The following is a 72,089-nucleotide window of genomic DNA, read 5'->3' as shown; positions in this document are numbered from 1 at the left end:
AGCAGAATAACCAGCTGTATTTGTAGGTTAGATAGACACAGAGAAAACAAATCAATGGCTAGAGAGAGGAGAACAGACCAGCAAGAATCTGCATAGTTCTGTGCAAGAGTGAGGCAAAATAATTTTTAAATTGGAAAATTATTTTTTTATATATTTTTCTCCTTTTCTTTAAGCCTCACTCAAGCAGCCAGCAGACTGTTTCCCAGGCCACCGAGGTGGGTAAGAGCAATGGCTAAATCTTAACACACCCTTACATGCACCTTATCCAGACTGTCCCCATACAATCAGGAGGCAGCGAACTTATCGTGTGATTTGAAGGGGTGTTGAGTAGAATCTATCCTCACACTGCAGCACCACTGCTTGCAATTCTACCTTTGGAATTTTAGTCCCTGACTCGTAAAAGTTTTTAGTGCTTAAATAATCTCTATTGAGTAAGAGACAGATTCTGTGCAATGGGACAATTAGGTCAAGAGGGAAAGAAGCTGAGGTGATAGGCAGATAGATTCCAGAGGCAAACTTTTCCCATCTGCTAAAGTTGAAAAGAGTTAACCCACATCCTACCAACGCTAGACAATCTACGATGTAGGGAAAGTTTGCGTCTGGAATCTATCCAGGTACCCAGTTGGGACTGAGCTTTAGCTTAGATGTCTGAAGGTGTTAAGTTATAGAATCAGGATCTGAGCCGGTACAACACGTGGAATAAACAATGAAGTATCATGAATTTTTTTTTGCTACATATAAAATCTCTGTATCACATTTCTCTAGGGAGCTGGATTCCATTTAGAAAGCACTCATTTACGCCAGCAAAAGGATTTTATCTACTCTTTCAACATTTACTTTAAAAACATTTTTTATCTATAGTGAATATAAGGAAAGTATTATAATGAAAATCGAGAATATCAGGCTTTAAGAAAATATATTTTAAGTTCTCCTTCTTTTTTCGTTGCTTGATATTTCTTTTACAAGGGTTTATTTCGTAGGATAGGTGGAAGTAGGGGTTTATTTATCATTTTGAAGGTACATACTCTGAATTGCTTGAGTGATGGACTAGATGCTAATTGATCCATTGTCGTCTGAATAAGGTCATGCTTTTGTTTGCATGTTTTTGAGATAGATCAAGGGATGATATCAACTATGAGTCACTCATAGGATTCATATTCACAGAGCCTGGACTAAGGGCTATATAAAGAGGAACGGTTCAGGAACTTAGGCTAGAAAGGAACAGAGTAAACTGAGTTGATCCATTTAGAAGTTTACAATGAAGTTTCTTCTAATACTGCTCCTGCAGGCCACTACTTCTGGAGCTCTTCCCCTGAACAGCTCTACAAGCCTGGAAGAAAATAATGTGCTATTTGGTGAAGTAAGTATAGACACTACAGTATTTATCTAGCTTGATGATTGTCTTTAAGATTTAATTGTATTAACCAGTTTGTTTGTTTGTTTGTTTGCTTTTAAGTATCAGCTGAAGATTGGTCTAGGAGGCGGTCTGCTTTCAGTATTAAGTTTTTCTTTGCCAAAGAGGAATATAAAAAAAAGTATTGGTTTTGAAGGAGTGTTACGAAATTGGCAAGTGAACTTGTTTCTTCTTCTAAAAACCTTTGGCCAAGAAATTTCCATTCAATATCATTGGAGTTCACTTCTGTTATGGTATTTTACACTAATCATTAAATGCCAGTTAATAATCTGAGATCTGAATAATGGCAGGATTAATATAACCACTTCAGGCTGCCATGATAATTTAAGCATATTCTCTTTACCCTCAGTCACCTCAGATATATCTTTATAGCTTTTCTTTTTCTTTTTTATGGAGATGGGGTTCCACTATGTTGCCCAGGCTCATCTGTAACTTCTAGGCTCAAGCAATCCCCCGCCTCAGCTTCCCAAAGTGATAGGATTACAGGCGTAAGCCACCATGCCGGGCCCATCTTTATAGCATTTTTTATGGATTTTTTTTCAATTCTTAAATTCTTTTCCTTAATTAAAAGAGTTTGGTCTCCCTATTTTCTAAGATTATTTTAACATTGAATTTATCATAGTTGTCCATTTTGTTTAGCTTTGAGTTTTTAAGCAAGAAATTTGTGTCCCAACTTATATTAATAACATTAAATAATTCATGTATCCTTTTCTTTTCTTTCTTTTCTTTTCTTTTTTTTTTTTTTTGAGACAGGGTTTTACTCTAACACCCAGGCTACAGTGCGGTGGCACGATCTTGGCTCACTGCAACCTCCGTCTCCTGGGTTCAGGTGATCCTACTGCCTCATCTTCCCAAGTAGCTGGGACTACAGGCATGTGCCACCACTCCTGGCTAATTTTTGTATTTTTAGTAGAGACAGGGTTTCACCCTGTTGCCCAGGCTGGTCTCAAACTCTGGGGCTCAAGCAATCCTTCTACCCAGGCCCCTCAAAGTGCTGGGATTACAGGTATGTACCACTGTGGCCAGCCTGGGTGACCAAGAGAAACTCCTGTCTCTTAAAAATGAATAAATGACATTTTAAAAAAGATACTTCCACTGGGATTCCGGGAATAAATCTAGCTAATAGTTTATGACATGTCTTTGTTTTTTGTTTTGTTTTGTTTTTTTCTTTTTTTTGAGACAGGGTCTGTGTCTGTCATCCAGGCTGGAGTGCAGTGGTATAATCACGGCTCACTGCAGCTTCTGCCTCCCAAGCTCAAGTCATCCTCTCACCTCAGCCTCCTGAGTAGCTGGGACTACAGGCATGCACCAACGCTGTGGGATAATTTTTGTGTTTTTTGTAGAGAGGAAGTTTCGCCATGTTGTCCAGGCTAGTCTCGAACTCCTGGGCTCAAGCAATCCTCCTGCCTCAGCCTCCCAAAATGCTGGGATTACAGGCCTGAGCTACTGCTCCTGTCTGACATGTCTTTGATAGCACAAAAAATTAAGATTTTTTTCCTGGTTATAATTAATTGTCCAAACAACAATAATCTAACCTGTGAGTAAGATATGCAAAATTCCTGGTCCAAAAGCATCAGTGTGCAATTGAGTCATATATGTGGAGCTCCCAACAGAAACTTTTCTGTGCGTACTTACGCATTGCTGAATGTTTTTTTTTTTTCCAGAGATACTTAGAAAGATTTTATGGCCTTGAGATGAACAAACTTCCAGTGACAAAAATGAAATATAGTGGAAACTTAATGAAGGAAAAAATCCAGGAAATGCAGCACTTCTTGGGGCTGAAAGTGACTGGGCAACTGGACACATCTACTCTGGAGATGATGCACGCACCTCGATGTGGAGTCCCCGACGTCCATCATTTCAGGGAAATGCCAGGAGGGCCTATATGGAGGAAACATTATATCACCTACAGGTAATGTTGATGTATGTCACCCTGTATTTTTCTACTTTCCCATAGATCTGACTTCTAACCTGAACCAGTTAGACAGCCCTAAATCTGGAAGTAGATAAAGTAACCTCCCTCCATTGTTAATGCTATCTCTGTTAAAATTCATTTTCTCTAGAAGTAAGAATTGTTCACTCAGGGGAGAATTGTTTGGCTTGCCAGTCCAAAGCAGATTTTAAAAGCTGCAAATAGGCCAGGCATGGTGGCTCACGCCTGTAATCCCAGCACTTTGGGAGGCCAAGGTGGGCAAATCACGAGTTTAGGAGATCGAGACCATCCTGGCCAACATGGTGAAACCTCATCTTTACTAAACACACAAAAAAATTAGCTGGGCGTGGTGGCACGCACCTGTAGTCCCAGCTACTTGGGAGGCTGAGGCAGGAGAATGGCATGAACCCAGGAGGCGGAGCTTGCAGTGAGCCAAGATTGTGCCACTACACTCCAGCCTAAGTAACAAAGTGAGACTCCATCTCAAAAAAAAAAAAAAAAAAAAAAAATCTGCAAATAAAAGGAGAATGAAGCTAAATTTACTATAAATAAGATAATATACTATAAATAAGAGACGGGGAAGTTTATAGAGTAGTCAAGATGGATAAATGCAGAACCTGGGAGCAGGAGCAAAAAGCATAACCTTCTATGAAAGCAAATCCTTCACAGTGATGATCTGTGAGTTTTAAATAGGAAGAAATTAAGTTAGATTTTGGTTAAGGAGGAAGCTGTCCAAGAAAAAATGTTTCTGTAGTTAATGAAGCAAGTTTTAAAATCTGGACTCTTGATTTATGAAATGATCCATTTTCCAATTGTGCTAGCAAAAATGAAATATTGTGGTAAGACAAAATTAACACTGCCTTCCATACATTTTTCTCTCTCTTTTTGCTGATAAAGAATCAATAATTACACACCTGACATGAACCGTGAGGATGTTGACTACGCAATCCGGAAAGCTTTCCAAGTATGGAGTAATGTTACCCCCTTGAAATTCAGCAAGATTCACACAGGCGTGGCTGACATTTTGGTGGTTTTTGCACGTGGAGGTAGGGAACTTGTACTTCATCTTTGTCATTTGGCATGATCTATAGGATGTATAGAAGGACTAATTTTCTTTCCTTTTCCAAAAGCTCATGGAGACTTCCATGCTTTTGATGGCAAAGGTGGAATCCTAGCCCATGCTTTTGGACCTGGATCTGGCATTGGAGGGGATGCACATTTTGATGAGGACGAATTCTGGACTACACATTCAGAAGGTGGGCAAAAAAACAAAAACAAAAACAAAAAACTAAGCAAACAGGAAAGGAAAACAATAAAAACTCTAACAAATTCAAAATTCTGGTTTCGAGAGACTACATTCTGACAAATGATTATATGATGGAAAATCTTGTTCTGATTATAATTTTGCTTCTAAATCAAATTTAACACTTTGTATGGGTCTCAGTTTCACCCCCTGTAAATTGAGGATATTAAACTAGATCATCTTGAAGATCAGCTCTAACAATCTATGAGGATGCTATGAACTATGAGCTAGTTCATAAGCTCAGATAAGCTCTGAGCATAAGCTCAGAGGAACCTTAAGAAGCATAATATGAAAAGGTAAAAGCTGTTAATTAGGTGGTAAGTTTTTTTTTTTTTTGAGACAAGGTCTTGCTCTGTCACTTAGGCTGTCATGACGTATCATGATGCTAACTTACTACAGCCCTGAACTCGTGTGCTCAAGCAAACCTCCTACTTCAACCTCCCTAGTAGCTAGGACCACAGGTGTGTGCTACCCGCCCGGCTAATTTTTTAATTTTTTGTAGGGACAGGATCTTGCTATGTTGCCTCAAGATCCTCCTGTCCCAGCCTCCCAAAGTGTTAGTATTGCAGGAGTGAGCCACTGTGCCCAGCCTAGGTGATAAGTTTTTGACCTAGTGAAATCCCTAAACTCAAAAGCAAACACATACTAATTCTGTGTGTGTAAACAATTAGAGGATAAGATGGTCATCTGTATGATTCATAATATGCTGACAATTTCTTAGATTCATAGTGACCAAGAAAGAAAAAGTTATAGAGAATCTAGGTATCCCTATAGAGAAACACAAGATTATACAGTCACGTACTTTCAGGTGGTCTTGGGATAAAAATTTCAGAATGCCCAACTGAACATTTAATACCTTGGGGGCATTTATATAAGGACTGTAACTTACCACCCCTCTCAGATAGTTGACATGTGGTTAATTAAACTCCCCTGTTATTTAGGGGAATCACTAGCATGGGAAAACCCTAACCATCGTGACAGAAGCCTTCTTGATTTTTCTTTTGGAAATTTTAGATTCTATGACTCCCTCATGTGGGAAGTAAATGAGGAGAAAGTCATCAATAATATTCTCTATTCAGCATCCTCCTCTCTAGCTGATATTGCACAAGTTGGATGGCAATACTTTTATAAATACTATGTCCACCAGAAAGACTATTTGTTTTAGTCTAACACATAGCCTAAGGCTTATAAAGTTTTTGATGAGAAGAGGACTTTTGTATTGTCAAAAGACAGATCATGTAGGATTAGGTAGTTGCTGAACTGGAAATCCTCAGCCAGACATGTTATATGTGCCTAAATTTTATCCAAGGTTATTTGGGGGATTGTAATTCCTTCATCTAAAATGGGATACGTGTGCTAGTTAGCCTCAAAAAAATGTTTTGGAATTCTAATGGACCTTAGAAGAGTAATTTAATACAGCTTTCTGTAGGTAGAGGAAATTAAGACAAAGAGAAGGTCAGTGGCTAGTTTGTGGAAAAGCTGGGCCAGAATATGCATTCCTACCTCTTAACTCAGTATTTTCTATCTCTCCATATTGCCTTATTTTTTAATTGGATTGATTCAATGCTTTCAAAAAGTGAAGTTATTTATGACTTAAAATGCTTATTTTCAGCCATTTTTGTTGTTGTTGTTGTTGCTGTTATTTGCTTTTTTTGAGATGGAGTCTTGCTCTGTTGCCCAGGCTGGAGTGCAGTGGTGCAATCTCAGCTCACTGCAAGCTTCGCCTCCAGGGTTCAAGCAATTCCCCTACTTCAGCCTCCTGACTAGCTGGGATTACATTACAGGTGCTGGCCACCACGCCCTGCTAATTTTTTTTGGTAGAGACGGGGTTTCACCATGTTGGCCAGGCTGCTCTCAAACTCCTGACCTCAAGTGATCTGCCTGCCTTGGCCTCCCAAAGTGCTGGGATTACAGGTGTGATTCACCGCATCCAGCCTCAGCCTGTTTTCTTTTACCCAGTAAATCAAATAAACAAATAGGTCAATGCTTGCTGACCTATTCTATTATGGTATTGGGTGATGAGGTTACTTGAGTATAGAGATGAAAAGTACACAATCCAATCCCTGAGCACACAATCTAGTGAGAAACAGAATACAAACATAAACCCATTATTTCCAGATGAGGATCAATGGTGGTGGCTCATAGGCATATTATAGGAATTGAGAATAGTTTAGGTTTAGGCTAAATTGTAAAAACTTTGCTTACTCTTCCCAGTCTTGCTGGGAAGGTTACTGGACCCACGATACAGAAAATTCTTGAAGGATTTGTGTCTAGACACTCCCCGAGAGAGGTGTAGACTCTTTGCACTTGGGTATGGGAGAGTATTCCAAGGCCAGGCTCTGCAGCTAAGTGACGTGTGACTCTGCGCAAGTCAGTTCTTCTGAACTACAATTTTGTCATAGAAAAAGACAAAAATGAAGGCATTGGACTAGGGGACAAAAATGTTAGCCAGGAATTTTCAAATATTCTGCAAATTGAGCAATTTGAGAGAAGGGACATACCCCTCTCTCTTCTCTTACCTACAAAGGTGCATTCTCTAGGACATAACACAAAAATGAACAAGGATTTCTTATGGGACTCAAAAGAAAAGACAGATATAAAGCCAGACTATTTTAAGCATTGATAAAATGGTGAAGTCTGAATGGGGCAAAAAAAAAAAAAAAGACAGAAAACACTGTAACTTGGTAGTCCAAATATGTCTAAATTATAAGTATAGACTCTTTTAAGAATTATTTATTTTTTCTCTTTTTTGTTTTTTATATTCTTTCCTTGAGTCATATAGACTCTTTAATTTTATTTAGAATCATGTATAGTAAAAGCAGAAACATTAATCTCGGCTCAAGCACTTAATTTGATTAATATTACAAATACTGTTTCCTCATCCGTAATGGGGAGCACAGTGGCTTCCTTTCATTTGTATGAGAATTAGACATAATGTGTTACATTTCTCAGTGACTCACAGTACCTGAAACTTAATGATAGCCTTATATTTGGGTTTATGAAAAGACGGTTGCTAAAGACATTTTTTTCTATATCTAGTAAAGCTTCATGAAGACTAAAAATAGAATTGAGTCATGAGAGTTGAGAATTATTTAGAAGCAATGAAAACTGTTGAATGCAGCTGTGAGTTATTCTAGGAATTTTTACAACAGAATATATTTCATTTGTCTACTAGCACAGAGGTCCTTAACCCGAGGCAATTTTGTCCCCAAGGAGATACTCGACAATGTCTGGAGACATTTTTTGGTTGTCAAAACTAAAAAGGCTTTGCTACTTGCATTTAGGGGTAAAACCTGAGATTTCTAAACAACTATAATGCACAGAATAGCCCAGACTACTGGCCTATAATGTCAGAAGTGCTGAGATTGAGGAATCCAACTCAAAAGGGTAGAGAAATAAGTAAAAGATTCTCAAATCTTTCTTTTTCACTGCGTCAGATATTGTGTTATTGTCCAAGATGATATTGCATTTCACAGCTTTCTGTCTTTTGATTGGTTTCTTCTTAGGCACAAACTTGTTCCTCACTGCTGTTCACGAGATTGGCCATTCCTTAGGTCTTGGCCATTCCAGTGATCCAAAGGCCATAATGTTCCCCACCTACAAATATGTTGACATCAACACATTTCGCCTCTCTGCTGATGACATACGTGGTATTCAGTCCCTCTATGGTGAGTTGAATTTCTTTATAATTTTGCCATATAAAGATACTCGCTTTTATGAATAGTCTAACAATATCTATATTTGGATAAAATGTTAATATCTGTCTTTCTTTTAAGCTGCATAAGAACCCTGTGTGGCAGGTGACACAGGTATTATCTTCATTATACAGATGAGGACAAGAGACCTAGTATGTTAACATCAGAGCCAGAGGCAGAACCAGAGGCCTCAAGTCTGGTGTTCTTTCTATCCGAGATACCATTGCTTTACTGATGAAGGCTCACACATTAAACAATCTATTATAACTGGAAAAGAAAAGTAAAGACAATCAGATTTTCTTCCTCCATGATATTGCAACCATATGGAAAAAAACCCTTACTTTATACTTCCTGTGAATGTTATAGAAAGCTTAAAATGATTTTGATGCAATGTTCATTAAGAAAATTGAGTATTTAAAACATAACAGTTCCTCCTCTGAACTAAAATGCAGATTTTGTTTACTAATGCTTCCTGAAATGTATTTTCAGGAGACCCAAAAGAGAACCAACACTTGCCAAATCCTGACAATTCAGAACCAGCTCTCTGTGACCCCAATTTGAGTTTTGATGCTGTCACTAAAGTGGGAAATAAGATCCTTTTCTTCAAAGACAGGTAGGATCATTGTCATATCTAACCAATATTAAAGTTTCTGCCTTTAAATTTTTTTTGTCAGAAAACAGTGGAAAATAATTGAAAATGAAGTAGACGAAACTTGTAAGCAGGAACTTGGACTCGATTCTGTAGGCAGTGAGCTCTTAAAGGTTTTGAAGCAGGAGACAGGTGTAATTACATTTGTGTTTTAACTAGAAAACTGGTGTGTAAAAAAAGACTTGCAGTAGGAATCTGGGATGGAGATTTAGAAGATAGGAAACAGAAGCCAGACTATTTTAATCATAGATAAAAAATGGTGAAGTCTGAAACTAAGACTGTAAAAGAGTACCTATGCAAGAGACTTGATTTCCTGGTTATGGAGGAGAGAATTCCAGGATAACTTAGGGTTTCTTTCTTAGAACACAGACTGAAGCAGATATTGGTGGTAAGGAGGGGCAGTTGGGAAGACTAACATTTGTCAAGTAGGACAAATATTTCCCATTTTTGAGATTATAAGACTGAGACACTTGAGGATAGTGACTTCCTTGAGGTTGCAAAACTGGTGAGTGGATTGTAGGGTCAAACTAGAAGCTTAGATCCCTGGATTCCAAGCTCCAGGGTATTTCTGTTTACCAGATTGCTTGTTGAAGTCATTGTTTTTATCAAAGAGTTGATATTCTTTTCTTGTGGATCCGTGAACACCAGACATCCGTGGAACAGAATGTGAAGACAATGGAAAGAAACACTGGGTCTTTTCACAGTTCCCCCCCATTCACATGCCATGGTTCTTGAGTCTACATTGTTTTTTAACATGTGTCAAATGTCTTTCATGTCAGGTTCTTCTGGCTGAAGGTTTCTGAGAGCCCAAAGACCAGTGTTAATTTAATTTCTTCCTTATGGCCAACCTTGCCATCTGGCATTGAAGCCGCTTATGAAATTCAAGCCAGAAATCAAGTTTTTCTTTTTAAAGGTAATTCTAATCTTTAGTTTTGCCATTGAGTTTACTTCAAGGAAGAGAATAAATTGAGAAGAGACTAATACTTTTTAATAGATATAGACCAAGAAAGCACTCCTGATTTTATTAATAGTGGCTCGCTCTGAAGTGTAAACTAAAATAGCCTAAATACCTAAGTAATACATACAACTTCTGGGGAAAGTTTGTAAACTGTAAAATAGTAATACTTGTGAAAAAAAACCATAAGAACCATAGAAAAGAGATTATGTTTAAGATCAATAAGCAATACGTATTTTAACTGTTGGAAAGGAATTATGTTGTTTATAGTAAATCAATATTTTCTTATTACTCTTTCTGTATAATTCAAATTTACCCTATTTCTTTGTCTTCACAGGTGACAAATACTGGTTAATTAGCAATTTAAGACCAGAGCCAAATTATCCCAAGAGCATACATTCTTTTGGTTTTCCTAACTTTGTGAAAAAAATTGATGCAGCTGTTTTTAACCCACGTTTTCATAGGACCTACTTCTTTGTAGATAACCAATATTGGAGGTGAGTTTTAATGGTTGGTCATTTGACCCCTCAGATTGTGAAACAGGCATGGAATGAGGTTTTCTAGAAGGCACATTTTCTGTGCAAGTTGCCAAAGCTCCTTGACCTTCCAGGGAGAGAGATTAAGAGAATATAGGACTGAAATAGTTATTGTCAACCTAGTTCTCTGTGTTTTTGTTTTCTGATACATGAAATAGTAGATAATGTGTGTTTTTTTAAAAAAAAACACTCTAAATAAAATGTCATCTTATTAATCATAGTGGAAACACATTGGAAAATAGTATTTAATCTACAGTCAGTTTCGAGGGTTGTGGATTTCCAGATTCCTTTCTGTAATCACTGGATTCAAAAGACAAAATGAGACAACCATCCTCTAAATGACAGGAGGTCAGGAGGTCCTGCAAGGTCTTCCTTAAAAGAAAGTCATATGGTCAAATGAGGATAGGAGCTCATTTGAGTGTCTGTCTCTGTTGTCTCAATTGTCTACATTTTGAAGGAGGAGAGGATTCTCTATTCCTTCTTCTGAGTAAGCCAGTCATTTCCTAGATTTGCTTGCCTGGTTGACATGAGACATAACATATATGTTAAGCTTACATTTACAACTATTATTTATTCTTAAGTATTTAAAACTGAACATCTAATTCCAATTGAATACCAGATGCTTATGACTTAAATTTGTCCACCAGCCCTTAGCTCTGTTTGAGAAACAAAACTTGATTTTAGCAAATAACACTTTCCAAAGAGCTCACAAATGGGCGTAGTTTGCTGTAGCCTGTTATTATGAACGCTGGCATTTCAACTCTGAACAGTGTTTCTGTTTGGTTTTCTGCTCCTACTTGGCCCAGGATTTTTCCCTTAAAGGCCATTGAGAGAGTGCTAAGCAAGCCATAAATACTTAGAGAACCAAATTGATAAAAACAAGGTAACAGTTAGATTCAGTTGCCACTTGGAAGTCTAGAGAGACACAAAGCTCTTTTCACTTGCTGGTAAAAGAGAATTTAAGAGAGAAACTAGGATATGACCATACAGCCTGGAAACAAAAGTGTTTATTTTCAATTTCTCTCAAACACGTGTGTATGAAACCCTTTGGTTCCCTGGCTCTTAGCCCTTTGACCTGTTTATTATCTTCTTGGGGGAAATGGGTATTTTTGTCTCAGTGAATAGCTTTGAAAAGAAGGCAATGACAGGCAACTGAAGAATTGCTCACTGGGGCCTATGCTGTAGCCAAATCACCTTCTATGCCAGACTCTATAAAGCAGGACCAAGCACTAGAGGAAGTATTATGGGATAGTGGGAAAAAGACTTAACCAGAGTCAGGAAGCATAGGTTTGAGTCCTATAGGGACTTAGAGGAAATCAGTGAACTGTTTAGGTCCTTGGTTTTCTTCATCAGAACAACTTAAGTCCTTTGGGGAAGAGCTCTTCAGTAGAGCAGGTGGGTTTGTGGTGCATGTCAGGAAATCCACTTTCTGACTGAGTTCCTGCTGGTTACTTCTTTGCTCAGGTATGATGAAAGGAGACACATGATGGACCCTGGTTATCCCAAACTGATTACCAAGAACTTCCAAGGAATCGGGCCTAAAATTGATGCAGTCTTCTACTCTAAAAACAGTAAGTAGATGAGGAAACCATGAAGATATTGGAAATAACATTTCAAAACTATAAATCCTCTAAGATTAGAGAATAGGGCTCCAAATTGGAAAGGGACAGGTCTCTGCAGTTCCCCATAGGGCCACAAGGAAAAACTCACACTGTACGTGGCTCTGAATAGGAGAGCTAGAGTGAGCAGGGGCTGGTGGCACAAGTGGTATATTCCCAGGGTTGTCTGGCAGGCAGAGGGAATGTGATTGTTCCTATTTCTCATGTACCTGAGTCTCTGGAATTTCCTTTTACCACATCAGCCACATATGTGCAAGCGAGCACATGGCAGCCAAGACTCAGGCAGTCTGGAGTCTCATCCTTTCCTACACCTTGCACTCTTGATCTTTCTTGTAGTCCCTTCTGCCCCTATAGGCCCTCATGGACTGGGGACTGAGGGTGGGTTAAGAAAAGCTTGAGTTTGTGTCGTATGTCTTCAAACAAGACCAGCCTAAGCAACTGTTCATGGGGCCAAGATTTTTTGTTTATATTCCCTCCCCTCCCCAGTGTTGTTTCCTCCATCAAAGCCCTTGTATGCCCTAGCTGGGTCCAATATCCTGTCTCATGAGTCCTCCACTTGGAGTATGACTGGCTGTAGGTAGATGTTTTGGGGGCATGATACCAAGGGTCCTCAACATTTATATTCTCAAATCATATCTCATCTTTTTTTTTATTTGTTATTTTTTGATTAAAAAATAGAGATGGGGTCCTGTGATGATGGCCAGGCTGATCTCAAACTCCTGGCCTCAAGCTCCTGGCCTCAAGCAGTCTTCTCATCTCAGCCTCTCAAAGTGTGTAGTTAAGGGCATGAACCACAGCCCATAGGTCATCTATTCTAGATAATCTATTAAAAGAGATTTGTGTTGTTGTTGTTGTTGTAAAGAAATACAGGGAGTGAATTAAACTATTTAATTTGTTTTCATTTTCAGAATACTACTATTTCTTCCAAGGATCTAACCAATTTGAATATGACTTCCTACTCCAACGTATCACCAAAACATTGAAAAGCAATAGCTGGTTTGATTGTTAGAAATGTTGTAATTAATGGTTTTTGTTAGTTCACTTCAGTTTAAGTATTTATTGCATATTTGCTATGTCCTCAGTGTGCCACTACTTAGAGATATGTATCATAAAAATAAAATCTGTAAACCATAGATAATGATTATATAAAATATATAATATTTTTCAATTTTGAAAACTCTAATTGTCAATTCTTGCTTGACTCTACTATTAAATTTGAAAATAGATACCTTCAAAGGCCAAGAGAATTCTTTTTGGAGCATGCTCTGTAAGTTGGTTCCTAACATCCTTGGACTGAGAAATTATACTTACTTCTGGCATAACTAAAATTAAGTATATATATTTTGGCTCAAATAAAAAAATTGAAAAAAAAATCATTTGGTTTTTAATATATTTTTCTTGAGAAATAGAATGTGTATTTTGAAAATAACTCTGAACCTACTCCTAAATAAAAACAAGTCTTTCTGACTGTATCAAGAGATGAATAGAAATATGGCAAGTAGAAATAAAAGCTTAGATTTCTTTTGGTCACTTGGGTAACACCATTTGTGTCCTTGGTCTCAAGGCAAGAAAACATCCCCTAGGCTACACATGACCCCAAGGAGTACTTATAGAGTATAGCCACAAGACTGGAGAGAAGGGATGAAATGGGAATTTCCCGTTCTGGTAAAATCCACAGTCAAGTCTCACAGTGTAATTGCTGTGTGACCTTAACAAGCAATTAAATCCAAGCTTCCTTAAATTTAGGAGGAAATAAACTTAGGAGGTACCCACCTCATAGGTTTATTGTGAAAAACCACACAATGCATGGTAAGCACATCATTCTGGCAGCGTGGCCTGTCCTGTGTCCATTTTCTCCACTACCCTCACACATAGTTCCCCTATCTTCTGGGTTGTATACATTGTAGAGCTCTCACTTATAGCTTACAGGTTTGTGGAATGCTTTTAGTTTTCAATTTATTGGTAAATCATTGCTGATTGTTGTACTTAAGTTTGCAGAAATGGCCAAGTCCATTTCAAGCCGGATGATCATTTTTGGCTAGTGAAATGAACTGAAATCAGGGGAAATATGAGGCTTAGAAAGTACCTAGAGGGAGATAGAGCTCTTTGTCCTTCATGTCTCAGATCCTTTTTCTTTTTTTTTTAAACAGAGTCTCACTCTGCCTCCCAGGCTGGAGTGCAGTGGCGCAATCTCGGCTCACTGCAACCACCGCCTCCTGGGTTCAAGAGATTCTCCCACCTCAGCCTCCCGATTAGCTGGGATTACAAGTGCCAGCCACCATGCCCAGCTAATTTTTGTATTTTTAGTAGAGATGGGGGTCTTACCATGTTGGCCAGGCTGGTCTCAAACTTCTGACCTCAAGTGATACCCCCCAACCTAGGCCTCCCAAAGTGCTGGGATTACAGGTATGAGCCACTGTGCTTGCCATATTTCTATTCATCTCTTGAATGAGTATGTGCTCCTTCGGTATTATTAGAGTTGTCTTTGCAAAGAGTAGAATCAATTCACCGCTAGAAGAAATGTTATTCCCCACAGGTTACTAAATGCTGGATTTCCCTCAAAAAAAGAAACTTCCCTCCAGAATCAGCATCAAAAGAAAATTGAATGGTATCTGCATGAATTGTCTTTGGCCTTAGGTAACTCAGGAGGGAGGCATTTCTCTTAAATGATGACTGAATAGGAATAAAAGTCCAGAGTCGCTATCATGAATGTTCATAAAGATGCCTTCAAAGACTTAAATGTGAACCTTTCTTCCTTTTCTTCTATCCGTGGTGTACTTTCGAATTTTGTTAAACAAATCCTTATAATGTTAACCATGTGCCAGGCACTGTTCCAAGGCTGTATATACACAAAATATAAAATGAAAATAGCTCATTTAATCCTGATTACAAACATGAGGTAAGTACCATCATTCTCATTTTTCAGATGAGAGAACTAAAGCATCTAGAGTTTTCACCTTGCTCTAGGTCAGGTAGCCTTGGAGCTGTGATGCACGGTCAGGCAGCCTGACACGAGAATCTAAGTTATTAACTACCACAAGATTGTGCCTTTTAGATTTATAAAGTGGAAAAAGTTAAAGCTAAAACTTCTGGCATTTCACTCTATAAAGCTTTGCATTTTTACTTTTCAATTAAAAGTCTTCAAAACGTCTTAAGACTTGCGTGTATGTCCTGTCTGGGGAATATCACTTTTTCTCTGGGAAATGGAGGAGTATTATTTCGTTGATGTCAGGAAAGAAAACGTTCAAGACTTGGAAATTACAGGTGTCTTTACAATTGAGGGCTGCACATTGTGTAGCTAATATTCTGGAGTAACTGATTTTATGAGGGTATGCATCTTTGACTTTTTATTGGGTAGAATAGTTTATAAATCTTTAAGGATAGAAATAGTAGAGAACTGACAGTTACATGAAAGGTTCTTTCTATATCAATGCAAATAAATCTTACCTGTTAGGGATAAAATTGATTTGTGCCAGATAGAAGAGATACTCTCAAACACTACATTTTACTGTCCTATAAAGATATTACCCATTTATATCATTAGGAAATTTCTTTCAGGATTCCTTACTGTATATATGTCTGTTCTTCAGGCCCGTCTTTGAACTGATTCCCTCATTAGCTAGTGAGTTAAAGAATATATTTAACAAGTTCATTTCATATTTGCATAAAATCATATTTTTAGCCTTCAAAAATTATACTTTAGCACAAATTAGTCAACAAGGAAGAGAACAGGACTGTCTACCTTGTGGACTACAAGTAGAAAAAAACCTTAAATTAGTAGACAATTTCTCAAGCCTGCCAGAACTGTAGTTTCGTCTTTCTGATTCTGCCTCTCCCCTTACCATGTAATAGGATAGTGAGGAACCCTGTGCCTTTACAGAAGAAAGGAAGGGATGTACCATGTTTGGGCTGCATAAAATTTCCAAGATTCACATTTTTGATGTGGATACTAGATTTGAGTCCCTGTGATAGGCATGGGGAATTCAAAGATGACTAGGAATCTACGTCTTCAAAGGCACAAAATATGGTAAAGACAAACAAGACATATAAACAAATTATAATGCAATGTAATAAGTAGATCAATAGAAGCATTTACAAAATAGAGGGGTAATTATATCTCTGCAAAAAGATTTGGGGGCCACGAATATTTCCTATGGGAAACAACGTTTGAAGATGTGTTTTTAAAATATGAGAGGGATTTGTTAGGTGGAGACGTAGCTAAAGGGATTCCAGGTGGAAATGGAGCCTCCTCAAAAATTCACTAAAATAATATTTTTGTAAAATTGGAGCATAAAATGAAAAGGGAAAAGATGAGAAGGAGATACCAGGCCATTAACAAGATTTATTGTCATGAAACTTTACGTTTATCTCATAAATGATATGGCTTTATTGAAGGGATTTTAATAGGGATAAAGACCAAATTGCATCTTAGAATATCTTTTGAATGGAAATATAGAAGATAGTCAGAAGTAATTAAGGCAATGTGCAGAGAAGAACAACTACCATAGTACTGTACTAGTCCATGCAAAAAATACTAGAAACCTAAATTATAGACGTGGGGAAGACATGTGAGCAACAGCTAGAAGGGAGAACTAATAAGGTTTGGTGACTGCTTTGCATATGGAGTATGGCTGAAAAGGAATAATATAGGGTGATTTTTTTAAGCATCTGGTTTAAGAAGTGACTGAATAGAGAAGGAAAATCCAGTTGCAAAAGAGATGGTGGTGTGATTGATGGAAAGGAAATAACTAGGTCTGTTGAAACTGGGGAGCCAGGGGGAGATGTCTAGTAGGTAATGGGATGGGGTCAAGGCCCAATAAAGGTGTCTGAACCAGAAATTAAAATGTTGGAGTGTTTAGTGTGTAGGTAGAAAGTCGCAACTTGGAAGTTAATGGGATATCTTAGGAGGACCATAAGTAATAGTCTTTCCAATACGTATCATCTTTGGGGTGATTTTCCAGATTATAGCATTATGGTATAGGAACACCAAAATATTTTAAGGAGGTCATAATATGCCATAGAAAAAGGATTTGCTAATTTATGCAAGACAGCTCCCAGTCCATGAGGATTAAAATCTGAGCTCTTGTCTCTTTTTGTGTTAGTATATAAATATAATATCCCAGGATCACTTTTGTTTCTGGTCATATTGCAGTAACTAGTACTGGATTTTGCTTCTTGCTGTGATTAACTATAAAACTGAACAAAATGTATGAAAAAGATGGTTTCATTCATTGAGCACTAGGTAGTATAGGAAATAGTCCAGGAAGGAAGAAAATTGATGGTGCAAGCCCCCAAGTCTTCCCTGCTTTCTACCCGTAGGTAATTTCCAGGACACAGCACAGGGGAAAGGAACGAAGTAGAATGCAGTGGTCTCACTGAGTTGAGAGATAGAGATTAAAGTTCAGGGAGGAGGAGGTGGCTATAATTTTCAGGGAAAATTAAGGAAGAGGAGGAAGTTACATAGAGAATGCACTCCAGAAATTGGGAGAGAAGTCCCCTTGAGTCTGCTGATGAATACTAAACTGCATATGCACCACCAAGGAACTGTAGACTGAACAATTCCCAGAGATTACACAGGGCTAGGAGAGGTTTGAATTTCATCCAGCCTGAATGGCAAGATATCTTTTAACACCTGGGGAAATCAGTGAAGACGCTTTAATAGTAGGACTCAGTTAGTCCTACAGTTAAGGGTACACTAGACCCACCCTAAAAAAAGCTTAAAATCAAACTTTGAAAAGATCAAACTGATCTGTAAATCACTTGACTAATCCCAATATTTTGGGAGGCTGAGGTTGGAGGATGGCTTGAGCCCAGGAGTTTGACACCAGCCTGAGCAACATAGGGAGACCTTGTCTCTACAAAAAATTAGCCAGTAGCAGTGGCACACACCTGCGGTCCCAGCTACTTGGGAGGCTGAGTTGGGAGGATTGCTTGAGCCTGGGAGGTCAAGGTGAGCCATGATCATACCACTGCACTCCAGCCTGGGTGACAGAGCAAGACCCTGTCTTATACAGAGAGAAATATATTTATATATTTATATTTTAGATATATATATTTCTAAAATATATACGTATTTTTTAGAAACATTTATTGACTTTTTTCTATATATGTATAGAAATATATATATACTTACAGAGATTTATTTATATTTATAAAATGTAATCTTATATAAACATAATCTTATATTATTAAACATTATAAAATTTATATAAACATTTATATTTACATAAATAAACCTCTCTCTCTAAATATATATATTTACATATCGAGAGAAGACAATGTAGTGACACATTTAATATATTGAAAGAAAAAAGGCATTATCAATTTAGAATTCAATATCTAGTGAAAATAACTTTCAAAAATAAAAAATGGTGCAGACTTTTTCAGACAAGCAATAATTGAGACAATTGATTGTCAGAAGACAAAGCACTACAGGAAATGTTAAGGGAAGTTCTTCAAGTAGAAGGAAAATGATAACGAATGGTAACATATCAATACAAAGAAACGAAGAGCATCATAATGAGTAAATATATAGGTAAATACAAAAGGCAATTCTCTATCTTTAATTATTAAAAATAACTATGTGAAGCAAAGAAATAAAAATGTGTTATGGAGTTGACAGAATATACACAAGTAAAATAAATGTATGACAACAATAGCACAAAGGATGTGAGGAAAAATATAGATGCGAGATTCTTAGAGGTATAATTGAAGTGGTATAATTCTGTACGAAGGTAAACTCTGAAAAGATAGAGATAAAAATTTTAATTCTAAAAAAATCCACTAAAAATAGACAAAGAGGTATAATAACCCAATAATATTGATATAATGGAATACTGAAAATTATTCTATTAATCCAAAAGAAGATATGGAAAGAGGAAAAAGGAAGAAAGAACAGATGGGACAAATAGGAACAAACAGCAAGCGAGTAGATCTAAGTCCAATAATATCTATAATTACATTAATTATAAATTGTCCAAACACTCTAATGAAGAGAGATTGTCAGACTGAAACTATTTCCTGTCTCTAAGAAAACCACTTTAAATATAATGACATTTATGTTAAAAGTAAAAGGATAAAAATAATATACCATGCAAACACTAATCATAAGAAAGATGGAGTGGGTACATTAATTACAGCTAAATTAGATATGAAACTGGTTTTCCTAATGTGGTTCCTTATCCAGGAGCATCAATAAATCAGGAACTTATTAGAAATGCAAATTTCAGGTCCCATTTTAGACTTACTGAATCAATTTAAAATTGAAGTCCAGAAGTCTGTTTCATCAAGTAAGCCCTCCGAGTGACTTTGATTCATGCTACAGTTTGAGACTCACTGTATACAGAGGAGCATTTCATAATTATAAATGTATCAATTATTTAAAAAGACCAAAGTATCCAAGATGAGTTTGGATACCAGTGCTGCTACTCATCTGAACACATCACTTTGTGAAGGTCACTTAATCTGCTGAATCTTGGTTTACTCATCTGTGAAGTGTGGCTATTAAATGCTAGAGATTTCATATAATATATGTATGTATCTATACCACTGACACATAAACAGTGACTGATAAATGTACTGTTAGAGTTGTGCAATGATTTGATACATTCATATTGAATCTCTCCTGTCATACCAATGGCCCCCTCTGCACATTTTCTCCTCATGTCTTTTCTCCTTAACTGCTGCACTCTTGATCTTATATACAAATCCTAACTACCTTTCTAGTAACAAGCAAGTCCAGACTTCACTGGTCTTCATCTCCCCAGATGTACTTTTTATATCTCATATTTTGGTTCTTAAGTAGATAATAGTTCCTCCCTTTAAAAAATTCATATATACTTTATTTTTGTAATATTTGATAATACTAAGTATAGTTGCAGTATTTTATATGTTTGAATGCTTAATAAAGTTATAAAACATTATATGAATATACTACAATTTATCCACTCTACTGTCCAATGACCATCTGGGTTATTTCTGGTCTTTTGCTATTACAGATGAGGCAGTAGATTTCTGTCCAACTCACAAAACATAAATGCAAGAGTTTCTCTATGTTATATTCCTAAAGGTGGAATGACGTCATTTTGTAATTATCAAATGTTTAACTGCTCAGGCAGCTATGATGTTAAACAACTACTGCTGATTGTTTTTGACAAATGACCTGGGAAAATGTTGATTGCACTGGGTGTGTTCTGAGTCAGGTTAAATAAAAACAAGCCTTGTGAGTGGTGTTTTCCAGGAAACCGGCAGACAGGTCAAATAATGACAATTCTTCAGATAGGGCTTTGAAAGAGCTCTTACCATATTTGGACTCCAGCAGCTGCTAGGTTGCTTGTTTTCATTGTAATTGTGGATTGTTGGTTTACAAGACCACCATTGAGCAGCTCTCTGAACATTCAGCCACTTTTTTTGCTGCCAAGATTGTTGTACACAGTTGATTCATTTTCAGGATTCTGAAAAAGTTGATTTTGACTTTTTTTTTCTGCCAATGTTCTTGTTTTTATGGAAAAGGATATTTTGAAGGTCCTTACTCTACCATCCCAGCTGACATCATTTGTAATTAATTTTGATGTACTTAAATTAATCAGCCTATTATTCTACAGTGCCATGTTTAAGAAGTTCTTTTCTGTCACAGGCTGCTGAAAATATGACAAGCTGACTTTCTGGAGAAATTCTGATGATACATACAAGCTCTGCAAGAGGATTTGAAGATTGCATTGTAGTCAAGAATGTACAATGAAATTACTGTATGCAGCAGTGTAGAAAAAAATTCCTTTTTAAAAGAATTATAAAACCATAGCTTTATAAATCAGTGGACAGTGGCTTACAGAGAGAACTATCAGATGTGTTTACATCACATCTTATCCACTTTTTTTTTTTTGAGACGGAGTCTCACTCTGTTACCAGGCTGGAGTGCAGTGGCGCGATCTCAGCTCACTGCAACCTCCACCTCTCAGGTCAAGTGATTCTCCTGCCTCAGCCTCCTGAGTAGCTGGGATTACAGGTACCCGCCACCACACCTGGCTAATTTTTGTATTTTTAGTAGAGACGGGGTTTCACCATGTTGGCCAGTATGCTCTCGATCTCTTGACCTCGTTATTCACTTTTTTTTAACAGCTCAAATGCTTTGGAATTGCTATGCTCATATTTGTGTATTCCTTTTTTATAGCTCTGATAGCTTTAATTTTCTAATCAGTCTGTCTATCAGATATGCACATCTACTGTGCTTAAAGTATAGTGGAACTCATCAGTAATAATGTGTACCAGTTATGACTTGTTGACATTTCCATTATAAACTTTAATTTTGAATTGTTTATGCATTATAACTGTGGATTTCTATAGTATTGGACTGAAAGTTGACAGGATTTCAGCCACTACTTATGAATTTTGATTTAGATTCATTATGTGTATCAGAATCTTTTTTTAAAATAAGAGATGGAAAGCATTTCTTGTAATCTGCTCTTTAACAAAGAATTTTTTTTTAAACAGTTTGTTGGGCAGCTAATAGTGTGAACCAGGTTATTTTTGTATTAAATAAAAAATAAAACTTTGAGAAACTTGAATTTTAAAAGTAATGACAATGCTTAGGTTAGTATTATTTGTAATTTGAATCATTTACATCTAATAAGAATGTTAGTTGAGAATGTTTCCTTGAAGTTTTATACCCTATAAATGAAGGCCCAGGAAAAATAACGTATAAGATGAAACAGCAATGCTTAAAATTCCTGCTTATTTTATTAGATAAAAGTAATTTGAGTGCTTACCTAATTAAAAAAAATAGATTGTAGTAGTTTTATGGTGAAATAGTCCTTCAGAATATATCGTCTGCTCTATTGCAGGAAGTGAAGGTGTGGCTTGTCTCAACCTGTTGCAAATATCTTGAAAGGCAGAGTTCTGGGCAGTGACTGGTTATACAAAGTCTACAATTTTGATAAGTTAGAAAATCTGCTCTGTGACTCACTGTGTGATCTTAGACAAGTTATTGACCTCTTTGACGCTCAGGGAAAACAATATCTACCTTTTAGGTTTGTTCTGAGAATTAAGTAGGTAAACCTCTGACACTTAGTAGGCTGAACTAAATAAATAAACTTATTTCTTCACATCTCAACTTCTTCTGGACCCAGAATTTCCCAGTTTTGCTGCTCTCCTCCTCACTAAGTACATTCATCCGCTAATAACCATTCTGACTTGTCGAGAAGGAAGAGAACTCATGTAGTCACTCTTCGTTTTCCCCATATTGCCCTGATTCCCAACTACTTAAGCCTATCCAAAGTTAGACATACCTCATTTTTTTGCCCTCATTCTAGATATCTAATTGCTATGATTAATCATGTTTATTATTTTCTGAGAAGTTCTTACATAATTTCTGTTACCTATATCAAGCCCATAAGATAGACATTTAAATTGCCATTTTAAGAGTGAAGAAAAAGGGGCACAGAGAAGATAAACAATTTGTTTGGTGTCAGAGCTACTGAGTACAGAAAGTAGGATTCTAACTGGGGGCTGTTTAACCCCAAAACCCATGCTTTTTCTACCATAGCACTTAGATTCTTTTGGCTGATAATCTTGTAGTTAACAAGGAATATGTTTTGATACTATTTGGCCCAATTATTAGGTACAAAATGTAAAAGTTTGTAAATTATCAACATCCTCTGTAATTTCTGGAGCAGTCAAGTCACCATGAAAATACTAAGAAAGATGTGAACGTAAGTGAGGTTTGAGGAGAGGTTTTTCCACTTATACTCTAAATTCATGATCTTGAACAGCATGTTCCCATCTTATAATTGAATAAAATATGACTTTCAAAACAAAAAAGGATTGTGAAATGTGTATCAAACCACAAAGGTACTGGATTGGATGTGTATGCTCAGAACCTTAGAGTTGGATTTTGTTGACGTTGACGAGTGCTTACAAATTCACAGCCAGTAAGATTTTGTTCTTTTCCCAGGATTTGGAACATTTACCAATCTTTGTGAATGAGGAGGCTTTGTATTTTTGAATCATAGTGACACATAAAGACTGCTCATAGACTTGGGTCCTAACTAGGTCACATCCGGGCAGCACCAGTGGAAGATGATGGGCAGACCAAGCTTAAAGAGAGGGGAAGGAAGTTAGAAAAATAATGAGAGGTACTCCAAAAATTGATGCTAATTATCCATTAGACACTGAGTTAAGAGACATTTCCAGGTTTCAGCTTTCAAGAATATGAAAATTTGAAAAATAAAATTTATAGAAAGGGTTAAGTCCAGGCCAAGAGAGTGTTATAAACGGATAAGAAGCAGGAGTTGAGATAAGTCTAAAGACTGCAAACTCTTATTTCTGTTTGTTCTGGTTTTGATTGGACAATGTTTGTACATCTCTGCTGCTTACTGTCTATGTGAACTTGAAAAAACCTTTTGACTTTTTCTGATCAATTTCTTTATCTGTGAAATGGAGATACTAATCTTTACCTTGCAATGTGGGTGTAAAGATTAGACATAATATATGTAACGTGTTGGGTACATAACTGATGATCAATATACGGTGGTTTTCCTCTTTCTCAAAGGACAGTTGTATATACATAAAACTTATATGTGTGTGTGTGTGTGTGTATATATATATATATGTTGGGCATGGTGGCTCATGCCTGTGATCTCAGCACTTTGGGAGGCTGAAGCAGGTGGATCGCTTGAGGCCAGGAGTTCAAGACCAGCCTGGACAATATAGTGAAACCCTGTCTCTACTAAAAATACAAAAAATTAGCCTGGCGTAGTGGCACATGCCTGTAACCTCAGCTACTCAGGAGGCTGAGGCAGGAGAATCGCTTGAACTCAGGAGGTGGAGGTTGCAGTGAACTGAGATCATGCCACTGCACTCCTGCCTGGACAACAGAGCGAGACTCTGTTTCAAAAAAATAAAATAAAATGAAATAAAAAATAAGTTATATATATATTTATGTTCTTAAAGGACAAGTTATATATATATAACGTGTGTGTGTGTGTGTGTATATATATATATCTATAGTGTGAACCAGGTGGGTATATATATAGTGTGTGTATATATATATAATATATATAGTGTGTACATATATATAATAGTGTGAACCAGTTCACTTTTGTATTAAGTAAAAAACAAAACTTTGAGAAACTTGAATTTTAAAAGTAATGACAATGCTTAGATATATATATATATATATTTTGTCCTTTAAGAAAGGAGAAAACTATCATGTATATATATGTGTACATGTATGTGTACACATATATAGATATATACACACATATATGTATGTATATAAACGTATATATGTCTGTTTGACCACATTACACACTCTGAGAAGATTCAAAGTCATTAATTACCTAAAACTATACAATATAATGAAAGTTTAGAACCCTAGTTCCATTCTTTCCACCACATGGGTTTAATGTGGAATAAGCTGGCTCACCAACAGCAGCTCTATGGAGTTGTATGAGTGAGCTCTGCCTTGGTGTACATCCAACCTTAATTTTAGCTGTTACTACAACACAAACTTTCATTCTGTCATTCTTACATAATGCGACTCATTCAAAGGATGTGTCAGCATTCAAGAAGTCATGACTCAGAAGATGATGAGCTGTGTCAGAGCTGAGGTGAAGCAGCGCCTAGGACCATTACCACACATTTGTCAGGGCAACGAGCATTACTGGTTATAACTATTTGAAGAAACCTAACCTCTGGAATGAAGCACTTATGAATTCCGGAGTTTAAGCAAAAATTATGTGAGTAGCAAAAGAAGAGGTCATTGAGCCAAGGAAATACCCAGGACTCATCCATTAGAGAGATGCTTAAGCCAAGGAATTAAGAGACAATTTTACAGTGAGAAACTGAATGTACAAATTGACAATTGCCAGATCATATATATATAACTTTGACCCACAACCTACAGCAAACTGCCCAGGAAACCAATCCTCTTGTCTGCAATAAATAGGCGAATTTATTGTCTACAATAAATAGGCCAGCCTGCTGCAAGTCAGATTTGCACACTGCCAGATTGTTACCTCTGGTGACAATCCAGGAAGCTAAACAATAACTTCTATCACAATTGGCCCCAAATGACCAAGAATTGATTAATAACTGACAGCATCCCTAATTTTTGTCCCTGCTTCCAACTAAGAGAAAGATATGCCCTCCTAACCAATCACACAGGATGCCTACAGCTAGTTAGCCTCCCTATAGCATCCCCATTCCAAAGCCTCCAGTTTATCCCCGTTTTTTTCCACTATAAAGCTTTCCCTCTCCTCCACCTGTCTTTGAGTCTCTGCCAAAACACAAGCAACAGTAGCTGACACCCTTGCTATGGCAAGCTCTGAATAAACAGCCTTTGCTTCTTCCTATTTAGTTGGTCTTTGTTTATTTCCACACCAGACGAAGATCTGCCAAGTCGTAAAGAAAGGACCCCAACCTTAACTACAGACTAGCTCATTCCAATTCTTCCCAATTCACAAGCCTCAATGCCAAGCCACGCCTTTCTCATCTTGCCTGTCCTTTTTCTGTCTGTAATATCACTTTCCTTTCTTAATTCTTTTTACTTATATCTGCAGTCCTTCAGGTTGCCCTTGTGCCTCACTTGGAAGATTATAACAGCCCCTGAAATACTCAACTTCACTTGCTTCACATTCTAATCCATCTCAATCACTGCTACCAGATAAATCTCACAGAAACACAGTTCTGATGTCACTTATCTGATCAAGAGAAATACATAGAAAATTTTCAGTCTAAAAGGACAATTCCTTAGTAGCCACTGAAGCAGCCTTTCCCAAACTTGCACTAGAGCGCATAAAATGAAAAGCTTTTTTTAAGAATGATTTTTCCAGTTTTTATAAAAACAGTGAAGTTATATTAGAAAAAATATTCAGAAGCCTGTCTATGTTTGTCTTATGAAACCTGAAGAACCTCTTGTCATCTGAAAGATCTAGAAAGATATTTGTTCTCAGGGGCCAGGACATATATTTTTCTACCAACTATAATAGAAAACATTGAAGCTGCATCTCTACTGAACAGGTTTTGATTTTGGAAGAGAGAAAAATGATTGTGAACTGAGTGTCATATTCACCTAAGATATTTCCCATAGGATATTTTAACAAAAGACATGCTCGGACATGCTGGAATCAGTAAATTTCACTCCTGAACCACCTTTGGAAAAAATTTACATAAAGACATACAATTGCCAACTGGCTGAAAACGAACAATTCCAGAATGCATAGGTCAGGCTATGAAAAGCTTAATGGAGCTACCTTTACTGAACTTGTTTGAAAAAGTCAGTTTTCTGATTGAAAAGTGTCTTTTCAGGTGGATTTGACAGCCTGGAATTAAGCTTTATCCATAATGTTTTTCATACCTGTTCTCCTGCTTCCACTCTAATTCTCATATGAGAAAAATTGTTTATCAAGCATCATTATTTTACCCTACAACCAGATGAAATATACTGCCTGTTGGAGAACCACTGAAAACTTTATGTTACTCTGTTTTACATAACTGGAATATTTGTGCCAAGAATATTACAAAATGCTCTTTCCCTCCATAAAAACAGAGTTGCCTGGAGCCACATAAAAGCTATTGTCATTCTCAAAGAATTTAAGTGATAGATTTCAACATTTTTACCACTCATGTGGAGTGATGTGAATCATTATGCTTTTATAAATGAAAAAAGACTGAGCCATCACGTGCAGAAATTACCTGTGCCTAATCCCTTTTCTATTCTAATTCCCCTTCCAACTAGAATGTTTGAAAGTTTCTATGGCAAATAGGCATAAAAATCAGAATATATAGTCTGATTTCAACTATGAAAAGCTATGTGATACGAAAAAGTGCTCAACATCACTGATTATCAGAGAAATGCAAATCAAAACTACAATGAGATATCATCTTACCCCAGTAAAAATGGCTTTTTTCCCAAAAAACAGGCAATAACAAATTCTAGCAAGGATGTAGAGAAACGGGAACCCTCATATGTCCTTGATGAGGATGTAAATTAGTACAACCACCATGGAGAACAGTACGGAAGTTTCTCAGAAAACTAAAAACAGACCTACCATATGATCCAGCAATTCCACTACTGAATATTTATCTAAAGGAAATGAAATCAACATGTCAAAGACATATTTACACTTCCATGTTAACTGCAGCACTATTCACAATAGCCAAGATTTGGAAGCAACCTGTGTCCATCAACAGATGAATTGATAAAGAAAATATAGTACATATACACACACAGTGGAGTCCCATTCAACCATGAAAAAGAATGAGACCTGTCATTTGCAACAACATTGACGGAACTGGAGGACATTACGTTAAGTGAAATAAGCAAGGCACAGAAAGACAAACTTCACATGTTTTCACTTATTTGTGGGATCTAAAAATTAAAACAATTAAACTCATGGAGATAGAGAGTAGAATGAGGGTTACCAGTAGCTGGGAAGGGTAGTGGGGGGTGGTGGGAGTGGGTATGGTTAATAGGTACAAAAATATAGTTAGAATGAGTATGATATAGTATTTGATAGCACAACAGGGTGACTACAGTCAACAACAATTTATTGTACATTTTAAAATAACTAAACGATGAATTGGAATGTTTGTAACACAAAGAAGTGATCAATGCTTGAGGCGATGAATACCCACACTTACCCCAATGTGATTGCTACACATTGCATACCAGTATCAAAATATTTTACTGTTAGGCATAGTGGCTCATGTCTGTAATCCCAGCACTTTGCAGGGCCAAGGTGGGCAAATCACTCAGGCCCAGGAATTTGAGACCAGTCTGAGCAACATGGCCCTATAATTCAGATGGAATATGTTGCCTTATTAGTACTTCTGTCCAGCTAGTGAAATTCAAAATTGGGGAAAATATAGATGAAATTTTATAAACTCCCATGATCAGCATGATGTGAAAAAGAATACACAGCTATAAAAAAATTAGAGCAAATACATAGTTAATAGTGTTAGTAGTGTTTTTCTTTTTGGGTCAAGACTATAAAAGATTTATTTTCTTCTTTGTACTTTTTTATATATTTTAAATTTTCTATAATAAACATTTAACATTTTATTTAAGTATGTAAAATTTATTTAAAATGTTTTGTAGAAACTAGTGTATTCGTTTGTTTTCACACTGCTGATAAAGACATACCAGAGACTGGGAAGAAAAAGAGGTTTAATATGGACTTACAGTTCCACGTGGCTGGGAAAGCCTCACAATCATGGCAGAAGGTAAGGAGGAGCAAGTCATGTCTTACATGGAAGGCAGCAGGCAAAAAAAGTGCTTGTGCAGGGAAACTACCATTTTTAAAACCATCAGATCTCATGAGACTCATTCACTATCATGAGAACAGCGCAGGGAAGACCCACCCCCATAATTCAATCACCTCCCGCTGGGTTCTTCCCACGACACATGGGAATTGTTGGAGTTACAATTCAAGATGAGATTTGGTTGGGAACACAGCCAGACCATATCACATGGCTTTCCACCAACAATGGAATAAACTCTAAGCACCTTAGCTACAGACTAATGGTCTTCTATGACTGGACCCCAACCTACCTTTTCACAACTTTATTTTTTATTTTTCATTATTACCCTTCACATACCTTTTATTTCAATAAAAAGTAACTCTTTGACGTTTTCCATATAGACTCTTTCTTGACTCTGCATACTTGTATACTCTGTTACTGAATTTTCCCCTCCATTTCCACCCTTGTTCTTAGCCAAAAGGCCGAGAAGCGATTTTTCCTCCACTTCCAGATCATTCCAGGCTCACTTTATCTGCTACTTTATCTATGAGTTTTTTCTAAAGGAAACACCTAAAGTAAGCAAGCAGCTTCTGCTTAATTCATGTACAACTTTTTCCTTTTTTTTTTTTTTTTTTTTGAGACAGGGTCTTGCTCTCTTGCCCAGGCTGGAGTGCAGTGGCACCATCACAGCTCACTTCCAGGGCTCAAGTGATCCTTCTGCCTCAGCTTCCCAAATAGCTGGGGCTACAGGTGTGCACTGCCACAAGTGGCTAATTATTTTTATTTTTTTGTGGAGCTGAGGTCCCCCTATGTTGCCTAGATGGGTCTTCAACTTCTGGGCTCAAGCAATCCTCCTATCTCAGTCTCCCAAAGTGCTGAGGTTATAGGCAGGAGCCACCACACCAGGCCTATTTCTTATAGAATTAATTATATAGGGGATTCTTTCCTTGGCTAGGTTATATTCTCTCCTTCCCTCCTTCCCTCCCTCCCTCCCTCCTACCCTCCCTCCCTCCCTCTTCCTTCCTTCCTTTCTTCCTTCCTTCCTTTCTTCCTTCCTTTCTTCCTTCCTTCCTCTACCTCCTTCCCTTCCTTCCTTTCTTCTTTCTTTCCTGCTTTTAAACAGCTAGTTTGTTCACTTTTTTTTTTTTTTACTAAAATTTTCTAAACTTTATCTCCAAATCTACACTCTTAGTTTGGGTATTCTGAAGCCCTTGAGACTCAGACACTTGATAAATGAATGTATAGCTGAAATAATGATTATATCAGTTATCAGCTAGAGGTAGCAAGGATCCTGCACAATCATGTCTGATTAGTCATGGAGAAGTCTGACAAATAGGAAGACAAATGTGAAAAGTTACGAGATAGAATGTCACCTGGGATCACTGCCAGTTTTTAAATCCAAGGATTAGATTGAATGTAAATTTAATTCTAAGCCTCTGATCCTTGGGAGGTCAGATTTATAAAACTAGCCATTATCTGACCCTTGTATTTATTTAACCATATAACAAATGATTGTTCTGTGGAACAGTCATTTTGATTTCTTGCTGGAAATGCCCACTTTTTTCTGCTGGTATTCAGTTCCTCCCTCTACACCTGGAGTGTTTGCTCTCCTCCTCCCCTTCCCTACTCTTCCTCCCCCCTTCTCTTCTCCCTCCTTCTCCCTCCCTTCCCTCTTACACTTAGTTGCTCTTTAATTTTACCTATTCCTTCTCATTACTGCATTGGTTTTCAAAACATACTCTACAAAATGCAATTTGACTATCTCATGCATGGTTAGAAAACTCCTGGTTCTACAAGACTAGTTTGAGTGTTCTGCAGACATATGAATGAGGACTTCAATTATATATTACAGGGACTTTAGATGATAGCTTGATCTTTTCTTGTGGAAATACAACTTCTAAAAAATTTAGTTTTTAGAGTATTTCGTATATATGATATGTAGAATCTGCAAATCTAGAAACGTCTGCATGATTTGTGGATTTTTTGACTTTTAATTTACCTGTTTGACATTTGCTGTGAGCCTTTCACTCATAACTAATATATTATTTAGTTCTCTAAGTAATTTTTGGTTACCTACTACATATAAGATACCATGCTAAGTACTAGGAATACAGAATCAAATGAGGCATGGTCCATACCCTCAAGTAGCTTACATTAGAATGAGAGAGACAGATAAACCATTTCACTACAGTTCAATGTGGAAAATACAGTAGCAGAGGCAGGTACAAGGTACCATTGAACAATAATTAATGACTCTTCCTGGGACTTGGGAAACATCTTCTAGGGAAGTCATTGAAGCTGTTTTAAAATATGGCAAACTTTTGTATTTAGTTCAGGAACAGCATGGCCCATTTTGCCAATCACATCTTAACAGTTGGAAAAGCAAACATATTATCTATCAGGCTTTCCTCTAAACTTTAAATATGTTTTATAAGTTATAACTCCAGAGAAAATTTACAAAGGATAAACCTTAATCTAGAAGGAATTAGAGCTGTCACAGCTCCTACGCTTTTAACTTCTCAATATTTTATCTGTTGGGCTCCACTGTTTCTTCCTGGAATTCACATCACTGCCACCGCTCTGTTCTTCTTGTCCTCATATCAATGTGGCCAAATATTTTCCCTGTATTTCAATCAGGACAAGACATGGTTTTTTTTTTCTCCCCTCAAAGGAATGGAGAACCATAGAATACTAGTTTTAACATGTCTTTAGGCCAGGTGCAGTGACCCATGTCTGTAATCCTAGCACTTTGAGAGGTTGAGGCAGGAGAATCACTTGAGCCCAGAGCTCGAAACCAGCCTGGGCAACATAGTGAAACCTCTGTCTCTATTTTTTAAATAAAATTTGAAAAAGTCTTTAGACAGAATCTAGTCTAAAAATGAAGGCTTAAATGTGATGTATAGCCCCCTGCCAAGTGGCTATCACCTGTGTGGGCATCTTCAGTCATAGGGATCTTATTGCCACAGAGAAATCCCTTTAAACGTATTGGGTAAAATCTCTCCAATGTTTATTAAGAAACACACAAAAAATAAAGCAAAGAAGAAAATGCAAAACAGATGTAAATGAGAGGAAGAAAAATGGGCACTTATTAAATGTCTAATAAATGCACATTTGTATCCATCATTCTACTGAGTTCTTACTCCCAAGATGTTCTTCCCTTTAGCAAACAAATAAGCAAGTCAGCAAAGAAAGAAAGAAAGAACAAACAAAATGTGGTGATCAGGGAAGCATTGAGGAGATGGATGGTGGCAGGTGACAAGAGGACCATAAAAGTTTTACAAAATGTCTTCCTCTGAATATGTTTAGAGTCTTGCGTTCAAGCATTTACTATACACCAATAATGTGAGCAACACTTTACTTGACAAAGAAACAGAAAAGAAAGGAAAGGAAGAAAACAGAAGAGCATGAGGAGAGAATTTAGGAAGGATTCTGTTCTTCAACTTCAAAGCATCTGCTAATTTGAATTTAGGGAGGAGGGGAAAAGATTAAAAGAGAATAAGACACGCGTAGAAGACAAGGACAGAGCAAATTTCAGTCCAGTGAGCAATGTAATTCATTTCAATTCTACAACTATTCATGGAGCAGCTACATGGGCCCATCATCCATTAATAAATTGGGTACAGAATTAAAACCAACCCAAAGGGAATATACTTCCTTCTTTTTCACAGACCCTCTTTGTTCTATTCTGCCCATGAGGTTTTCCTCCTTAAGAACCAGCAAATCCAACGACAGTCAATAGCAGGCATTACAAATTAGATTCAAAAAAATAAATCACCACTTCTAAATTTCTTCTAGATATTATCTTCTATGTTTTGAGTATAATTGTATATAGCATAGACTATAGCTATGTATGTACACTTTCCACTTACATCTTTTATTTGCTTTTATAATGTCTTTCTTAAAACTGCTTTTAGAAGTTCTGCACAATTCTGATTTTTACCAAGTCAACCTACTTCTTCTCTCAAAAAGACAAACATAAATTGTCTAGTGAATTCCAGTCAATTTTTCCAGAAGAAAAAAAATGCTCCAGTTTTCTCCTCTACCAAGACAGGAAGCACTTCCTGGAGATTAATCACCAAGTTGCCTTGCAAAATTGGGAAGGTTGAGAGAAATTAGTAAAGTAGGTTGTATCATCCTACTTTGAATTTGGAATTTTTGGAAATGGTCCTGCTGCCATTTGGATGAAAGCAAGGATGAGTCAAGCTGCGGGTGATCCAAACAAACACTGTCACTCTTTAAAAGCTGGGCTCCCGAGGTTGGACCTACAAGGAGGCAGGCAAGACAGCAAGGCATAGAGACAACATAGAGCTAAGTAAAGCCAGTGGAAATGAAGAGTCTTCCAATCCTACTGTTGCTGTGCGTGGCAGCTTGCTCAGCCTATCCGCTGGATGGAGCTGCAAGGAGTGAGGACACCAGCATGAACCTTGTTCAGGTAATTAACACTAACTGACCTGGCCAGGTGGGGAGCTTCTACAGTAAGCTCAAACCATTCTGTGTGTCTGAAAACCCACATAGAATGCTTGAGCTTACTGTGTAGGAACGGTTCAAGAATAGAGTTATAGAGCATTGGAAGTGGAAAGGGTCTCATTATCACACCATTTGGGCTTCTCCTCTTATGTAGGAAGAAACAAAGGCCAGAAATGTTAGGTGTTTTCTTAAGATCACACAACACCATAGCAGTAGCAGCACTGGGGCTTAAGGCACATGAATAACAAGTGGAGAGTGGATGAATCATATCTTGCTTTGGAACAGCTTCAGTTTTTTTTTTTAATGCAACGTAATTTTAGCTAAATATTTATGTTGCTAGTATCATATTATAAAATTTGGCATTATTTCAGCAAACTAGAGAAATACTCCAAATAGATTAAGAAAAGTGAGCAACTGCAAAAACTTACTATGAATAGATAGCTATAGTAAAAATTGTAAGAATGACCTAAAAACTATTCTTATTCTGTTAGAAATATCTAGAAAACTACTACGACCTCGAAAAAGATGTGAAACAGTTTGTTAGGAGAAAGGACAGTGGTCCTGTTGTTAAAAAAATCCGAGAAATGCAGAAGTTCCTTGGGTTGGAGGTGACAGGGAAGCTGGACTCTGACACTCTGGAGGTGATGCGCAAGCCCAGATGTGGAGTTCCTGATGTTGGTCAGTTCAGAACATTTCCTGGCATCCCAAAGTGGAGGAAAACCCACCTTACATACAGGTAATTGTTCAGAGGGGTTTTCACATAAGATTAGAATTTTATAAACTATATCATTGGAGAAAATAGTATCTTCTTCAATTTTTCTCCTACAGGATTGTGAATTATACACCAGATTTGCCAAAAGATGCTGTTGATTCTGCCATTGAGAAAGCTCTGAAAGTCTGGGAAGAGGTGACTCCACTCACATTCTCCAGGCTGTATGAAGGAGAGGCTGATATAATGATCTCTTTTGCAGTTAGAGGTAAAAAAAAAAAAAAGCAAAGCAAAACAAAAAACACGTGAAACCTATCCATTCATCTATCTGGTGTTGTTGTACGGCAAAAGGCCCAAAAGGGATCCTCATTATGTATCTTTCCAATAAATTTTTTTCCTACTAGAACATGGAGACTTTTACCCTTTTGATGGACCTGGAAATGTTTTGGCCCATGCCTATGCCCCTGGGCCAGGGATTAATGGAGATGCCCACTTTGATGATGATGAACAATGGACAAAGGATACAACAGGTTAGTTACACATCTCTCAGAACGATTTTGGCATTAATTTTTTTATATGTAGAAATCTCTTAATAACCAAGAATGCTCAAGAAATGAGACGTTCTAGATTTTCCAGTGGATCAGAGATCAGCAGAACATATTTTCATTTTAATTATTATTGAAAATATTTTCAGATGCTTTAACAGTTTTCCTACATTGGTAAGCACAATATAGGAAATACCATTAAGTATTTCTTTAATGACTGTGGATCTTTGTGATCTAGGGGTAACCATTATTAAGAATAATTTCTCATAACAAAATGCAAACATTCAAGGGATAGTATATTGCACTGAATCTACACGAAAATGTGCTCTGGATGTTGCTTTTGTAATTTCCTCCATTTACTTCTTTACTCTTCAAACCAGAAATCAGAATCAAATTTCAGAAACTGAGATTCTCTTTTTTTTTTTCTGGCTGAGGCATTATTTTAGTACTTTCAGGTTAAAAGAATTTTTATGGGCTCATTCTGAAGGAAAAGACTAACTCCCAAATACAACGTTCAAACTATTTAGGTAGAAGAATGTTTCTCAGTACATAACTGTATATTTTGGGGAATGACATCCAAAGTTTTCAAAAAAATCAGCTAAAACAGTTAACACTACTTCTAAAAAAATAGAAAAACAATTAGTACTATGTCTGAGGTTTAACCGGGATTTATAATGAAAATGTAAACCTCTGTAGGACGTACAAATGTGAGTTTAGTCCTGGATAAAATTCTTGATTTGGTTGTTAACGAATTCTTGTAAAGAAACCTTCCTGCAAACTCTCACATGAGATTGTTCCTAGCATCACAAGTTACACAAGTAATACTAGCAAAAGTAATGTAGATTTACTTACTATACTGATCATAATTACTCAATACCTCCCAATTTTAGCATTATGGGTATTTTTAAAAATATGAAGGAAAAAATTTTGAATAAAGCCAGTGTTTATGTATTCTAAATCTGTTGTGTGACAAATGCTAGACATGATTGGGCATACTGTGTTTTAAACCAGTTTTGCAAATCCTATGACATCTATCATTATTCATGTTTTTAATCTTAATATGTACTTCATGATGATGAAGCTAAGACATTATGAATTAATATGAATATAGTTTCCTTTAACTGAGACTGCAAATGGCAAACGTAAATATATTAAACCAGTGTTTAGCTTTGCATTGACAAATGAAGGTAAATATTTGATATGCTAAACAAGTGGGTTCATTCCATTACTGAGTACAAAAAAAGGGACCTGGTTCTTCTGGAGTTAATATGCTTGTGAGGCTGGGGGTGGGTTTGGGGCTGTGGGGGGCAAGTGGATGTAACTGGGAAATCAATCTCAAAGATTGATTTCAGATATGAGTTTTAAAATACACTTAGCTTTCCATTAAGTGTGTAATTAGTCAATTGTTCAATTAACCAACAAACAAGGTATAAAAAGCCCTGTGTGGTTCCAAGAAGTAAAAACCGATACAATGCACAGCAGACCTGTATAATGTACACGTATTTAAAAAATAAGGAACTATTGTTTTTGATTTCTTAAATAGGGACCAATTTATTCCTCGTTGCTGCTCATGAAATTGGCCACTCCCTGGGTCTCTTTCACTCAGCCAACACTGAAGCTTTGATGTACCCACTCTACCACTCACTCACAGACCTGACTCGGTTCCGCCTGTCTCAAGATGATATAAATGGCATTCAGTCCCTCTATGGTGAGTGACACTGGGAAAATCAGCCATTGTAGTTTTGCAACAATGGTCTTCAGAAGAGCTTTCAAATGCTACATAAAGTATTTATGATTTAGTTCAAAGCACCATGAGAATGTTTGGAAAGCATACAAGTGGGCATATATTGAAACGTATCACATTTCCCCTAATGTTCCCTTTAGGACCTCCCCCTGACTCCCCTGACACCCCCCCGGTACCCACGGAACCTGTCCCTCCAGAACCTGGGACGCCAGCCAAGTGTGATCCTGCTTTGTCCTTTGATGCCGTCAGCACTCTGAGGGGAGAAATCCTGATCTTTAAAGACAGGTCAGGCTGAAAAATTATATTTTCCTACCATTTTAATCTACAATGCTTAGAAAGGAAAACATGCAGAAACTTGATAGAGATTCTTAAACATTTAAAACAAAAACGTTTCTTCTGAGCTTGGAATCATTTAGATCTGGTGCTGCCTTTTCCCACATTTTCCTAAAATTGTCAGGTTCATTTTTGAAGGCACAGGCTGATCTGATTCTTATCTTCTAATTGCTTTTTCCAAATGTCTTAAGTCACGGTTACTTTTCAAAAGGCATGAGTAGATCTTTCGAATAATAATTTTATTTTTACTTCCTTTAAAAATGACATCAGGATCAACATTACATTTAATCAAATAATTTACTTACTGATGGATCAATATGCACATGACAAACATTCAAAGAGCACAAATGCGAAGAAAATTAAAAATTTTAGTTCCCAGTTCTCCTGTATTCATCCAGAGTCAAGACTTTTTTTTTTCTTTTTTTTCTTTTATTATTATTATTATTATTATACTTTAGGTTTTATGGTACATGTGCGCAATGTGCAGGTAAGTTACATATGTATACATGTGCCATGCTGGTGCGCTGCACCCACCAACTCGTCATCTAGCATTAGGTATATCTCCCAATGCTATCCCTCCCCACTCCCCCCACCCCACAACAGAGTCAAGACTTTTTGTGCATCCTTCCAGAATCTTTCTACACACATACAAGAATATATTTATACAGCACATACACGTATATACACACTGCCTAGCTTTTGGAAGAGGGTATAGCACACACACTGTTTTGCACACATTGCAGGTAATTAAAGCTTATGCTGGGCTAATTCATTTGCACGATAGAATAATTTTTCTTTCATAGAAGACATTACTCTAGAAACCTATGACAGGAGACTCACTGCAGTCTTCTGAAGAAAAAGGAAAGAAATTTTCTAATGGCAATATACCTGATTTCTATCTGTCATCCAGCCTAGAAGATGAGAGAATGGGGGAAGCTGGGTGAGGCAAGACGGTGAGGAAAATATTTTAAAGGTGAAAGACTGTTTTTCAATTTATATTTCTTTTTACATATATTTTAGACACTTTTGGCGCAAATCCCTCAGGAAGCTTGAACCTGACTTGTATTTGATCTCTTCATTTTGGCCGTCTCTTCCTTCAGGCGTGGATGCCGCATACGAAGTTACCAGCAAGGACCTTGTTTTCATTTTTAAAGGTAATTATTATATCATCATTTGTCTAACTTGCCAAAGTAAACCCTCTCATAAGAAATTGAACAACACTTTAATTTTCCCTACTACAAGTTCTGGCTAGTACAGTAGTCAAAGGTAATGAAGAAATAACCAGGGCTGATATTATTGTATTTATATTTTACAGATTATAAAAATAAAGACAAGAAGATAAATTACCCAGAGTTGTAAATTCTCTTATTTGACCTTAGTTCATTTATTCAGCCTGCAAATTTTTGTGAAAAGTCCACTGTGAGCTGGTGACTAAATTTAAAATTTGGGCTACTACTTTACCATGAAAATCAAAGATGCTAAAGTGTATTTCTAAAGCTAAAGGGCTTAACTGTTATAATTCAATACGACTCTGAATTATTTATATTTAACAGGAAATCAATTCTGGGCCATCAGAGGAAATGAGGTACAAGCTGGATACCCAAGAGGCATCCACACCCTAGGTTTCCCTCCAACCGTAAGGAAAATCGATGCAGCCATTTCTGATAACGAAAAGAAGAAAACATATTTCTTTGTAGAGGACAAATACTGGAGGTGAGATGCAAGAGAAACGACTTTGTATGGAGCCTAATTAGGGAAATTAGTTTCTTTTTCTAAGGAAATCCCCCACCCCAACCTTAGGCCTGCTTCTTTCTTAGTAGGAAAGATGGGACTTCAGACAACTGTGGGAAAGTTCTTACTTTAAAACAGCAGCACCTTAGGCTCTCCTGCTTTCAGCCCCAAGTGCAGTTGGCTGGTGCTTCCCTTGGTGCTGTCGCCCCACCTGCCTGGAGCCCCCTCTTCTCTCCTCAACCTATTAAAATCCTGCCCATCCTTCAAGTCCTGGCTCAAGTCTCATCACCTCCATGCAGCTTTCCCTCGTGGACTTCAGACCCATTGGGAAAATGTTCTGAGAACCCAGACCACAATTTAGCATTCCCTTCCCATTGTCTTACAGTTTGCCTCACTGTCTCACTGTGTGTTTGTCACTGTCTCATTGTGCGTTTGTCTTGTCTTCCTAACACTACTATATGATTTTCAAGGGCTACCTCTAACCTCACCCATTTGTTACCTCTGCCTGATAATGATGGCACATTTAAGAGATGATGAGCAATAGCAGTCCAGTTTATGGATACAACCCAACACTCACAGACAGGTTGATTCCTGGGTCATTTGGCCAGACTTTGAGACATCGAGGCTGACCATCTGATATCCAGCCAATGGGCTAAAAACACACTTACTGTGTTTTGCTTCTAACCCTAATCCCTTTTCCCAGGAGGCCACCATAGAAGACTTAGATGTGCAGGGGCGGGGATTGCAGGTATATATGGGCCAATTGTGGTAGGGAATTAAAATTGCATTTTAGATGTTGATTCAATTCACTTTATATATATGTTCACACTTTCATGTCTTTGTGACAGAAAGATGATTAAGGTTCTTTCTGTCCAGGCTTAAGAAATATGATGACAAACAGCATGTGCTACATACAGCAGGATGCTGCCCCTGTTCCAGATGGAGATATGGCTTTAAGAACTCTTTGCAGTACCATTAAAGTCACATATTTCTATAGTCCCAAATATGTTTGGCATTAATTTGCAGTACTTATAAAGTTTAGTAAAATTCCACATTAAACCTAACATGATCTAAAATGTTTGGTAACATGGCCTCTATGCAATGCTGAGCTGTTTCTTTTACTTGGTACAGATTTGATGAGAAGAGAAATTCCATGGAGCCAGGCTTTCCCAAGCAAACAGCTGAAGACTTTCCAGGGATTGACTCAAAGATTGATGCTGTTTTTGAAGAATTTGGTAAGAGGATACTTACTGTGTTGGCCATAGAGCACTTGAAACATTTTATGATATCAGAGGGAAGAGGAGCATTGAAACTTTTTAATAACAAGTGTTTCTTAGGGCCAGTTCCCTCCTCAAAATTTTGATTCACCTACATTTGTACTCATTATAGAACTACTTCACAAAATAACTTATTTGCAACCATAAAGATAATTACACAAATCTCGCTACTTTATCTTATACATGCATATAAAACCGTGCATATAAAATCAAAGTGCTCGAGTATCACTTACTCACATCTCGAGCTAACATGTGAAGTCAAGCTCGACTTTCAGATTACCATGTTAGCATAAAAATCCCATCAAGTGGTGTGGCCAGGTTTAATATTGGTTAGCTGGCCTTCTCCTCCACCCCATCTTATTGCTGCTACTAATTCCCAGGGAGATTTTTTTGTCTGTCTTTCCTGAGTTGTCAGTCATTGCCCATGCCAGTCATTTGCAAATACTTACTTTCCATATGCCCAAAGTTTTTTTAAAAAAAGATTTTGTTTTCTACTCAAGGTAAGTAAGTGGAGGCTGATGATCTTTATTGAAAGGTAACCTGATCACCATGTTTGCAGAGCACTAAAGGGTCCTCTGGTGTTTTGAAATAGTTGCTGTGCTTCCTAGGCTGCAATGCAGGGAAAAGGGAGGAGGATTTTTGGGGAAGAAAGAAATAGGTGATTAGAGTTTCCAAGCAAGTGGAGAATTTATCTGATCCGAAGCAGAATAACCTTGTAACCTGGAACCTGGCTTTGTTGTCAGACAGAGCTGGCACAGAGTGCTGTCTCCATCCTTCCTTGCTGAGTAACCTTGAGGAAGCATCGAAATCTGTCTAAACTTCAACTTGCTCAATCTGTAAATGGAGTTAGACATACAACCTTATAGGGTTGTTGCAGAAATAAATGAAAATAAATTCATGTAACAAGCTTGGCATTAAAGTAAAGCTCTATAAACACTTTCTACTTTTAGTTCTCTATGATTCTGAGTTTTGTATATTGTCAAATGTCTTTATTTGGAAAAATATCTTACTATTTCCCTTGTCTGTATTTGCAGGGTTTTTTTACTTCTTTACTGGATCTTCACAGCTGGAGTTTGACCCAAATGCAAAGAATGTGACGCACACTTTGAAGAGTAACAGCTGGCTTAATTGTTGAAAGAGATATGTAGAAGGCACAATATGGGCACTTTAAATGAAGCTAATAATTCTTCACCTAAGTCTCTGTGAATCGAAATGTTCGTTTTCTCCTGCCTGTGCTGTGACTCCAGTCACACTCAAGGGAACTTGAGCGTGAACTCTGTATCTTGCCGGTCATTTTTATGTTATTACAGGGCATTCAAATGGGCTGCTGCTTAGCTTGCACCTTGTCACATAGAGTGATCTTTCCCAAGAGAAGGGGAAGCACTCATGTGCAACAGACAAGTGATGGTATCTATGTAGACTATTTGCTTATTTAATAAAGATGATTTGTCAGTTATTTTATCTTATTGTTGTGTTTGTTTGTTTCAAGGGCAAGTTGTTCTCATAATTTGGGCACATTATGGGCTGAGCATGCTCAGCCAGTAGACTAGAGTCTCCATGGCTTGGGGTTCACGATGGGTTCCAGAACTGCAGAGAATCTACCACTTGCCTTCCTCGTGAGCCCTGCAAACAGGGGGCTTATTTCTACCACCTAGACATTTTATGTGTCCTGACATACCTAAGGCAAAAAATCTAGAGGGGTTGTGACATTGTAGAGCAGGCTCTAGGAAAAACTGTGAAGGGAATCCTGTAATCATAGCAAATTGCCTCATTTGCACACCTCATTTTACAGGGTGAGGAAATCAAACTTGTTTTTCATCTTCTCCTTTTACTTATAAATTCCCTCAGTGCAGGTCCCTCCCCTGACCTAGCAAGCAAACTTCCTCATATCTACCCTATTCACATGGTAAAATATACTCTTGTACTCATTTTGTATCTGCCTGTGCCTGGAGGTAAATGCCCATTGGCAAATGACGATTCTAACATTGGTTTATCATCCATAACTAATGTCTCTAGCACAATGCCTGGTATATGGTAAGAGCTCATTCCGTTTTTAACTTATCCATTCATCTGAGAGTAATTTACAAATCATATTCCATATGCCAGGCATTATGCTAGGTTGCAGGCATAAGAACTTTGAAAATAATGGACACAGCCCCCTGCCCTCATTGAGATTACAATCCAGCAAAAAGAACACATGCAGATAACCACAAATATAAATATGCAATTGTAAATTTCATAAGAGTTATAAAGGGAAAAAAAATAATAGGAGGATCTATTTTGAAATGGATGGTTTTAGAAGAACTTTTGAGGGAATGGCATTGAAGGAGGTTTTGAAAGGACGTGTGGAAACTAAGTGGGGAGATGATGGCTTGGACCACATGGGCACACTGGAGAGTTAGGAATGAGAGTAGATTCTATAGATACGAGATAGATAACAGGACTCGGTGATGGATTAGATATGCAATTTGAGAGAAAAGGAAATGTTCAGAGTAAATCCTAGGTAGCTTGCTTGAGCATAAGAGCTGATGGTGACAGCATTTACTGAGATGGGGAAAGACTTGGAGAGAAGAAGGTTTGTGAAGGAAGGGCAAGAGTTAGGATGAATTTTTTATGTTTGCCCATTTTTGAAATGTGTTGGAGAAATTCAAGCACCCATGAGCTAAAGGAATCTGAAATGCAAAAGACACACATACATATATATGAAACATATATGTATATGGAAGGTTTCAACATTGAGATTATTCTTAAAGCCAAAAGTATGGGAGAGATCATATGTGGAGAATTTAAGATAAAACTAATGAATAGCAACATTTGGTCAAAATTTACAGCATTTCTTTATTTTTAAAATTACCTAATTTTATTTATTTCTAATAGGTACTACCTTAGCCACAACACAAAATCCAAAAGTTAAAAGACATTATGCAATATAAACAATTTTCCTCCCACCCATTTCCAACATCAAACTCCTTTTCTCAGAGGTAACCAAGCAGATCTTTCTTGAATCCTTCCAGAGCTATTTTATGCATACCAAGCATTAATATAATCTTTCAAAATAAAAACGGTACCATGCAAAATTACACTGTCTTGCTCTTTGATTTCTTTCACTTAATATATCTTGGCAGCTATTCCACATTAGTACATGTAGAATTGCTTTATTCAATTTTTTTTCTTTAGGCGCACTTAATTTAATATCAAGAACACAATACAAAAGGCCCAAATACAATGAAAAAACACATTTGTCCATTAACACCAATGATAATGCTCTTTTAGCACATGCCTGCTGAATGGAATGGGTATTTAATAAAGTTCACTCCTGAAAAAAATAACCCAGTGAGTCTCACCACAGCCAACATCCTTAACCAATCTGGTTGTGAAATGAATGTTTATAATGCTTCAAACAGCTTAAACTTGAAGTTTGATACCACACCTTCATGTCTGCACAGTTCTCAATAAGATTATCTACAGTATTTACAACCATTCAAAGGTAAACCATTGATTAAAACCACATTCAAGACTCAATAATTCCCATAAATATGTACAATTATTATGCATCAATAAAAAAGAATCAAGTAATATAGAGCCTCAAACTAAATGGTTAAATATATGAACTACTTATACTGACAGCTAATATTTGATTTTCTGTGACTATTTAAGGTTGGTTCTTAGCAAATAATCCCTTTAAAGGCAAAATTCACCTCATTTGAGTTTTGACCCAGCAGTTCAACAACAATGATGAAGTCCACAGTCTTACTGGCAAAACCAATATGTTGAAAAGTCCTCATTTAACGTCTGGATAAGTTCTTGGAAACTGTGATTTTAAGCAAAGGAATGCATAAGGAAACCATTGTTACCATAGGCTAACTGATATAAACAAGAGTTGAATTTCTATGACATATTTCTAAGTCATAAAAACATCACCAAACTTCTAAATAGAGACCAAAACACTTCTAAATAGTAAACACTGTGAGCTCAGCACAGTGGCTGACGCCTGTAATCTCAGCACTTTGGGAGGTCAAGACGGGCAGATCACTTGAGGTCAGGAGTTCAAGACAAGCCTGGCCAACATGGTGAAACCCTGTCTCTACTAAAAATACAAAAATTAGCAAGACGTGGTGGCATATGCCTGTAATCCCAGCTACTCAGGAGGCTGAGGCAGGAAAATCATTTGAACCAGGGAGGCAGAGGCTGCAGTGAGCCGAGATTGCACCACTGCACTCCAGCCTGGGCGACAAAGTGAGACTCCATCTCAAAAAAAAAAAAAAAAGAAAAGAAAAAGTAAACATTGAAATAAATGCGAGTTATGCATACATTTAAGAAAAATTAATCAAAAACAAGTAAGATAATTATTTACCTTCTTGTTCCAGTTCAGAGTGTTGAGTGGCTGGAGCCCATCCTGACAGCTCAGGCCAGCCCTGGATAGGACTCCATTCCATCATCGCAGGGCGCGCTCACACCCACTCGCACTCACCAGACTGCAATCATGTAGACAAGCCAGTGAGCCTCATGTGCACAGCTGTGGGATGTGGGAGGAAACCAAGTACCCAGAGAAAATCCGCAAAGACACAGGGAGAACTTGAAAACTCCACACAGACCATGGCCCTGATTGGAAATGGATTTTTTTTCTCTTCGACGTCATAACTAATCCATGTTATTTGAGGACCTGCTCTTTAGAGTTTCTAAGTCACTATGCTCAAGGGTAAGAGCAATGCACAGTCCATTTTCCATTTTACTGGAATTTATGTTCAATTCATGATTTAAAGTCTCCAGGTTTTCATTTCTCCAAACTGTCCAAAGACATTGTGTGACTTAGGACCTTGTTTCTCCCTCTATTTTCTTCAGACAGAAACATTTCTCAAGTATCTACATGTTCCCAAAGAGGAATTCTTCAGGGGTGGCCGCTTCTTTGGGATAGTGCAAGTCTACCAGGCTTCTGAAGCAAAGCGGATGGGGAGGGAAAGAACTGAAGTGCAAGGTTCATTGGTAAGTTTCACATTAACCATTAGGAGCTGGGGAGTATAAGAATGTGGCTTTTTTTCTTTCCTCTCAAAAAGTCTGAGTGTTGGTGTAGAAACGAGTACTTGGCTGTCCCCCCAGTGACTTTCTAGTAGTGGGACTGTCAGGGAAGCCTTGACTGAGAATATGACTAGAGAGTTTACCTACCAGGCGTAAACTTCCAGGTACTCTGTTCATTTTGGGCTTGTTCCAGTTTGTCTTCAGTCAGGGCCAGATCACCTTTCATTTTTAGGAAAACAAGTTGATAGCTCGGTCTACCATTGTTGATCGCGCCACGCTGGGCCACAGATTTGCTGGAGGTACTAAATTCGGGTAGGGCGCCTCGCATCTCCTGCCTCTTGTCTGCTAGTCACATCGCAAGGACGTTTTCCCCGCGCAGACTCTTGCTGCTGTTGCTTTAGTTTTCACTGAGGTTAAGGTCAGCGTTCTTGCCTCCAAAGCTTGCGCATGTGTTTCATATTGTTTCCATTTTAGAATTCATTCATCTCGTGCCATCCGTTTGAGGTTTCCCTCAGTTTAACCCTTTGGGGAAGAGGGTTTTTTGTTGGTCATCTTGAATCCGAAGAGTCGCCTCACAGATGCGGCCGTGGTCACCCACCACCAACCCCACCAGGGAGGAAAGGAGAGAGGGCAGGTCGCCCGCGGAGCCCGATTCGTCGGACCTCGCCCTGGCTCTTCCCCGGAGTCTGGCGCCCCTCCGCGGCCACGGGACTCTGCGAGCGCCTGCTTATTGCACCAGCTGTGCTCAAAGGAAGAAATACGCAGCTTATTCAGTCCCTTATTGGTGATTCAATAAATACATTTATACATTAAATAAATGCAAAAACCAAATAAATAAAATGTTAAAATAACAAAAAATAAAATTAATTTGAAATAAGTGTAAATATTGAAAGAAAATAATTTTATAACATTTGAATATATTTATATAATATTTAAAATTAAAATATATTTAGATAAAAATAATAAAACATAAATCAAATAAAATTGTGTGCATCAGTAGATTATTTTCAGTATTCAGTGTATCAGTAGCTTATTTTTTAATATTTTGCTGTGATATCCAACGCTACAATGAATATCCTCAAGCACACTTGCATATTGGATGGAAAGTCTAATCTTCAAAGGCTGAGCAGAGATAGAGGAGCAGAAAAACTATTTGTTGGATTCTCCAACATGAGGGCCGCTGATGCTCTTTACAACAGCAGCGTTGGTGAAGTGACGGAGCTGAATTCTGATTGAAGCTGGTAGAAAAGTTGGCAAGTTAGGGTGTTTTTGGCTATAGGTAGCAGAAAATCTCAACTGATTTAAAAATAAGGAATTTTCTGGTTCATATTACGTAAAAGTACAGCACTAAGGCAGGTTTTAGTTTCGGCACGATCAGAGTTCTGACTCCATCACTTTGCAGTTATCTTGATTCTGTCCTTGTGTCAGTTTTACCTTGAGGCTGGCTTTCCTCACGGCAGCAACACAGCTATGTTGTTTAGTGTCCAGGCAACGCACCTTCTTAAATCACCACCTTCAAACATGAAAGGACAGTTCTGAGTGTCCTCCTGTTTGGACCATCCCTTACCATATGGTCATCCTAGACCAATCACCATGGCAAGGAGGATCAATCAATTTCACTGCAGTCATGTTTTTGTTACAGTGAGGTGAAGGAAAGACATTGAGTCACCAATCTCTGTCCATCTACTACAAAGAGAAACTGGAATGTGAGAAAGTCGAAATAACAGATACAAATAATTCTTAGGAGACGTTGTGCTGAGAAGGAAGTGGAAAATGTTTTCTCTGTGCTATCAGACCTGATTCATAGTTCTTATGCATGTCTTAACTGTTAGGCTGGTGGTTGATCTCAATAATGCAGAAATATAAGTTTAGAGTAATTCAGTAGCATTGCCATAATCACATGGCAAGTACATAGCCAGGATCCAATTTCATATCCTTCTAGATTCAAAGATCATGTTCTTATTTTGTCTAGGGACCCAGACAATAAATCAGCCTGGTTGCATTATCTTTTTAGTTTTGACTCCATTCTGAACTAGGGGTTCTGCAGTGTCATATGGCAGGACCACATTGGGGCTGGTTCTTCCTCAATTCTGCAGTTTAAAATCCCCACAGCCCAAGGGCCGGGGTTCTTTTGAGTCTGATATCTAGCCCTGCTAAATTTCTTTGTGCTGTCCTAAATTGTAATGAACAATGGAGAACCTCACACCAGCTACTTGTCTGTGAATTTCCCCAAGCAATCTTGTTCCAGAAATGTTTGTTTGTTCCAGGTATGTATTTTTGTGCTGACAAGCCTTTCACCTGAATTTGACACCGACCAGAGGCTAAGCCCCAGGGACCAGACATGTAGCCCATGTCAGGACAAGACCAGCCCTAATGGTGACTGATGCTGAATCCCAGAATGATGTTTGATAGCTGGCTCAATTCCTCTTGCTTCAGGCAGGTTTATTGGAGTATGTCTGCATTTACAGGAAATCATACAGTGACACTAGACTGGGGGAGGGACACTAGACTGGGGGGCAGCGGAGGAAAGCAGAAGCTGGGAATCTGGTTTGGACTCAGCAATAAACCAACAGAAATATGGGTTTGACACAAATGAGAACATAAATGATAAAGTACAGAATCTCACCAGTTAGTGAGCAGATGGGTTATAATGACAGAAGCATTTAAGAAGCCTATTATCACAAATCAAGCAATATGGAGATTAGCGGTGATCCTATTGTGAAGGAGCACAGTGGGAAGAGCGCATTGAAGCTGCTCAGATCTGGCAGGAATAACTTGTGAAAGCAATTTTCTGTAAAATTGAAGAAGTTGGCAGGGTTTAATTATGAGGAAAAGTCCAGCTTGCTAACCACCTGGGATTTGGGTAGAATCATTCTGGAAGCAGCACAAACATCCTTTGCCTTGGTTTATAATCACTGATAATAATCTGTGTGTAAAACTTTAGTGGCTGTAGCGGACTTGAAATAGTAATTATCTTTTATTTGGTTGGGTGCAAATTAGCTACTTCTGGAAGGAATATATGTATGTACATTATATATAATGTATTTTATACATAATGTATGTAATGTATATTATACATAATATATTATATTATACAATGTAATATAATATATGAAAATCTATTACATTATGCATAATGTACATAATGTTTATTATATACAATGTATATTGTATATAATGTATGTATACTATATAACATTTATGTGTATTACATATTTATACAATGTAGATCATATATAATGTATGTTATGTATAATATATATTTAACAGAGAATGAATACAAGTGAGACTTTTGTTTAAGGAATGTTATTATGCTGTGTTATGTTTTGCAGTCACTGCTATTTTGAATGTTTTCTGTTTTTAAGATGTTTGAAAAGTGTATGAGAATTTGAGTTAAGTGAGTCAATTGATTGATTTATTAGATTACTAAGCATTACTTAAGTGCTTAGAAATATCTGGCTTGTTGGGTTTTAAGTCTGCATAATAGACTTGCATTATCTGAAAAAATTAGCTACGTTGAAATTGTAATTATGATTTGAAGTGTTGATGAAAATATTACTTATGAATTCAAATAGTATTAAATGATTCAGGATAATTTATTATTTTTACTGTACAAATCAATAAATATTAATCAAAGCTAGTGAAAATGATTGTACTTATTTTTATATGAATATACTAGATTAATAAACAAGATTAGAAAGCTGAACTTAAAATATTAAGAAAACTTAGGATTTAGCTCTTTAATAGATGGAGTATTATGATAATAAAAGTAAAACTCTAAGTATTAATAGGCATGCAAAAAAGTCTCCCTTAGACATTAGCAAATCCAACTGAAAGGCTAACGTATATTACTATTGCTATCTTAACACAGAAGGGAAACAAATACTTTATATATACTATCTCATTTAATTCTCACCTATGAAGAAGGTATTATTAAACTCTTTTACAAATATAGGGATTTATAGAAAGATTGCACAACATCCTCAAGGTCATACAGATAGTAAACGGCAGAGCCAGATATCTAATCCATCTAGTCTGACACCAAGCTTATGTTACATCCACTTTGCTGCCTCTCTATTCTTTAAGTTAACATGAATTAACCTATGATATGGTGTGGCTGTATCCCCACCCAAATCTCATCTTGAGTTGTTGCTCCCATAATCCACATGTATCATGGAAAGGACCTGTTGGGAGGTAACTGAATCATGGGGGTGAGTTTTTCCCGTTTTGTTCACATGAGAGTGAGTAAGGCTCACAAGATCTGATGGTTTTACAAACAGCAATTCCCTTATGCATGCTGTCTTGCCTGCCACCATGTAACATGTGCCTTTGCTCCTCCTTTGCCTTCTGCCATGATTGTGAGGCCTCCTCAGTCATGTGGAACTGTGAGTCTATCAAACTTCTTTCCTTTATAAATTACCCAGTCTTCGGTATGTCTTTATTAGCAGTGTGAGAACAGACTAATACAGTAAATTGTTATCAGTGGAGTGGGGTGCTACTGTAAAGATACCTGAAAATGTGGAAGTGACTTTGGAACTGGGTAACAGGCTAGGTTGGAACAGTTTGGAGGACTCAGAAGATATGAAAATGTGGGAAAGTTTGAAACTTCCTAGAGACTTAGAGGGCTCAGAAGACAGGAAGATGTGGGAAATTTGGAACTTCCTAGAGACTTGTTGAATGGCTTTGACCAAAATGCTGACAGTGATTTGGACAAAAAGGTCCATGCTGAGGTTGTCTCAGATAGAGATGAGGAACTTGTTGGGAACTGGAGGTCACTCTTTTATTTATTTTTTTGAGATGGAGTCTTGCTCTGTCGCCCAGGCTGGACTGCAGTGGCACAATCTGGGCTCACTGCAAGCTCTGCCTCCCGGGTTCACGCCATTCTCCTGCCTCAGCCTCTCGAGTAGCTGGGACTACTGGCACCCGCCACTGCGCCCAGCTAATTTTTTGTTTTAGTAGAGACGGGGTTTCACCATGTTAGCCAAGATGATCTCAATCTCCTGACCTCGTGATCCGCCCACCTTGGCCTCCCAAAGTGCTGGGATTACAGGCGTGAGCCACCGCACCTGGCCAGGTCACTCTTGCTATGCAAAGAGACTGGTGGCATTTTGCCCTTGCCCTAGAGGCGTGTGGAATTTTGAACTTAGGAGAGATGATTTAGGGTATCTAGGGGAACAAATTTCTAAGTGGCTAAGCATTCAAGAGGTGATGGAATATAAAAGTTTTGAAAATTTGCAGCCTGACAATGAGATAGGAGAGAAAAACCTTTTTTTCTGAGGAGAAATTCATACCTGTTGCAGAAACTTACATAAAACAAGGAGCCAAATGTTAATTACCAAGACAATGGGGAAAATGTCTCCAGGGCATGTCAGAGACCTTCATGACAGCCCTTCCCATCACAGGCCCAGAGGCCTAGGAGGGAAAAATGGTTTTGTGGGCCAGGGCCAGGACCCCTCCTTTGCTGTGCACAGCCTTGGGACTTGGTGCCCTGCATCCCAGCCACTCCAGCTGTAGCTAAAAAGGGCCAACATACAGCTCAGGCAATTGCTTCAGAGGGTGTAAGCCCCAAGCCTTGGAAGCTTCCACGTAGTGTTGGGCCTGTGGGTACAGAGAAGTCAAGAATTGAGATTTGGGAATCTCTGCCTAGATTTCAGAAGATGCATGGAAATGCCTGGATGTCCAGGCAAGAAGTTTGCTGCAGGGGTGGAGCCCTCATGGAGAAACTCTCTAGGGCAGTGTGGAAGTGAAATGTGGGGTTGGAGCACCCACACAGAGTCCCCACTGGCCAAAACAAAGGCACTGAAATGAGTTCAGACTTTGGGGGACTGTTGGGAAGGCATGATTAGTTTTGAAATGTGAGGATATGAGATTTGGGAGGGGCCATGGGTGGAATCATATGGTTTGGCTGTGTCCTCACCCAAATCTCATCTTGAATTGTAGCTCCCATAATCCACATATGTTGTGAGAGGGACCCACTGGGAGGTAATTGAATCATGGAGGTGAGTTTTTCCCATGCTATTCTCATGACAGTGCATAAGTCTCATGAGACCTGATGGTTTTATAAAGGGTACTTCCCTTACACATGCCCTCTTGCTTGCCACCATGTAAGATATGCCTTTGCCTCTCCTTTGCCCTCTGCCATGATTGTAAATCCTCCTCAGCCATATGGAATTGTGAGTCCATTAAAACTCTTTCCTTTATAAATTTCCCAGTCTTCGGTATGTCTTTATTAGCAGCATAAGAACGAACTAATACAGCCTATAACTGTGATTAATAGCAAAAGAGATAGAGCAAAGAACAGCCCGAGTGCCATAATAGGGCAAGAGTTGGAATAAAGAAACAGCTGGAGTAGAGGAAGTGGTTGGCTCTTTGTAGCAGGTTGAGTCAAAGGTGTAAATTTAGGTGACCTAGGAATGGATGTATAATACAGACATTCAGAAGTGGAAGGTTCATAATTTTGAAAGATCCTTTAAGTGCCATTTTATATTATCTTTCTATTAATAAAATAAATCTTAAGCCTGGTAATGAAATATCTCATGTGCACCCAAGGGCCTATTTCTAAGTAATGTAGCCATTTCATAATTCAAAAATAGCTGATAATTTCTCAATTAGGAAATGTCCATTACAAAATCTCTGCAAAATCTGATGCCACAGGAGAAGCTTGAGTGACTCATAAAAGAGTACTGTGTAGGACATCTACACTCCTGGAACAATATGTGGTATCTGAGACTACAAATGGATTCTTAAAGGCATGGAAATATTTTATGCATCTGCTGCAGAATACTGAAACAATATCCCTAACAAATTTATCTGAAAATGACAATTTAATCTTAAATTTTTCTGTGTGTGAACTTCCTTTGAATTTATTATCTCTCAAGTCCTAATGTGTTACCCTTTGACTGTCAGGTAGATGAAGTAGTCTTTTTCTCAATGTTCTGAGACCCGCATCAGTCTTGTGATTAATCAGATGCAAATTACATCCTTGTGAATGAGTGATCAACTTACAAAAAGAGTCATAACCATGAGACTATAGTTTGCAGAAATTTAGGTCAAAATCCTGCTCTGCTAAGAAAGGACAAAAATGCTTTCTACCTTTTGGGAGCTCACAATTTGGGAATTATACCACTGATATGGAGATACATAAAGAGCAGACAGGGTAGGAGATATTAATTTGCTTTTTCATACATTCATTCTTTTGACAATATTCACTAAGCACTCATTATATGCCAAGCACACTTCTAAGAGCTTTGATAAATCAGTGTATTAGTTCATATTCATGCTGCTGATAAAGACATACCCAAGACTGGGCAATTTACAAAAGAAAGAGGTTTAATGGACTTACAGTTGCACATGGCCGAGGAGACCTCACAATCATGGCAGAAGCTTAGGAGGAGGAGTCATGTCTCACATGGATGGCAGCAGGCAAAGAGAGCTTGTGCAGGGAAACTCCCCTTTTTAAAACCATCAGATCTTGTGAGACTTATTCACTAGCATAAGAAAAGCACAAGAAAGACCTGCCCACATGTTTCCATTACCTCCCACTGGGTCCCTCCCATAACATGTGGGAATTCAAGATGAGATTTGTCAAGGGAACACAGCCAAACCATACCAATCAGTGAAAAAAACAAAGATCTTTGTCTTCTTAGAACTTTCATTCAAACAAGAGAGACAGATAATAGCAAATAAATACCTTATGTCATATATTAGAAGGAGATAAGTACTATGGAAAATAGAAAAAGTAGAGTGAGGTTGGGATTGCAAGTGAAGAAGGCTTGGGGTGGTGATGGTTGCAGTAGGGTGCTCAAAGTAAGCCTCGTGGAGAAGGTGATATCTGAACAAAGACTGGGAGAAGGAGAGAGAGCTTGCCAAGTGAATCTAGGAAAAAAGCACTGCAGCCTGAAGAACAGCTAGAGTGGAGGATCCTAAGATGGAGTGTGAACATGATGGTAAAAGGACAGAAAGAGGACTACTTACAACAATCAAATAGGTGAGAGGGGAGTGGAAGTGCTAGAAGATAAAGTCCCAGGGATAAGGGTTGAGGTGGAAGGCAAAGTGTGTGGGGGTATTGGGCCGATATAAACACGGGCTTTCACTGTGAGTGAAATGGGGGTGGGCATTGGAGGGTGTGGAGCAGAAGTGCCTCTGGTGCTCCGCTAGATTAGATTGTATGGGAGAAAGGGTAGATTCACAGAGACCTATGAGGAAGCTACTGCAGTACTCCGGCCAAGAGAGGATGGTGACTCCAATCAGGACAGGAACAGTGGAAATGGAGAGAAGGATATATTAGAGGGTAGAACCAGCAGGATTTAATGACAGACTGGCTGGGAAGTGTGAGAAAGAGAGAAGTTTAGGATGACTTCAAGTCTTTTGGACTGAGCAACTGAAAGGATGAAGCTGCCAAGTTGCCATCACCTGAAATGTGGAAGGCTGTGGGTGGAGCAGGGAGTTGGGGGAAGATTAGAAGTTCCATTTTGGACACATTGTGTGTTTGAGAGGTCTAGTTGACATCCAAGTAGAGATGTTGGATATATGAGTATGCAGTTTAGGGAAAAGGCCTGGATTGGAGACATAAATTTGGGAGTTATCAGCACGTAGATGATTTTAACGCTTGAGAATGGATGAGTTTAACAATGTAGTAAGAATAAAGAAGTGAAGAGATCCAAGGACTCAGTCCTGAGACATTTCAATATTGAATTAGAAAACATCTACAATATAAGTTCATATTTTGCCACTCTTCCTTTGTACTAGAATGCAACATCACAATCATTAATGGAATAAAGCAGGATAGCATATATTACATATAATCTATATAACCTATATATAGATTGTATGAGTATAATCTATAATTATAGGTTGCTGCTTGTTGATATTTGTGAGAGTCAACAGTAGGAATTATAATATTTATATATATATACATTTATACACATGCAGGGAAGAGAGTGGTGTCTGGGGAGAATATTCAGAGTCCCCAGGTTGGGACCAGAGAATCTGCAGGAGGGTCTTCATTCCTCAAGGATTAGAAGCTGAGAGACCTTCAGTTAGTCTAACTAAGAAGCAAGGCCAAGCTTAACCTCAAGCAAGGAAAGGGATACTTGAGGTTGCTTGGTTTGTGTCCAACTCATTCATTCATTGATGTATCCATTCCTTAAACAGGACATTTACAGAATGTCTGTGATTGCCAGGCACTGTGCTATGGATAAAAGATATATTCAGACAAGATTCCTGCTTATACTCTAGCAGGAGAGACAGAAAAGTGAACAGGCAAGCAGGATACAGGATATGAGTACTATTTAGTGCAGGCACACAGAGCTGGGGAAACACATAGCAACTAACCAGACTTGGGAGTTAAGGGAAGGATTTTCGAAAAGGTACATTTAAGCTGAGACCCAAAGGGCAAATGCTTAGTAAGTCAAGGAAAGGAGGGGTGGTATCTCTTCCAAATAGAAGGTATAGGATGTAAAAGCCAAGAAAGGAGGGAAAACCTGACTTTTTGTCTACCTCGACCCCTTAGCAGGGTATCAAAGCCCTTCATAATTCCAGCCCTGGTTACTGATCCATCTCATCTCTTATTATCTCCTACCCCAAATGCTACACTCCAGCCATTCTGAACCATTTGAAGTTCCCTATATGTACCAAGCTCTCTTCTTTCTCCAGCCCTCAAGGTCACTGTACCCACTGCCTGGAATATTGTGAATGATATGTTTGTTATGCATGCCCATTTGTTTTTCCTTCTCTGACATGTTCTCTAAAGTCCCCATGGATATGGCAGACCTAGACAATAATGCTTGTACCAGCAACCTCACCACTGTGACTCTAGTTGATTGGATTAGAGACGAACACAAGAATAAAGCAGAGCCTGTCATGTGCTCTTTCCCAGAATTAGAAATGATAGACCCAGAACACATGTCCATGATCAAATTCATAAGATGAACTAGGATTGGAACCAGAATTAGAACTATAGCAAGTCCTAGTCACATACAGGCTGATGTTACAGAGGGGGAGCATCACTTTGAAGGGCCTACAGAAAGAAAAAATAGCAAATATTCAAGTTAAGTCTCTGTAAGGAAAAGAGAGAAACACAGAAGGCAGAGGGATGGGGGAGAGAATGAGAGAGACAGAGACAGAGCTTGTAATCTTTCCATTTCTCAAGAAGGCTGTCCTGAGATTAGATTCCATGAGAATCCTCAAGTTCCTTACTATAAATCCCCTGTAAACGATCTCCTAACAAAAAGATTTTAGGCTTAGACATAAATTAAAAGTGGGTTGGCAAGCTACAGACCCTCAGATGATATGCGGAATTGGTGGTGGGGGTCCCAGGAGGGCAGCGTAAAATACCATGTCAAAGTGAAGCCAGTACTTGAGGAGAGGGAAAATCAGCTGATTACCTGCCATCTGTATTAAACTGTGTCCTGGAACCTAAGCCATGGGCTTCCTGAGGGTGAAGTTTTAAGGTCTTTAGCTAAAAAGTAAATGTATTTGAAGGTGTTGATTATTCCTCATCATCTAAAGTCTATAATGAAAGGAACATGTTATAATCCAGATTTCCTTACAGAAAATAAGTAACTAAGTAAAGTAAGTCAAAAAGTAAAGAAGGCCTGAGACTTAGAGGCAAGATGGCCGAGTAAGAACAGCTCTGGTCTGCAGCTCCTAGTGAGACCAATGCAGAATCTGGGTGATTTCTGCATTTCCAACTGAGGTACACGGTTCATCTCATTGGGACTGGTTAGACAATGGGTGCAGCCCACGGAGGGTAAGCAGAAGCAGGGTGGGACGTCACCTCACCTGCAAAGCACAAGGGGTTGGGGAACTCCCTCCCCTAGCCAAGGGAAGCCATGAGGGACTGTGCCGTGAGGGACTGTACCATGAGGGACTGTACCATCAGGGACAGTGCACTCCAGAGCAGATACTACACTTTTCCACGGTCTTTGTAAACTGCAGACCAGGAGATTCCTCGGGTGCCTACACCACCAGGGCCCTAGGTTTCAAGCACAAAACTAGGTGGCCGTTTGAGCAGACACAAAGCTAGCTGCAGGAGTTTTTTGTTTTTTGTTTTTTGTTTTTTTTTTTTTTGTACCCCAGTGGTGCCTGGAACACCAGCGACACAGAACCATGCACTCCCCTGAAAAGGGGGCTGAAGCCAGAGAGCTGAGTGGTCTTCTCAGCAGATCCTACCCCCACGGAGCCCAACAAGCTAAGACCCACCGGTTTGAAATTCTCACTGCCAACACAGTAGTCCGAAGTCGACCTGGGACGCTCAAGCTTGGTGCAGGGAGGTGCGTCCACCATTACTGAGGCTCCAGTAGGCGGTTTTCCCCTCACAGTGTAAACAAAGCCGCCAGGAAGTTCGAACTGGGTGTGAAACCAGTGCGGTGAAGCCACTGTAGCCAGATTGCCTCTCTAGATTCCTCCTCTCTGGGCAGGGCATCTCTGAAAGAAAGGCAGAAAGAAGCCCCAGTCAGGGGCTTATAGATTAAAACTCCCATCTCCCTGGGACAGAGCACCTGGGGGAAGGAGCAGCTGTGGGCACAGCTTCAGCAAACTTAAGCTTTCCTGCCCATCAACTCTGAAGAGAGCAGCAGATCTCCCAGCACAGTGCTTGAGCTCTGCTAAGGGACAAACTGCCTCCTCAAGTGGGTCCCTGACCCTCATGCCTCCAGACTTAGAAACATCTCCTAGCAGGGGTCAACAGACACCTCATACAGGAGAGCTCCAGCTGGCATCTGGCAGGTGCCCCTCTGTGACGAAGCTTCCAGAGGAAGGAGCAGACAGCAATCTTTGCTGTTCTGAAGCCTCTGCTGGTGATAGCGAGGCAAACAGAGTCTGAAGTGGACCTCCAGCAAACTCCAGCAGACCTGCAGAAGAGAGCCCTCAATGTCAGACGAAAACTAACAAACAGAAAGCAATAGCATTAACATCAACAAAAGGACACCCACATAAAAACCCCACCCAAAGGTCACCAACATCAAAGACCAAAGGTAGATAAATCCACGAAAATGAGGAAAAAACAGCACAAAAAGGCTGAAAATTCCAAAAACCAGAATATCTCTTCTCCTCCAAAGGATCACAACTCCTCGCCAGCAAGGGAACAAAACTGGACGGAGAATGAGTTTGATGAATTGACAGAAGTAGGCTTCAGAAGGTGGATAATAACAGACTCCTCCGAGCTAAAGGAGCATATTCCAACCCAATGCAAGGAAGCTAAGAACGTTGATAAAATGTTACAGGAACTGCTAACTAGAATAAACAGTTTAGGAAGAACATAAATGACCTGATAGAGCTGAAAAACACAGCACAAGAACTTCGTGAAGCATACACAAGTATCAATAGCTGAATCAATCAAGTGGAAGAAAGGATATCAGAGATTGAAGATCAACTTAATGAAATAAAACATGAAGATAAGATTAGAGAAAAAAGAATGAAAAGGAATGAACAAAGCCTCCAAGAAATATGGGACTATGTGAAAAGACCAAACCTACATTTGATTGGTGTACCTGAAAGTGACTAGGGGAATGGAATCAAGTTGGAAAACATACTTCACGATATTATCCAGGAGAACTTCCTCAACCTGGTAAGACAGGCCAACATTCAAATTCAGGAAATACAGAGAACACTACAAAGGTACTCCCTGAGAAGAGCAACCCCAAGACACATAATCATCAGATTCACCAAGGTTGAAATGAAGGAAAAAATGTTAAGGGCAGCCAGAAAGAAAGGTCAGGTTACCCACAAAGCGAAGCTCATTACACTAACAGTGGATCTCTCTGCAGAAACCCAACAAGCCAGAAGAGAATGGGGGCCAATATTCAACATTCTTAAAGAAAAGAATTTTCAACCCAGAATTTATATCCAGCCAAACTAAGCTTCACAAGTGAAGGAGAAATAAAATCCTTTACAGACAAGCAAATGCTGAGGAATTTTGTCACCACCAGACCTGCCTTACAAGAGCTCCAGAAGGAAGTACTAAATATGGAAAGGAAAAACCGGTACTAGCCACTGCAAAAGCATACCAAAATGTAAAGACCACCAACACTATGAAGAAACTGCATCAACTAATGGGTAAAATAACCAGCTAGCATCATAATGACAGGATCAAATTCACACATAACAATATTAACCTTAAATGTAAATGGGCTAAATGCCCCAATTAAAAGACATAGACTGGCAAATTAGATAAAGAGTCAAGACCTACTGGTGTGCTGTATTCAGGAGACCCATCTCACATGCAAATACACACATAGGCTCAAAATAAAGGGATGGAGGAATATTTACTAAGTAAATGGAAAGCAAAAAAAAAAAGCAGGGGTTGCAATCCTAGTCTCTGATAAAACAGACTTTAAACTAACAAAGATCAAAAAAGACAAACAAGGGCATTACATAATGGTAAAGGGATCAATACAACATGAAGAGCTAACTATCCTAAATATATATGCACCCAGTACAGGAGCACCAAGATTCATAAAGCAAGTTCTTAGAGACCTACAAAGAGACTTAGACTCCCACACAATAATAGTGGGAAAATTCAACAACCCACTGTCAATATTAGATCAATGAGACAGAAAATTAACAAGGATATTCAGGACTTGAACTCAGCTCTGGACCAAGTGGACCTAATAGACATATACAGAACTTTCCACCCCAAATCAACAGAAAATACATTCTTCTCAGCACCACATAGCACTTTTTCTAAAATTGACCACATAATTCGAAGTAAAATACTCCTCAGCAAATGCAAAATAATGGAAATAATAAAAAACAGTCTCTCAGACCACAGTGCAATCAAATTAGAATTCAGGATTAAGAAACTCACTCAAAACCACACAACTACATGGAAACTGAACAACCTGTTCCTGAATGACTACTGGGTAAATAACAAAATTAAGGCAGGAATAAATAAGTTCTTTGAAACGAATGAGAAAAAAAGACACAATGTACCAGAATCTCTGGGACACAGCTAAAGCAGTGTCAAGAGGGAAATTTATAGCATTAAGTGCCCACATGAGAAAACCAGAAAGATCTAAAATCGACATCCTAACATCTCAATTAAAAGAACTAGAGAAGAAAGAGCAAACAAATTCAAAAGTTAGCAGAAGACAATAAATAACTAAGATCAGAGCAGATCTGCAGGAGACAGACACACAAAAAACCCTTCAAAAAATCAAAGAATCCAGGAGCTGGTTTTTTGAAAAGATTAACAAAAGAGATAGACCACTACCCAGACTAATAAAGAAGGAAAGAGAAGAATCAAATAGGCACAATAAAAAATGACAAAGGGGAAATACCACTGATCCCACAGAAATGCAAACTACCATCAGAGAATACTATAAATACCTCTATGCAAATAAACTAGAAAATCTAGAAGAAATGGATAAATTCCTGGACACACAAACCCTCTCAAGACTAAACCAGAAAGAAGTCAAATCCCTGAATAGACCAACAACAAGCTCTGAAATTGAGGCAGTAATTAATAGCCTACCAACCATAAAAAGCCCAGGATCAGACAAATTGACAGCCGAATTCTACCAGAGGTACAAAAAGGAGCTGGTACCATTCCTTCTGAAACTATTCCAAACAATAGAAAAAGAGGGACTCCTCCCTAACTCATTTTATGAGACCAGCATCACTCTGATACCAAAACCTGACAGAGACACAACAAAAAAAGAAAATTTTAGGCCAATATCCATGATGAACATCAATGCGAAAATCCTCAGTGAAATACTGGCAAACCAAATCCAGCAGCACATTAAAAACCTTATCCACGATGATCAAGTCAGCTTCATCCCTGAGATGCAAGGCTGGTTCAACATATGAAAATCAATAAATGTAATCCATCACATAAACAGAACCAACGGCAAAAACCACATGATTATTTCAATAGATGCAGAAAAGACTTTTGATAAAATTCAACACCCTTTCATGCTAAAAACATTAAATAAACTAGGTATTGATGGAACGTATCTCAAAATAATAAGAGCTATTTATGACAAACCCACAGCCAATATCATACTGAATGGGCAAAAGCTGGAAGCATTCCCTTTGAAAACCAGCACAAGACAAAGGATACCTTCTCTCACCACTCCTATTCAACATAATGTTGAAAGTTATTGCAGGACAATATTGAATGATAGCAGTGCAATAAGTCAAGAGAAAGAAATAAAGCATATTGAAATAGGAAGAGAGGAAGTCAAATTGTCTGTTTGCAGATGACATGATTGCATATTTGGAAAACCCCATCATCTCAGCCCAAAAACTCCTTAAGCTGATAAGAAACTTCAGCAAAGTTTCAGGATACAAAATCAGTGTTCAAAAATCAGGAGCATTCCTATACACCAATAATAGACAAACAGAGAGCCAAATCATGAGTGAACGCCCATTCACAATTGCTACAAAGAGAATAAAATACCTAGGAATCCAATTTACAAGGGACGTGAAGGACCTCTTCAAGGAGAACTACAAACCACTGCTCATGGAAATAGAGGACACAAACAAATGGAAAAACATTCCATGTTCATGGATAAGAAGAATCAATATCATGAAAAGGGCCATACTGCCCAAAGTAATATATAGATTCAATGCCATCCCCATCAAGCTACCATTGACTTTCTTAACAGAATTAGAAAAAAACTACTTTAAATTTCATATGGAACCAAAAATAGCCAAGACAATCCTAAGCAAAAAGAACAAAGCTAGAGGCATCACATTACCTGACTTCAAACTATACTACAAGGCTACAGTAACCAAAACAGCTTGGTACTGATACCAAAGCAGATATATAGACCAATGGAACAGAACAGAGGCCTCAGAAGTAACATCACACATCTACAACCATCTGACCTTTGACAAACCTGACAAAAACAAGCAATGGGGAAAGAATTCCCTATCTAATAAATGATGTTGGGAAAACTGGCTAACCATATGCAGAAAACTGAAACTAGACCCCTTCCTTCACCTTATACAAAAATTAACTCAAGATGGATTAAAGACTTAAATGTAAGACCTAAAACCATAAAAAACCCTAGAAGAAAACCTAGGCAATACCATTCAGGACATAGGCATGGACAAAGACTTCATGACTAAAACACCAAAAGCAATGGCAACAAAAGCCAAAATTGACAAATGGGATCTAATTAAACTAAAGAGCTTCTGCACAGCTAAACAAACTATCATCAGAGTGAACAGGCAACCTACAGAATGGGAGAAAGTTTTTGCAATCTATCCATGTAACAAAGGGCTAATATCCAGCATCTACAAGGAACTTAAATTTACAAGAAAAAAAAAACAACCCCATCAAAAAGTGGGCAAAGGATATGAACAGACATTTCTCAAAAGACATTTATGTGGCCAATAAACATGTGAATAAAAGCTCATCATCACTGGCCATCAGAGAAATGCAAATCAAAACCACAATGAGATACCATCTCACACCAGTTAGAATGGCGATCATTAAAAAGTCAGGAAACAACAGATGCTGGAGAGGATGTGGAGAAATAGGAACACTTTTACACTGTTGGTGGGAGTGTAAATTAGTTCAACCATTGTGGAAGACAGTGTGGCGATTCCTCAGGATTCCAGAACCAGAAATACCATTTGACCCAGCAATCCCGTTGCTGGGTATATACCCAAAAGATTATAAATCATTCTACTCTACAGACACATGCACACGTATGTATATTGCAGCACTATTCACAATAGCAAAGACTTGGAACCAACCCAAATGCCCACCAATGATAGACTAGATGAAGAAAATATGATACATATACACCATGGAATACCATGCAGTCATAAAAAAGAATGAGTTCATGTCTTTGCAGGGACATGGATGAAGCTGGAAACCATAATTTTCCATAGACTAACACGGGAACAGAAAACCAAGGACCTTATGTTCTCATTCATAAGTGGGAGTTAAACAATGAGAACATATCAGCACAGGGAGGGGGACATCGCACACCAGGACCTGTTGGGGGGTGGGGGTCAAGGGAAGGGATAACGTTAGGAGAAATATCTAATGTAGATGACGGGTTGATGGGTGCAGCAAACCACCATGGCACATGTATACCTATGTAACAAACCTGCACGTTCTGCACATGTATCTTAGAATTTAAAGCATAATTAGAAAGGTAGAAAGAAGGAAGGAAGGAAGGGAGGAAAGAAAGAAAGGAAAGAAGAAAGACAGAAAGAAAGAGAGAGGGAGGGAGGGAGGGAAAAGAAAAGAAAAGAGAAAAGAAAAGAAAGGCCTACAATCTGTTATTCACATTCAGACTAACCAAGATGTGTCCAGAAATTAGTCATGTACCTGGCTGAATTGCAACAGTTGAATGCTTTACCCCACCCCAGATGGTAACAGGAATGATAGTGTTCTGAGTGGTGAGAAATGAGTTAGAGACCAGTGAGGAAAGCTGGTGGAGGGTTCTAAGAAATCTAACTCCACTTGCCCAATGCCTCCCTTCAAAGTGTTTCTCATTAATGGATTCCATGAGATTCCTCTGATTCTTTAAAATAATCCTCCCTTTAACTCAGTTTGGCGTTCCAACCAAATGGAAGGATTGCCTTCCAATCAAATGGTTCCTGATGAACGTGATCACACTGTTCTCCTGTTTGTCTTGCACTTGAAGACCCAGCTCAGGGGTTACCTCTTTGGGGACATTCTGAGACCTTGTCAACTCTGCCCACTGGCTGTGTTCATTCCTCCTCTTATGTGCCTCCGTTCACACACAGCACACTGTAGCTGTCCACTCAAATGCGCCCCACATGGGCACATTGGACAATGCTCAGCATCAAGCCCCTGACTTAGTCGATGCTCATTAAACTTTTGTTGAATGAACGAATAAGTTTGGCAAGGCAGCAATGCTTGATCCTGGGTGTGAAGAAGTAGTAGGAGTCTATCAGGCCAAGTGTGAAGAGGAAAGAAAGAGCATAGGCAATGTCATTAAGATATGAGAGAACATGTCATATCTAGGAAATTACAGGGTTTGACTACAGTAGGAAAGATGGTCTTTTCTGAGTTATAGTGTAGAGGGAAGAATATGAAGTAATTTTCTAATTATGAACATTAAATTTCTTTAACTAAATGTAACAATTGTGAAAATTATCCTCAAAGCCCATTAATCAATTAATTCAGTCAGTGAATAATTATTCAGTTGCAGCAGCAAATCTATTTTGAAAGTAGTCAGGCTATCAACAACAAATTAAACTGTTAACATACTTGGCTAATTTACCCTGCACAAAAAGTAAATGTCTAAGCATTTCTGAAATAGATTAAAGGTGCTTCATAAAGGGGCAAAAAATATATGGCTATAAACACCCTGGCCTTTCAAGAATTTACCAAAGAGAGGTACGTGAGGATCCACATAAGTCACATAATCCCTGTAGGTCAGTAGAAAAAAGAGCTGCTCTGGGGAAGATTCCACCCTGGGGTACGGTCCTCGTAAGTGACAGATCACAGCATAACAGGAAGCTGATTCTTAATATAACTATATTCATCAAGAATCCTCATGATTAAGGGAACATTTTCACTTTCCTAAGATAAAACTAAAGGTGGGAATTATGATGCATGACTTCCTGGCCGTGATTTATGCAACTAAGGAATCTGCTGCCTTTGCATTTATTCTTAGAATCACATTTAGCTCTTGGCAATGAAAGTGATGATGATAATATAACACTTTATCATATGGCGGCCTCTCAGGCAAGATTCCAAAATTATTAAAGAAGGTAACTCATTGTGTTGGTTCATGATGTACATTTAACAGAAAATTATATTCCAATGAACTTGCTTTACCTCATTGCATTATAACAATTTCCTCAAGAATCATACTTAATTTACATTCTAGAAAATCATTTGGTATCAATATTTAGTGTGTTGAAATATTCTAATCAAGACACTTGAGCCATAGTTCCAAAAGTTTTGCTCCCAATGAGATAAAAACAAATGAAAATTTAGGGGCTCAATTTCCTCATCTGCAATGTAAGAGGAATAAAGTAGGTGATTTTAGGTGTCTTTCCACTCTAAGACAAATTAATATTTATTGAGCCGCTATTATGTGACAAGCATGATGTACGTTTGCATTTGGGGATTTAATTATCCTCAAAACTGTCATGGTGGATATTAATATTATTATTTCCACTGTATAGGTGAGAAAACAGTATTAGAGAGGTTAACATACCCAAGAATATAAGTCTCAAAAGTTGCAAACTCAGTTTTTGAATCCAAATCTGCCTTATACAAAAATCAGTTTTTTTTTCACACAAGAATGCTGTTTCCAGTTCTATATTCTGTTTCTGTGTACACCTGGTAATTCAACATTTGTAATCAAGCTGCTTGGAGTACTAGTGAATGGGAGTACATAGAATTTGTAATACATGTATACAGGTAGTATTTTGATTAACATTTTAGAGACAAATTTCTTTTTTTAGTTCAAGAAAATGCCGTAGACTAAGGAAATGAGTTATGTCTGTGAATTCCTGTTTACCTTTTATTGCTGTGTAGTACCTGATCATGGGAAACAGTCTTAAAGGTCAGAAGGTAGTAAAAACAATATATGTAGTCATTCAATTTGCAAAGTACTTATCAGTTCAATTACATCATAAATAAATGGTGTAAGCATTATTATTTCCTTTTTGCAGATAACACCCAAGATTGCTCTGCTGTGATTCAAACCTGTATCATTTAATTCCAAATTCTGCACTTTGTCTATCACATCCTTTGGAGAATACTTGAAAAATACATCCCCTACACATCCCCCTTCCACATACGAGATAACTATCTTCACTTGCTACAACTAAAAAGCACTGAGATTGGAACGTGCATTGACTTTGGAATGAGCCCTGGGTTTAAATTTCCATTCTGCCACCTACTGGAGTTTTGGAGAAGACAACGTATGAGTTTCCATTTTTCCTCACTCACACACTCTTAAGGATCCAGATCTGCGGGATCCTGCCTCCCTAGGCCCAACTCACAACTACCTCAGGAGTTTCCAAGGACCTAGAAGTAGAGCATGGGTCTTTATGCCTGGTGGAAACAGCCCAGATGTTCCTCTTTCCAGTTTAAGGAAACCTCTCTCTCTCTCATGCCTCCCTGAAAACTTTTTCCTTTCCCCTCTTAGTTGAAGACATCTGACAACCTTTTCCTATGAGCTCAGGCTTTTCCAAAAGTTGGAAAGAGATATTGCCTTCATGTAGGTTTCAACTGAAGTCCTGAAGACATCTCTGAGACTAGGAGATACATAATTCTTGGCAAAGTCAGGGAAAAATATAGAGGAAAATATAATTTTATATCTCAATATATTATCCTATGACATACTCTGTCTATAGAATTATATGTATATATTATTTTGCGGGGACTGTGTTAAATACACTTATGTATGTATAGTTACATAGACAGGTATATTTACACATATTGAGTCATAAAGATCCAAGTGTGTGTAGGTAAAATATGTAACATGCACTGGTACCTTTTCATAGAAAGACCGCGCTAACCTTCCATGTAAATAGTATGTAGATTTGCTCTTACAACATAGACAGCAGGGCACTAGGAGAGCTCAGTAACAGAAGACACTGGGGGACCTGATGGGGGCTTATGACCTCAAGCTGAGCCTTAAAGCCAGGGAAGAAAACAAACAGAAGCTCTAGTTGTGTAGCTTTTAAGATAGAGTTTTATGAGGGGTTCTGGCTATAATCCTCAGAGAAGATTTCTATAAAAACTATTTTGTCCCATGCATTCTATCTATATACATTCTTCCACTCCACCATAGGCATTCTATTTTTGAAAGCTGTGTGGCCTGGAAACCTAGTTTTCTTTCCCAAGACCACAGAGGAGAACTAGGCTGTGCCTAAAGATAGGGCACTGTCTTTTACCAGCTTCGCTGCAGAACCCACAGAGTCTAGCTGCAGGGTGATAGGCTGAGGCTATCTCTGCATTTTACCTGAAATTGAATTTAGTTGAGAAAGCACACACAAAAATAAAAATAAGAAATCTAACTGTTATTTAGCATGTATTCTGCTATTCTGTGTCAGAAACTCTTTTCATTGCATGTGATTTAAATGGGAAATAATACATTTATATTACCCTAACTTCAAGGACCACTAATATGAAACAGGGAAGCAGAAGTTGATTTCCTTTTCAATTGATCTCTAGGATTAAATTTTTTTATGAGACAATTTGGAGAGTAGGTAATTTGGTCTCCTTTCTGAAATAGAATGAACCTCCAAAATTCTCCACAATGCAGTATGTGATTCTGAAACTGACTAGTTGCATGTCCTCAGCATTAAGTCAAATCCCAACAAATACCTACTCATGTTTTGGTGTATAAAATGGCTTAGAATCATTCACTTTTATCAGCTCCCCAAGACCCAACAAAGGATCCTCGCAGGCAGGGCTTATTGAAATAGTCCAGACAGCTGTCTAACCACACAGATCCTTTAAGTCCCTCTCCACTTACCTCTCCAAGAATGCCCAACAGATATTAGTTATGCCAATATGACAAGATCTATTATCAGTAGTAAGAAGTGCCAGAACTAAAAGAGTAGTAAAAAAGGACTTTGATTAAATTTGTTTTGGCCATTAATAGATTTCTGGATAAATTGCCTAGAAAGCACATACTTGCATTTTGAATCTTATTTTCCCTGTCTTTCATAATATTTTTGGAGATATATACCACACAAATATTCATTGGCATAATAGGAATTTACACCTAAGATTTTAACAGCTACTTGAAGAAATAATAATTTATGCAATAATTAGGCTGCATCCATTTCATGAGCGAATTAACTTCTAAGAGCTAAACTGGTGTCTGATTATTTTTGCAATTTCTAGCCTTGTAGATCAGACATGCTTACTAAGTGGGAGTGAGTTCAGTCTACTTGCTTTCAATTTGCTCATACAAAAGTCCAGGGGATACTTAACTAACATGTTGTCCACATATACTGAGACAGTCTGATAAATATATTTTCTTTGAGAGTTCACTATGGTTTCTTGGGTTTAACCATGTGTTAGTCTGTTCTCACGCTGCTAATAAAGACATACCCGAGACCGGGTAATTTAAAAAGGAAAGAGATTTAATTGATTCACAGTTCCACATGGCTGGGGAGGCCTCACGATCCTGGCAGAAGGCGAATGAGGAGCAAAGTCAGGGTCTTACATGGTGCTAAGTAAGAGAGCATGTGCAGGGTAAAACCATCACATCTTGTGAGACTTATTCACTATCACAAGAATAGCACCGGAAAGACCGCCCCCATGATTCAATTACTTCCCACGGGACCACTCCCAAGACATGTGAGAATTATGGGACCTACAATTCAAGATGAGATATGGGTGGGGACACAGCCAAACCGTATCAAACCACTTCAGCATACATAGTCACTATGCTTCCCCTCAGACTTGCAAAGTGAAAGAACTCTACTGAAAGAAGGGACACTTACCCTCAAAAGTACTAAGTGCCACTTTTTCTATTCTACTGCATGAAACCTAACATTTCCCCTGTTGAGCAAGTTTCTACAAAGCAACTGGTAAACCTTGGAGAATGGGCAGGGACACAGTGAAAACATCAGCCTTTTTTCAACGAATTACCTTCCATTAAGAGAATGAGGTGAAGATAAGGAAAATATGAAAAGGGCTTCAAGAAAGTGTAATGCGCTGAGAAAATTCAGAGTGAAACTATTGGGCTGGAGCTGGAGTAACAAGACAGCAGCGTCGGCAGAGGGACAAGGGTCCTTCCGGGCTGGAGCCGCTGGCAGTGGTGGCAATGGTATCCCTGCCCTAGCTCACCACACCCCTTTTTCCAGCCTGCACATAGCTGAGACAGCAAGGCAGTGGCGAGGCCCAGAAACAAGTGGCCCAGCCTTGTAACTGCAAGAACCCCTTCACAAACTGCAGCCTGGCAACAAGAAACCTGACTGAGCAGCGGTGATCAGGTTCCCCCTCAGCTGATTCTGGGCCGCGAATATGAGGGAGGCCTCCGTGTTCCATGTCCCGTTTCCTGCCACCTTCCGCAGTGGAGGAGCCCCAGAGGCCTCTGTCCTCCTCTCAGAGGCGCCTGGACTTGGCCTCAGCCTCCGTCTTCATCTCTCAGGATGGCGAGCAGTAGCGGATTCAAGGCCGAATTTATTGTTTGAGGGAAATATAAACTAGTAAGGAAGATCCGGTCTGGCTCCTTCTGGGACCTTTATCTGGCCATCAATAATACCAATGGCGAGCAAGTGGCAGTGAAGCTAGAATCTCAAAAGGCCAGGCATCCCCAGTTGCTGTAGGAAAGCAAACTCTGTAAGATTCTTCAAGGTAGGGTTGGCATCCCCCACATACCGTGGTACGATCAGGAAAAAGACTGCAATGTACCAGTCATAGACCTTCTGGGACCTAGCCTCGAAGACCTCTTCAATTTCTCTTCAAGAAGGTTCACAATGAAAACTGTACTTATGTTAGCTGACCAGACGATCAATAAAATTGAGTATGTGTGTACAAACAATTTTATACACAGAGATATTAAACCAGATAACTCCCTAAAGGTATTGGACACCACTGTAGTAAGTTATTCCTTATAGATTCTGGTTTGGTCAAAAAATACAGCAACAGCAGGACAAGGCAACACATACTGTGCAGGTAACATAAAAATATCACTAGCACTGCCCGATGTGCCAGCATCAATGCACATCTTGGTACTGAGCGGAGTCACAGAGATGACATGGAATCCTTAGGCTGTTTTGATGTGTTTTAACAGAACCAGCTTGCCATGGCAAGGACTAAGGTCCACAACAAAGAAACAAAAATATGAAAAGATTAGTGAAAAGAAGATGCCCACTCCTGTTGAAGTTTTACATAAGGGGTTTCCTGCAGAATTTGCCACGTGCTTAAACTATAACCGCAGGCTACACTTTGAGGAAGTCCCGGATGAGTTGTATCTCAGACAGCTATTCCCTGAACCACCAATATGACTAAACGTTTTATTGGACAATGTTAAAGCTGAAAGTAGCGCAGCAGACAGCCTCTTCCAGTGGGCAGGGTCAGCAGGCCCAAACCCCCACAGGTTTCTAAGCATGAGCTTAGGAACAGAAGAAGCAGAGCAGATGATCTGTTGCTTTTGATCTTGCATTCGTTGCTGCTAGAAATTTTATTTCATATGTATGCTAGACAATGGTAGTTGCAACCATCTACTTGATGTTAGGAACTTAATTTCGGTATGAACTGACTCTGGGCAGCACTGGTAATGCTGCATCCTGAATTGCAGCTGCTGTAATCATGAATATTAACTGAGATAGTGAAACATGGTGTCCGGTTTTCTATTGCATTTTTTTCAAGTGAAAAAATTAAATGTTTGACTCACACAAATTAGTAGAGAAATTGGGCATATGCCAATTTTTTTGTTAAAACCTTTTGTTTTGAACTATACTACTTTGAGATCTCATTTAAGAAGAAGGAGATAAAGTCTTCAGCCACAGTTGTGATGGTTGTAAGTGCTCACAATTGTGCATTCTTAGCATTTTTCCATCCCTGGGGTTTGCAAGCTCTTCACTTAAAGCATTCTTAAAATGGTTGTCTTGTTGCTTGAAAGCCAATTGATATGGTAGCAACCAAATATTCCGTTGTTTGAGCATATGAAAGACTCTGCCTGCTCACTCATGCTAGAAATAACAGCATCCAAAATGAAGATGTAAGAAAAACTTAGTAACTACTAGGTTATTCTTAGGACTCTGCATTAATTTTATAATATTCTTGTTATTTAAAAGAGCATATTTGTCACAGAAATTTAGTTAACATCTTACAACTAAACATGTATCTATGTTGCTTAGATAAACGTAATCACTGTAAACATCTGCATGGTCTGGGATTTTGTTTCTATTTTGAAATGAGAACTTTCTTTGTTTACAAGTTCATTGAAAACTAAAAACTTTCTGTAAAAAAAACCCAGCTCACAAAGGCTGAAAGGTAATGGAGGAAATTATCAGTGAAGTAACATTTACACTAAGTCTTGCATAATGGGTAGACTTGTATTAAGCAGAAATAGAGGAGAATAAAAAATATAAAAAAGCAGGACAGGTACAAGGCACATTTGGGAAACAATATAATTCACTTTGTTTGTAACGGAGTAGGATGAGAGGGAAGTGGGACCAGTAAGTCATTTTTAGACCTGAGCATGGAAGGTCTTAAGTGCTAAAGTTAGTTTATATCTGTTTTGCTTTTTTTAAAAATTAATTTTTTATTTCTATAGGTTATTGGGGAACAGGTGGTGTTTGGTTACATGTGTAAGTTCTTCAGTGATGATTTGTGAGATTTTGGTGCACTCATTACCTGAGCAGTATATACTCAATTTGTAGTCTTTTATCCCTCACCCCCTTCCCACCCTTTCCTCCTGAGTCCCCAAAGTCTATTGTGTCATTTTTATGCCTTTGCATCTTCACAGCTTAGCTCCCACTTATGAGTGAGAGCAAAAGATGTTTGATTTTCCATTCCTGATTTACTTCACTTAGAAGAACAGTCTCTAATCTCATCCAGGTTGCTGCAAATGCCATTAATTCATTCCTTTTTATGGCTGAGTAGTATTCCATCATATATAATAGTATTCCATCATATATAATATATACACTCTCTATATAGTATATACATACTATAATATACAGAGTATTATATATATCATATATATAGTAGTCTGTCATTATATATATATATATATATATATATATATATATATATATATCACAGTTTCTTTAGCCACTTGTTGATTCATGGGCATTTGGGTTGGTTCCACATTTTTGCAATTGCGAATTGTGCTGGTATAAACACGCATATGCAAGTGTCTTTTTTGTATAATTTACTTCTTTTCCTCTGGGTAGATACTCGGTAGTGGGATTGCTGGATCAAATGGTAGTTCTACTTTTAGTTATTTAAGGAACCTCCATACTGTTTTCCATAGTGGCTGTACTAGTTTACATTCCCACCAGCAGTGTAGAAGTGTTCCCTGTTCACCGCATCCATGCCAACATCTACTGTTTTTTTTGATTTTTTGATTATGGGCATTCTTGCAGGATTAAGGTGGTATCACATTGTGGTTTTGATTTGCATTTCCCTGATCATAAGTGATGTTGAGCATATTTTCATATGTTTGCTGGCCATTTGTATATCTTCTTTTGATAATTGTCTGTTCATGTCCTTAGCCCACTTTTTGATGACACAGTTTGTTTTATTCTGGCTAATTTATTTGAGTTTGTTGCAGATTCTGGATATTAGTCCTTTGTCAGATATATCAATCGTGAGGATTTTCTCCCACTCTGTGGGTTGTCTGTTTACTCCGCTGGTTGTTCCTTTTGCCGTGCTAGACAATGGACACTGCTGAAGCATTTTATTCATAAAAATAATTACAAATATTTTGTGTGTGTTCACTGTGTGCCAGTCATTGTACTAATATATTTTATATGTATTATTTTAGTCTCCAAACAACAATCTAAGGCAGGTGCTGTTATTATTTCCATTTTTTAGATCAGAAAATAAAGAGGTTGAATAATTGGTCATTTAGCTAGTAATTGGCAGAGTTGGCATTTGAACCCAGGTCTGCAATTTAGCAAGCTGTGCTAGGTAAGAAGTATATAAGGAGGAATAGGAGTCTTGATTTAAAAGAAAATGAAACCAGATCTATCCAGATGGAAGTGTCCTGGTGGCAGTGGAAACTATGAGACAGGAGTTCAGGAAAACAGTAGGGCTCGAGTTTAGGAAGGCATTTTTGTGGGGATGTTGGGTGAAGTTGTGGGAATAGATGAGACTGTCCTGGAGAAATAGTGGCCAGAGATTAAAAGTGAAGACTCAAAACAGGACATTGGCGAATGGCGAAATTCAGGAGGAAGGGAAGGAAGGAGACACCAGCAAAGGAGGGAAAATAATCAGAAAGGTACAGGGAGAAAAATAAAGTGCAGAAACTCCAAGCTGAGGGTTTCCAAGACTGAGCATTGAATGCTAAAAAGCGCTGATGAAAATGTGAACTGAAGAAAAGCCATTTGACTTTTTTAAAATGGTGGAAGTTAATAGTAATGTTTGAAAACGTACTACAAGGGAGTGAGGTCAAGGTCAAGATCCAAGTTAAGTAATAAGGCTGATGATAAAGAGAAAAGTGATGCTCAAGGAGTTATGGGTTGCAACAATTGTTAGGGTTGTGCTCCTTCATGTATTTCACAGAGCAGCCGTGTTCACAGGATGAGGGAAAGAATCTGTGCCAAGGGCAAGAAACACCCGTGAGAGAGAAGGGTATAATTCACAGGAGAAGATGTCAATTTAAGCAAAAAGGGACTGTGCAGTCTTATTGGTGGTTTCATCAATAATTTTCTATTAGAACTAAAAATGCATCTCAGTGTCAAGTATAAAAAGATGTCTGCAGGGATTAATCTTTTGTATTAAGAGCTGAATTACCTGGTTTTGCAGCGAAAGACTTTTTCAAGTTTCTGTCTCTACTACTTGCTAGAGGAACTGTCTTGAACAAAAGATTTAGTCATGGAAAGTTGTCCCAGTTTCTTCATCTATGAAATAGAAATAATAGTATCCACCCTAACTGTTCCACAGGATTATTGTGAGGATAAAATAGTTTTGTATGTTGAAGGTATAGAGAGCCCAGTAAAGGTCAAATGTTTTTTCTTTCAGTGAGAACTCATAGGAATTGACTGATTCTTAGCCAGGCATGGTGGCACATGCCTGTAATCCCAGACACTTGGGAGGCTGAGGCAGGAGAATTGCTTGAGCCTGGGAAGTGGAGGTTGCAATGAGCCAAGATCATGCCACTGCACTCTAGCCTGGGCGACAGAGTGAGACTCTGTCTCAATAGAAAAAAAAAAAAAAAAGAAAAAGAATTGACTGATTCAAGGAAAACCAGCTGACCAGCCCAATGGTCATCATAAATGATTATAACTTTAAGAGGCTGATGAGGGAGGATCACTTGAGGCTAGGAGTTTGAGACCAGC

General features: G+C 38.3%; 2 protein-coding genes, 1 long non-coding RNA gene and 1 pseudogene across 3 annotated transcripts in view; 3 read left to right on the top strand and 1 right to left on the bottom strand.

The window, feature by feature from the left end:
* MMP12 (matrix metallopeptidase 12) overlaps window positions 1-13,330 on the top strand; it is a 14,078-nt gene extending 748 nt beyond the window's left edge. Inside the window, exons 1-10 of the mRNA XM_024255986.3 lie at window positions 1-1,360; window positions 3,079-3,326; window positions 4,245-4,393; window positions 4,478-4,603; window positions 8,157-8,318; window positions 8,835-8,958; window positions 9,774-9,907; window positions 10,287-10,446; window positions 11,950-12,056; window positions 13,013-13,330. The exon at window positions 1-1,360 is cut by the window's left edge and continues 748 nt beyond it. Of these exons, the coding sequence (XP_024111754.2) occupies window positions 1,259-1,360; window positions 3,079-3,326; window positions 4,245-4,393; window positions 4,478-4,603; window positions 8,157-8,318; window positions 8,835-8,958; window positions 9,774-9,907; window positions 10,287-10,446; window positions 11,950-12,056; window positions 13,013-13,113 (1,413 nt within the window). The 5' untranslated portion in view covers window positions 1-1,258 and the 3' untranslated portion in view covers window positions 13,114-13,330. The remainder of the gene's footprint in view (window positions 1,361-3,078; window positions 3,327-4,244; window positions 4,394-4,477; window positions 4,604-8,156; window positions 8,319-8,834; window positions 8,959-9,773; window positions 9,908-10,286; window positions 10,447-11,949; window positions 12,057-13,012) is intronic.
* A 19,046-nt stretch (window positions 13,331-32,376) lies between these two features.
* On the top strand, window positions 32,377-40,605 carry MMP3 (matrix metallopeptidase 3). The gene is made up of 10 exons (XM_002822404.5): window positions 32,377-32,775; window positions 33,302-33,546; window positions 33,639-33,787; window positions 33,924-34,049; window positions 35,608-35,772; window positions 35,949-36,093; window positions 37,162-37,295; window positions 37,695-37,854; window positions 39,004-39,107; window positions 40,184-40,605. The coding sequence occupies exons 1-10, from the start codon at window positions 32,671-32,673 to the stop codon at window positions 40,282-40,284; spliced, it is 1,434 nt and encodes a 477-aa protein (XP_002822450.1). The 5' UTR covers window positions 32,377-32,670; the 3' UTR covers window positions 40,285-40,605.
* A 355-nt stretch (window positions 40,606-40,960) lies between these two features.
* LOC134762106 (uncharacterized) lies at window positions 40,961-55,592 on the bottom strand. Its single transcript, XR_010141748.1, has 4 exons — window positions 55,368-55,592; window positions 45,600-45,678; window positions 43,504-44,904; window positions 40,961-42,960 (listed from the first exon to the last, which is right to left on the bottom strand). It is a non-coding gene; the product is annotated as an uncharacterized LOC134762106 (long non-coding RNA).
* An 11,634-nt stretch (window positions 55,593-67,226) lies between these two features.
* On the top strand, window positions 67,227-68,275 carry LOC100461160 (casein kinase I-like; annotated as a pseudogene).
* Window positions 68,276-72,089: the final 3,814 nt, after the last annotated feature.

This window comes from Pongo abelii, chromosome 9 (genome assembly GCF_028885655.2).
Source record: "Pongo abelii isolate AG06213 chromosome 9, NHGRI_mPonAbe1-v2.0_pri, whole genome shotgun sequence".
Classification (NCBI taxonomy): Eukaryota; Metazoa; Chordata; class Mammalia; order Primates; family Hominidae; genus Pongo; species Pongo abelii.
This window is presented reverse-complemented; position numbering and strand designations above follow the sequence as displayed.

Excerpts from the sequence above, each read along its gene's own strand:
- MMP3 (XM_002822404.5), top strand. The coding sequence starts at position 32,671 with ATGAAGAGTCTTCCAATCCTACTGTTGCTGTGCGTGGCAGCTTGCTCA. Across the intron at positions 34,050-35,607 it reads ATGGACAAAGGATACAACAG|GGACCAATTTATTCCTCGTT; the intron begins GTTAGTTACACA and ends TTTCTTAAATAG. Across the intron at positions 37,855-39,003 it reads GTAGAGGACAAATACTGGAG|ATTTGATGAGAAGAGAAATT; the intron begins GTGAGATGCAAG and ends TACTTGGTACAG.